Source organism: Hevea brasiliensis, chromosome 9 (assembly GCF_030052815.1).
Source record: "Hevea brasiliensis isolate MT/VB/25A 57/8 chromosome 9, ASM3005281v1, whole genome shotgun sequence".
In the NCBI taxonomy this organism is placed as follows: domain Eukaryota; kingdom Viridiplantae; phylum Streptophyta; class Magnoliopsida; order Malpighiales; family Euphorbiaceae; genus Hevea; species Hevea brasiliensis.
The window spans coordinates 27,490,171-27,556,003 of NC_079501.1; the positions used below are offsets into that span (position 1 = coordinate 27,490,171).

Here is a 65,833-nt window from a genome sequence, read left to right on the forward strand (position 1 = left end):
GACCATCTCAGAATTCAATTAACTATGTCCATTTCAATCAAACAAACTAGTCTTGTTGGAAGTTTGTTGGTTAGCTGTGCAGAGACAGAGACAATGCTGTTGCAGATTAGGTGGGGAAAAAAAAAAGAAAATCATTCTTTTCTATTCAATTTTGGAATTACCATTATTAATTGTTCCTGACATCTGTAACATTTTGCAATAAAATCATTCATTTATTGTATTTCATATGCTGACAAAAACTAGAAAAAAATAAGTAAATTGACTGAAGTTTTTGTAGTTTCTCCATCATGTGTGCGATGGAATCTTTAGGTTAGCTACGAAATTTGGATAGCATGAACTGTTGTTAGTTCGGAGGAACTGCAGTGGCTGCATTTCAACCAATGGTGAGAACTATGCTGAAGCTCCCGTAAAACAGGACCAAAAAGACCTCGCGGAATTGCTTCATTCCCATCTCCAAATCAGTGCTAGTGAAATTGTTAGCTTATCAAGAATATATATTAAAAGAAAGATTAAATGCGTATGGAGTTGATCTGCAGCGGCAACTTTAGTATAGCAAGTTCCCTTCTACAATAACGTAGCAAGCTCCTCTGCATGTGGAGTGTGTTCCATTTTAGAATTCAGACTTAAAATAGTTCAAGGAAAGTATATGCAGAGAATCGTCTTTCATTTCTAGCCAGACCAATATATAAATCCAGACCAATATATACATAGGAAAGGATATCTCTTGGAGAGATAGGTGCTTTCCACTGAATCCCTTCCAGTACCATTCTGACTACTATTAGTGTGTTCTTAGCAGAATCCTATGGAGAAAGTTTGGAGCAACATCAAGAGATTAGCATTAAAATGGTGGTATTCAACAATCTTTCTAATACATGAGTGCAGAAAAAATTTTCTCCGGTAAGGTTAAACTATGGCCTGCAAACCAAATATAAAAGGGGACAGGTATGGTAAAAGAATTCATACATATTTGTCTGATGTTTGCAAATATTTCATATGATACACACTGAAAGAATTATTCAATTAAGAGAAGAAAGAAATATGAACGTTGTTTATGCTTCTGCATATTTTCAGCATCAACGGTTTACAAAAGCAATACCACTCACGTCGAGGAATCTTCTATATACTTCTAATTGTCCAAACTCCACGGCCGCTGTTAAACAAGCTACTGCAAGAAATTTCTCTCTATCCAAAAATTGAATATGCAATGTAACTGTCAAATACCCTGAACATATATTTTGATAGACCATATACTATGTGCACTCTCTCCTGGTTTGAATCTTCTAAATCAATGAGTTCTGCCATGCTCACAAACTTCACTTCCATGAGTACTGTCAAATGACCTGAACATCTTTTTTTTCTTTCTTTTCCTTATTTTCTCTCTATCTCCATCACACACTCAACTCCCCCACTTCACTTTCTCTACAAATCACTCTCCTTTTTATAGGTAGAGGAAGCCTTCTTCAAGTTACAAATCTAACCAAGACAAATTCCTACAAATTTTGCCATAAAAATGGAGAGCCGTCCTTTTAATACTTCATATCAAAATATTTTCTTTTTTTGCGCACATAATTTTTCACCAAATATTCTACACGTAAACTCATCGACTCTAACAGGTTAGCAGTCACAAACTTGTAGTTTGATTGCACACTTTGTGTGATCCAGCACACGCACAAGAAAGAGAAGGGGAGGAGGTGGTAAGTCTTAAGAAACATCGACTTTATATAAACTGTAAATGATTAGTGCAGAGTGATGGTGCTTTTTTACAGTATATATAAACATCAACTTTATATAAACAATGAGGAGGTTCTTGATTATCAGTATGGCTTCATCAAGTAGCTTTATTTATTAATTTTCATCCACCCCCAAAGTAAGAGGCTTCAATTTTTCATTTTAGATCTTCATGTCTTTAAACTGGGGGAATCAAACATTTAAAATTTTAAACAATAAGAAAATTTGATGAAGAAGACCAGCAATGTCACGACCCGACTTTTGAGCCTGACCGGTATTAGTATTTGGGCCAGTATAAGACCCCGAAGCTCGTAATAAGCCTACATAACTACAACCAAACAACCAAATCCAAAATGGAGAGCCCAAATGCAAGAAAACAAACGAAAAGAGCTTGACCATAAAATGAACAATTCAACGGGGAGCAAATTCACTCATCTTGTATCACAAACAAAACAACAATTAGAGAGCTCAGGTTACCCTCACAAGCAACGTCAACACGCAATATCAAAATGGGGAGATCAGCTCACCCTAAATCTAATATCACACAAAACACCTTAAGTCAAATATATTAGTTTCACATTACAACAACATTGCTATAGTCACTGCAGAATTCTAGATTTGAAAAATAAAATTAACAATTAATAAATTAACCATTTTGAAGTTCTCTATGAGAAAGAAAATATGTTGACTCCAAAATAACATCCATTTGTCACCTGAAAAAAAAAAAGAACATGGGTGAGCGTTCGACTTAGAATTTAAATTTGATATAAATATAATTTCTATAGCTATCTATTACTAATGTATCCCTAAGTATGAAATACACACCAAACACAAACATCGAGTAAAACATCTAATACTTGCACAAGAAGATAACTTGAAGCTACAAAAGCACCAAGTAAAGCATTTTCATACATAAGGACCCGCCAGCGAGTTCAACTTAAGCCTGACTTTTGCTTAAATCCAAAGGGGCTAGTAAGATCAACTCGAACTGTACCTCACCCCAACTTTTCATATCCATAAGGATTTAGTTCCAGCGAGAATGGCTCAAACTGCCACTACCTATCCGATCCATATCTATCCTAAGCCACATATATATAACACACACCGCTCCAAATTATCCTCAAGGTGACAAATACAAGTAATTAACATTAATTAAATATGCAACAACATTAATGCCTCTAATTTATTTTAACTAATTATATGCATATATAAATATTTATAAAAAAATACAGATATATGAATAATATTGAAATTATAAAAATAATCAATATTTAATTCACAGTATGATCCAAAGTCTATTGATTCTACTCGGAAGAAGAAGATAGTTGATTTGGACCACCTAAGCAAACATACCAAAGAACTATCAAGAATAGACCGATAATAATTAATTAAAAAAATAAAAGACTTTTTAGGTTCGTACCAAAAATTTGATAGAATTTCGCCTATTTCCAGTATCCAATCTTCCTGCAGGAAAACAAAATGTATATCTCAACAACCCAAAGTCTTTAGGCTTGCAACACAACACAAGACAATACCCATTCGGGGCTTGTCAAAACAGATTAACTAGTGTTATTGCTCAACTTCAGCTTAGGCACCTAAAATTCACCATAATCCAAAAATATCCAATTCATTTTCAAAAATTCTATAAATATTTCCGAAGGTCCTTAATAATATTATCTTAATATTATAATTGAAATTAGTGTATTTTATATAATCACGAATATTTTATTAATTATCAAATTATAGCTCAACTTAAGGCAAAAAAAAATGAATTAGCATGGGGTTTACCTACGCTAATTCTGACACCTGAAACGCTTCCGAGTCGTTTGAAAATATTAAAAATGACTATAATATCGACATACTTTCGAGGTAGGTTCTAAGCCTGTGTGTCTGGACCAAAATTGCAGTCTCAGGAACCTACAAAATGAAAGTACCCGCACAAAATCTAAAGCATAAAGGCTTCGTGTAGGTAGGTCTCGGAACCCATGCATCCAGATCAAAATTGTAGTCTAGGAGCCTACGAAATAAAAGTACCTACACGAAACCTAAAACATAAAGGGTTAGAAAAAAAAATTTTATTTAATCCAAAAGATGACTTTAAAGGCTTGAAATCTCACCAGTAGGCTCATGAGTCTTGAAAATTTTTCGGTATTGAAAAATTCTTGAATTGTATTATTTTGAAACTCACAGAGTGTATAACGAGCTGTTATATTGATTTTTGAAAAAAATTTCGATTTGGGAGAAATTTGTCTAGAAGTGAAAGTGGGCTAAATCTTTCAAAGCTCAATTTATGCAAATCAGGAAACGATACTGCACAAACTTGGTATCTACGCAATGCATATGAGGAGAGGAGCATTTTGATATCAAGAACGCCAGAAAAGGTGATCAGATAAAGAAGTTATGGCCATAAAAAGAAAAAGAATAAGAAAGAAGAAAGAAAAAGAATAAGAAAGAGAGAGACAGAGGAGAGAGAAAGTGGTGATGGAGGCTACTGCTTCCATTTTTTTTTTTTTTTAGTTTTGAATCCTTAAACCTTTTATTTTCTTTTAACATGGTTCAAAATTCTTTTTGATATAGTCCAAAATACTATACTACAATTAAATTAAGTTTAATAATAATAATAATAATAATAATAATAATAATAATAATAATAATAATAATAATAATAATAATAAATTAAAATATATTTAATACATGAATCATAAAACTTTAATTAAAATCAATTTCATATAATTAAGATACTATTTATTTTAGAGTATAGCAATATATTTATCATTTATGCTATTAGTATAAAATAATATTATAATAAAATTTTAAGTTAAATACGTTCAAAATTAAAATTCAAAACCTAAATTTAGAGTTTCAAAATAATTTAATAAGAACATCTTTAAATAATTAAATAAATCTCAAAATAATACAATTAATAAATCTTTTACTTTCTTTAAATTTTTAGGTCACTACAAGCAAGTCTCAAAACTCCAAGAAGAGAATCTAAACTGTTCCTAAAACTGCTGGAATTTATTGAGGACCTAGGCATGTCTTAAAACTGTAGAACTATGATGAAGGAAACTGCACATGTACAAAAATTACAAAAAATTATGTTGAAACAAGTCCAAAAACTGCCAAAAAAATTTTATTGTTAAAAGGCCATGAGTTTTCATTGTGTTAATGTGAAAGAGAATTTTGTTTTAGGATGTTTTTGTGTACTGTTATTCTTTTCTCAAATTTTGAGGTTCGTTGATGTGGCCCAACCGCAAGTACACGGGTCGTACAAGTAGTATAGAAAAAATATCGTTCCCACGAGGAGTTGTGTTAATGATTGAATTTTTGATATAAAAATTTGACTAATTTGAACTATTTTTGAAATTAAAGTAATAAATTGATAGATATTGAAGTATGAAATCTATATGTGTAAAATCAATAATCTATTCAATAATGTAATGATTTAACTAAATTTGCATCAAATTAAAATAAGTAAATTGAAATATAGCAAGATTTGAAATGAAAAGTAATTAAATTCGTTTAGAAATTAACAATAATAAAAGAGGTGATTTCGGAGTTCGGGAGTTCATATTCAAGCTATTTTGAGATTTTTAAATTGGTTACCAAATCTTCTGGAATTTACGAGTTTTAAGGAGATTAATTCTTAAATCCTTTGAATACCCTTTCAAGTGGGGCAAAGAGTGCCTTAATCAATCTAATCCTACTTTCGTGGAGTTAAAATTAATCAAGACCCATTAAGTTCCTTAATTAATTTGTAAATTCTCTTAATTCTTAGTCTATTTCTAAATCTAAGTTAATTAAGTCCAATTTCTTGATTATCTATCACAAGATTTTCTCCTTTTGGTGCTTCAACCATGGATTAAAAATAATACTTAATGGGATCCTATACTGATGCATGCATTTTAGATCATCATTTAGGAGTAATTTTTGCACATAATTTACCCTTATTCATAGCTATTATTTTAGATATTAGTATATATTTAGTCAATTTTACAATTTTCACATTTCTTAGTTTAATTTTTGGAATTTATTTGTTTTGTAGGTTAAATCTGGAGAAATTTGATGTATTTTGATCAGAGTAGCCATTTGGAGGAGATTAAAATCGAATTGCAAAAATTTTGAAGTTGAAAAAAAAAAAATGGCCGAGAGCGACACAACTGCAAAGACAACCGAATTAGCTCATGTCGCAGGTTGTGTCGATCGTCAGATATTCACGCCGAGAGCGACACAACCCGCGACACAACTGACTCGGCTTATGTCGTTTTTACTGGAAAATTTTTGACGTGGCATTTCCGTTACTCCAGCCTTTTTACCTCACCTTTTCTGGATCCTTCCCCCTTTTACCCATTCTAGAACAGTCCCTTAGCCTATATAAAGACCCATTTTATCACTTTCTTTCCATATAGAGAGCAAGGGAGGCATTTTTAGGAAGATAGAAAGAGGGAAAGGGAGGAGCATCTTCTGCATCTTCTTCCAGCAGCAGCAAGGATCAAGTTTCTGCACTTTTCTGCAGAGATCCTGCTGCAAATCTGTGAGTTTTTCTACCCTTTAAGCTTACATTTCCATTATTTCTTCATTTCTTCATTTGGGTTTATTTTTAAACAATGATTTGTGAGTAGTTGATTGAGATTCTAGAGATGGGTTTGTAAATATTGATTTGTTTTGTGGTTTTGAACTGATTTAGCCATTTAAATGAATATTGTTATATTTTGATTTATTGCTTGTGTGCTTATTTCCTTGCTTGATGAATGGGCCCTTATTAAGTTAAGTTTTAATCCTTAATAGATGGACTGAAAAGTGAATATTGGGGATGGATAATCTTGCAATAAACTTTATTTTCTTGGTGTTAGAAATAAGCTAAGAAGATTAAGGGGAACTTTCCAAAAATCAATTAGAGCATTAATTGGGTTTTTGTTAGATTTGAAATACCGTGAAAACATGGTTTGATTTAATGAAAACCAATTTTGAGATGCTTGAAAAAGGTTTCAAAAATTTAAGAATTGATTTCCCTCAAAATTGCAATTCTCATGTGTTTGGCTAAATTAGGGAAAAATCACATGCAAACAATATTGAAAAAATCCAATCTCTAGAATCAATTTATTTTTCATTGAAATTAGATATAAATCCTCCAAACCTCATAAATAGCAATTTAAATTTAAATCCAATTTCTATAATCACTTTATTTTTATTTTTATTGAATTTAGATTTAATTCCTCTCAATTTCATAAATAGATATTTCAAATTAATTTTTGGGTAATCTAGTTTAATTAATTTTAGTTAATTGATTGATCTAGTTTTAATTCCTCAAATACCAATTTTAATTCCAAATTTCATTTTACATCTTTAATTTTTGTCTTAATTTTAATTTTTAGATTTTATTTTTAATATCTTTTAATTTTTGTCATTCTAATTTGCTTATACTTTTATTTTCAATTTAAGCACAATTCCCTGTGGGATCGATATCAATTTTTAAAACTATACTACTGTGACCCGTGCACTTGCGGACACACCGTATCAAGTTTTTGGCGCCGTTGCCGGGGAATTGTTTGTTTTTAAGTTGGATTTTAATTGTTTTAAGCTAATTAGAATTTTTATTTTCTTTTATTTTCACTATTGTTCCTTGTGTTTTTCAGGTACTTTTCTTGTTTATGAGACGATCGAAAAGCGCAAGCGACACTGAATTGTTGTTCAATCCTGAAATTGAAAAATTCTGTCGAGCCAACAAAAAGGAATACAAAAGAAGAAAAGAAGCAGAAAAAGAAGAACAACAAATATTTGAGCAAGAGGAGACAATAGAAAATATGGAGAATCAAAATAGAGCTATTGGTGGAAACAATGGAGGAAATGAGCAAAACGGGCAAAATGCAGTTGCTAATCAAAATGATCCTCAAAGAAGATCCATGTTAGACTATGCTTTTCCTAGATGTACTGATGTGAGAGATAACAGACCTATTATTGGAGCTAATCAATTTGAATTAAAAACTGGTCTTATTCAAATGGTTCAGAATTCACAATTTGGAGGTAGCCCACTTGAAAATCCTCATTCTCATTTGAAGAAATTTTTGATGATATGTGGTACACAAAGACAACCTGGAGTTTCTGATGAAGTTATTCGGCTCACCTTATTTCCATTCTCTCTTCGGGATTCAGCATTGGAGTGGTATGATTCACTTCCACAAGCTATTATAGCTACTTGGGAGCAGCTATCTCAAGCTTTTCTATCTCAATTTTTCCCACCTGGGAAAACCACTCATTTGAGGAATCTGATGGTAGCTTTTAAACCAAGAGATGATGAAACTTTGTATGAATCTTGGATGAGATTTAAGGAGCTTGAAAGGCAATGTCCTCATCATGAAATACCGAAATGGATGATTGTTCAAAATTTCTACACCAGAGTTACTCCAGCCATAAGAAACACAATTGATTCACAAGCGGAGGAGATTTCATGAGAATGACAAGTGAAGAATGCTATGATCTATTAGAGAAGATTGCTCATAATACCCATTTATGGGGAAATCCTAGAGCACTTGAGCCAAAGAAAGCTGGGATCTATGAACTTGACTCAGTTAACTACATGAATGCAAAATTTGATCAGTTGACTCAGCTTCTTAGTGATTTTTGCACAAAGGCAACAACCTCAACTCCTACAACTATGCAACAAGTTGCCTTCACAAATGGAACTCAAAGTTGTGGAGTTGATTATTCTTCTTATGGTGATGATTATTTGCAAGAGCAAGCTGCTTATGCAGGAGGTTATCAACAAAAACCTATGGGAAATTCTTATTCTAATATGAACAACTCAACATGGAGACCACAAGCAACTTTTGCTCAACAAGGCCAAAGCTCAAATTATGCTCATAACCAGCAGTTTATGCAGCAAAATAGGCCTCAATTTCAGCCTCAATTTCAGCCCACAAGGCAGCCACCACCTGGATATCAAGCAAGAGCACAACAATCCCTTCCATCCCATGAACCGAAGCCATCTTTGGAGAACATGATGGAGAAATTTTTTGCTGAACAAAGCAAGATGAATAGCAAATTGGAGGAAGAAATGCAACACATGAGACAAACCATGGATCAATTACAAGTCCACAACCGCATGTTGGAGACTCAATTGGCGCAACAAGCAAGCTCATCAGGAAGCAATTCCTATGGGAAACTACCTAGCCAACCACAAAACCCTCATGAACAATGTAAGTTTGTAACCTTGAGAAGTGGTAAAAAAGTTGGTCAAGAGAGTGAAAACAAGAAAGAAGAAAAAGAGAGCACAAAAGAAGAAAATTCAGTTGAGAGCAAGAAAAATGAAAAAGAAGAAGAAAGCAAAAGTGAGCAAGATGAAGGAGAGAAACCATACATCCCACCTGAACCTTACAAGCCCACCCTTCCCTACCCTCAAAGATTCATTAAGCACAAGCTAGACAAACAATTTGGCAAGTTCCTTGAAGTGCTAAAGAAATTGTATATCAATGTGCCATTCACTGAGGCACTATCCCAAATGCCAAGTTATGCCAAGTTTTTGAAGGAGATTCTTTCCAACAAGAGAAGGCTAGAAGATTATGACACCATCAACTTGGGAGAGCAATGCAGTGCTATAATCCAGAAGAAGTTACCTCCCAAACTCAAAGATCCGAGTGTGTTTTCCATTCCTTGTCATATTGGTGATAATTGTGTGGCAAATGCCTTATGTGACCTTGGAGCTAGTGTCAGCCTAATGCCTCTTTCAATATATGAGAAGTTGAATATGGGAGAGTTGAAGCCCACAAACATGTATCTTTCATTGGCTGACCGTTCAATTAAGTATCCGGAAGGCATTCTTGAAAATGTGCCTATCAAGGTTGGGAAATTCTACATTCCGGTGGACTTTGTCATTTTGGATATGGAAGAAGACACAAAAGTTCCTATCTTATTGGGAAGACCCTTCTTGGCAACAGCTGGTGCATTAATTGATGTGAAGGGTGAGCAATTGACACTTAGAGTGGGAGATGATCAAATGATATTCAACATCAATCCAGCCATGAAAAGAAAACATGAAGAAGTTGAGTCTTGTTTGCGGGTAGACATTATTGATGAGATTGTTCAAGAGCATTTCAGACAAAGTTATCCACAAGACCCACTTGAAAATTGCTTAGTCCATGGTGGGAGCATTGATGATGATAATCACAACATGGCTATTTTTGCGCAATACTTGGAAAGCTCTCCACCACATCCTGAAGCCACAATTTTTCAACTTGAAGGAGTACAAAATCTGGAGATCAAACCACCATCATTAAAGGTAGAGGATGCCCCAAAGGTAGATCTTAAACCTCTTCCTTCCAACCTCAGGTATGCTTTTCTTGGACCAAATGAAACATATCCTGTTATAATTAATGCATCATTGACTAATATTGAGATTGACAAATTGTTGAGAGTTTTGAGAGAATATAGAAGAGTTTTGGGTTATGCAATTGATGATATAAAGGGAATTAGCCCAACAATTTGTATGCATAGGATTTTCCTTGAGCCAAATAGTAAACCTTCCATTGAACATCAAAGAAGATTGAATCCTACAATGAAGGATGTTGTGAAAAAGGAAATCCTAAAATTACTAGCTGCTGGAATTATTTACCCCATTTCTGACAGTGAGTGGGTTAGCCCTGTGCATGTTGTACCAAAAAAAGGTGGGGTGACAGTTGTTAAAAATGAGAATAATGAATTGATACCCACTAGAACTGTTACAGGTTGGAGAATGTGCATAGACTATAGGAAGTTGAACAATGCCACAAGAAAAGACCATTTTCCCCTTCCTTTTATGGATCAAATGTTAGAAAGATTAGCCAAGCATTCATTCTTTTGTTACTTAGATGGATATTCTGGTTTCTTTCAAATTCCAATACATCCTGATGACCAAGAAAAAACTACCTTTACCTGTCCCTATGGCACCTTTGCCTATCGAAGGATGCCATTCGGATTGTGTAATGCACCTGGCACATTTCAAAGGTGCATGATGGCCATTTTTTCTGATTTTATTGAAGAAATTATGGAGGTCTTCATGGATGACTTTTCAGTTTATGGCACTAATTTTGATTCATGCTTGACTAATTTGTCTAAAATTTTGCAGAGATGTGCTGATAATGACCTAGTATTGAATTGGGAGAAATGCCACTTTATGGTCCAAGAAGGGATCGTTTTAGGGCATTTAATCTCAAATAGGGGAATTGAAGTGGATAGAGCCAAAATAGAAATTATTGAAAAAATGCCCCCTCCAACCACTGTAAAAGGAGTGCGAAGTTTCCTTGGACATGCCGGGTTTTACCGGCGATTTATTCAGGATTTTTCTAAACTTGCTAAACCCTTAACAAATCTTTTGAATCATGATGTTAAATTTGATTTTAATCAAGATTGTACGGTTGCTTTTTGCAGGTTAAAGACGGCATTAACAACAGCTCCTATCATGCAACCCCCGGATTGGACTTTGCCATTCGAAATTATGTGTGATGCAAGTGAGTTTGCTGTTGGAGCTGTCCTTGGCCAGCGGAAAGATAGGAAACCTTATGCCATTTACTATGCAAGCCGAACCCTTGATGAAGCCCAAGTCAATTACGCTACAACTGAAAAGGAGTTCCTTGCGGTAGTATTTGCACTTAATAAATTCCGTTCTTATTTGGTCAACTCAAAGGTAATTGTTTTCACTGATCATGCAGCAATAAAGTATTTAATGAGCAAGAAAGAAGCTAAATCTAGGTTGATTAGATGGATATTGTTACTTCAAGAATTTGATTTGGAAATAAGAGATAAAAAGGGTGTTGAGAATGTGGTGGCTGATCACCTTTCTAGGATGAAAACTGAAAATAAAGATGATGAAATTGTGCCAATTGATGAATTTTTCATGAATGAGCAGTTGTATGTGTTGAATTCTGCACTTCCATGGTTTGCTGATATTGTGAATTTCTTGTCTTGTGGTGTCTTGCCACCTGATTTATCTTGGCAGCAAAAGAAAAGATTCTTGCATGATGTTAAATTTTATTCTTGGGAAGAACCTCTTTTGTTTAGAAGATGTAATGATGGAATAATTAGGAGATGTATACCAGAGGAAGAAATGCATGATGTTATTTACCATTGTCATTCCTCTGAATATGGTGGTCATTTTAGTGTCTCAAAAACTGTTGAAAAAGTCTTGACATCAGGTTTCTATTGGCCTAAAATGTTTAAACATGTGAGAGACTTTGTAAGCAAGTGTGATAGGTGCCAAAGGGTAGGCAACATTTCCAAAAGAGATGAGATGCCCCAACAGTCCATATTAGAAGTTGAATTATTTGATGTGTGGGGAATTGATTACATGTGGAAATTTCAATAATCTTATGGAAATAAATAAATCTTGTTAAGGGTATACTATGTATCTAAATGGGTAGAAGCTATTGCTACACCTACCAATGATGCAAAAGTTGTGGTGAAATTTCTGAAAAAATTTGTTTTGACCAGGTTTGGTGCCCCACGTGCCATAATCAGTGATGGTGGTAGCCATTTTTGCAACCACCAATTTGAAAAATTGATGAGAAAATATGGGGTAAAGCATAGGATTGCCACACCATATCACCCTCAAACAAATGGCCAAGTAGAAATCACAAATAGAGAAATCAAGCAAATCTTGGAGAAAACTGTCAATAAGTCCAGAAAAGATTGGTCCCTTAAATTAGATGACACTCTTTGGGCATATAGAACAGCATTTAAAACCCCATAGGAACTACACCTTATAGGTTAGTTTTGGGAAATCATGCCATTTGCCGTAGAATTAGAACACAAAGCTTATTGGGCCATTAGAGCAATCAATTTTGATTTACAATTTCTTGGACACAGAAGACTTTTGCAACTTGATGAATTAGAAGAATTGAGACTTGATGCTTATGAAAATGCTAGGATCTATAAAGAAAGAACAAAAAAATGGCATGATAAGCATATCAAGAAAAAGGACTTTAAAGAAGGAGATTTGGTTCTCTTATTCAATTCAAGGTTGAAATTTTTTCCAGGAAAATTAAAATCAAGGTGGTCAGGTCTATTCAAAATTGTGAAAGTTTTACCTCATGGTGCTGTTGAAATTTTTGGTGAAAAATCTGGTAATTTCAAGGTAAATGGACAAAGGTTGAGGCATTATTTAGCTGGTGAGCCAATTGAGAAAATAGCAACTTGCTATCTTTCTCATTCTCCATGAAATTTTGAGTAAGTATGGTCAAGCTAAAGACCTAAACTTAGCATTTTTGTGCATAACTCCCAATTTTTCTTTCATTTGTTTTAAGTTTTTTTTATATACTCCGTATTCAGAATTTAACATTGTTCTAATTTCCTTGTGCAGATGGGATGCAATGCATTGCAAGCAAATGAGCAATAAAAATTTTATTTAGCTTTAAATTTTAGCTTTCTATGCACATATAGCCAAATTATCCCATTCCTTGCACATTTTTAACATTGAGGACAATGTTCATTCTGAGTATGGGGGAGAGGGTAAATTTTTTGCAAAAATTATTTTTCCTTGCAAAAATTATTTTTCCTTGCAAAAATTATTTTTCTTTTTCATTTGCATATAGCGACACACTCATTACTTCATACTTGTACATATTCACGTATATACACTGCATATAGCTTCATATACTTAGTTATGCATACTTAGTTGCATATAGGTTGACTAGACATTTACACTCATGCATTTCATTCACTCATTTAAAATTTTTGGATTTTTAAACCAGTCTTTGAACTCCATAAGCCACTTATTCAAGCAATCCAACTTGCCTTTAGATGGTTAGTGGAATGAAAGTTCCAGCTGGGTACAAAGTCTTAAGCATTATTCTTTCTCTTACTTAATAGCTGAAAATTAATACATTCATCTAGGTATGCAGATTCTGATTAGTTATTTTGAGTTTTGAGTGTCTGGATAAGCCTTTAAGAAAGAAAATGGTCATTGTCGTCTCACCATTCCTAGAACAAGCATCTTAGATCTTTCAAAGCGAAATTTTTAACTTGCATTTGATAAGAATATGATTTAGGCATTCCTTCATATTTTAAACCTCACATTTAGCCTTAACCTACCTTAATTTCATTTCAACCCTTGCAAAACCCCCTTGAACCTTAATTCCCTAATTTCTTTGGAACCCAAATCATTTACCTAGCCATTAAACCTAAACACTACCACCTATCTATGAGAATAATATTTTAGCAATTAAGTGCATAAAATAAATAAATAAAAAAAAAAAAAAAAAAAAAAAAAAAAAAAAAAAAACTTGGAGGATTGAAACATCTTGAAAAGTGCTAGAGTAATTGTGAAAAGTTGATAAAAAAAATAAATAAATAGTCACAAAAATATCCCAAAGGTAATTTTGGGTGTGACGTGAAATAGGGACACATACAAAATAAAAAAATATATTATAAAAGTAGTCCCTATATTGTGTTAGCACTTAAGATTCATTGCAAATTTCTTTCCCCTTGATAAAAAAAAAAAAATTACTATTATAAAAAAAAAAAAAAAGAGAAAAAAAAAAAAAAAAAAAGATGCACTTTGAGTTTCATGATTAATATTATTCTCATATTTTGTTTACCTTATTCCCTTTCTTTGTTAACCACAATCTTACCTTATTAGACCCCATTACAACCCTTAAAAAGACCTAATGATTCTTTGAAAAATGCTTGTTACATTAGTAGAGTTAGATCTTTTATGCTTGCATATGGGTTTGGCAATATAATCTTCCATACATTACTCACCACCTATTTGAGACACATTGGCTATCTATTTCATTTAGGTTTGTTTTGGCACAATTGACTCTTGTAGTTGGTTGGTATTTGTTGCTTGGGTTGATTGGTTAATTCTTAGCTATTCTGTAATAGTTGAGAGTGCTTGCTTCATTCTTTGTGCTTTTCTTTGGTGGGATTTTGTAATGTTGGTGGCTAGAGGTAAGTTGGTAGTTTGGATTAGTGAATTTTTGAGTTTTCAAAGACTGATTCTATTCCCTTCCAAATGAGTTTTAATGAAATTTTGCTTGAGGACAAGCAAGAGTTTGAGTATGGGGGAATTTGATGCATGCATTTTAGATCATCATTTAGGAGTAATTTTTGCACATAATTTACCCTTATTCATAGCTATTATTTTAGATATTAGTATATATTTAGTCAATTTTACAATTTTCACATTTCTTAGTTTAATTTTTGGAATTTATTTGTTTTGTAGGTTAAATGGAGAAATTTGATGTATTTTGATCGAGTAGCCATTTGGAGGAGATTAAAATCGAATTGCAAAAATTTTGAAGTTGAAAAAAAAAAAATGGCCGAGGCGACACAACTGCGGCACAACCGAATTAGCTCATGTCGCGAGTTGTGTCGATCGTCGATATTCACGCCGAGGCGACACAACCCGCGACACAACCGACTCGGCTTATGTCGTTTTCTTGGAAAATTTTTGACGTGGCATTTCCGTTACTCGACCTTTTACCTCACCTTTTCTGGATCCTTCCCCCTTTTACCCATTCTAGAACAGTCCCTTAGCCTATATAAAGACCCATTTTATCACTTTCTTTCCATATAGAGAGCAAGGGAGGCATTTTTAGGAAGATAGAAAGAGGGAAAGGGAGGAGCATCTTCTGCATCTTCTTCCAGCAGCAGCAAGGATCAAGTTTCTGCACTTTTCTGCAGAGATCCTGCTGCATATTTGCTGTTTTTTTTCTACCCCTTTAAGCTTACATTTCCATTATTTCTTCATTTCTTCATTTGGGTTTATTTTTAAACAATGATTTGTGAGTAGTTGATTGAGATTCTAGAGATGGATTTGTAAATATTGATTTGTTTTGTGGTTTTGAACTGATTTAGCCATTTAAATGAATATTGTTATATTTTGATTTATTGCTTGTGTGCTTATTTCCTTGCTTGATGAATGGGCCCTTATTAAGTTAAGTTTTAATCCTTAATAGATGGACTGAAAAGTGAATATTGGGGATGGATAATCTTGCAATAAACTTTATTTTCTTGGTGTTAGAAATAAGCTAAGAAGATTAAGGGGAACTTTCCAAAAATCAATTAGAGCATTAATTGGGTTTTTGTTAGATTTGAAATACCGTGAAAACATGGTTTGATTTAATGAAAACCAATTTTGAGATGCTTGAAAAAGGTTTCAAAAATTTAAGAATTGATTTCCCTCAAAATTGCAATTCTCATGTGTTTGGCTAAATTAGGGAAAAATCACATGCAAACAATATTGAAAAAATCCAATCTCTAGAATCAATTTATTTTTCATTGAAATTAGATATAAATCCTCCAAACCTCATAAATAGCAATTTAAATTTAAATCCAATTTCTATAATCACTTTATTTTTATTTTTATTGAATTTAGATTTAATTCCTCTCAATTTCATAAATAGATATTTCAAATTAATTTTTGGGTAATCTAGTTTAATTAATTTTAGTTAATTGATTGATCTAGTTTTAATTCCTCAAATACCAATTTTAATTCCAAATTTCATTTTACATCTTTAATTTTTGTCTTAATTTTAATTTTTAGATTTTATTTTTAATATCTTTTAATTTTTGTCATTCTAATTTGCTTATACTTTTATTTCCAATTTAAGCACAATTCCCTGTGGGATCGATATCAATTTTTAAAACTATACTACTGTGACCCGTGCACTTGCGGACACACCGTATCATATACCGAGCATGTCATTGAGCACACAAGAAATGAATAAAACTTCATTAAATCTACAAAATATGGATTACCCAATCAAAATTCACAAAATATCTCAAATATTACATCCTAACTCCAGAATCTAATGAAAACTACTCACTACCCATAATATTTACAAGAAAATTCTGAGTTATTATGGAAATAAATTTTAAATCTAAGCTAAGAACTAAGAAACCCAATACAAGAAAGGTAGAAAATATGCAAGAAAGGAAAGAAAACTCTAAATCAGGTCTAGAAATAGAGAGGTGACGTTTTGCTCTCTAATTTCTGACTCTTCCCCTGCTGCTGCTCCTTTTTTTGTCCCTCCTCTTTCTAAAATGAGATAAGGGCCTATTTATATCTTTTTCTGACAACCAGCCCTAAAATGGTGTGTTTGAGGTGTGTTTTTCATGTGAGAATCTTCTATCACCTCATTATGAAAACTCTATAAAACTTCATAAGTGGTCTGAATAAGTTATGCAGTCCCTTATGCAGTTTTCGGCAGGTTTTTGGGCCTTCTGTGTGAAGCTGCATAAGCAAGGATTAAGTCTGCATAAATCATGCAGTGACTTATGCAGATTTCGGTAGAAATAGAAAAATTGCTTATTCTCCCTGTGCAGAACTGCACAACTTATGCGGCAAATTATGTGCAATTTGGCCAATGTATACTTCAACTTTTAAACTTGTTTTTGACATATTTAGTTGTAGAAATCACTCTTCATTGGCAAATTTTTTTTTAGTCCCTCAAAAATACCATTTTTCCTACAAAAAAAAGTAAAATTATAAATTAATCCAAAAATTGACAATCATGAAAAACTATCTAAATAACTAATAAAATTAGCTAAAAGTGACTAACAATTAAATAAAATGACCATTAAATTAAATCTAAATGACTATACAAAATGCATGTATCAAATACCCACAAACTCAAGTTTTTGCTTGTCCTCAAGCAAACTTTAAAATATAATGCAATTTTTAGGGGTGCCTTATCCAAAGAGCTATGAAAATCACTTATTAAAGTAACTTAACATACCTTTAGCCATACCAACAATCCATATACCCATCCTTCAAGATGCAAGAATTTAATGCTTATCCAAGCTTTCACCGCTTAGCCATCAAGTCAATTATCATCCAAAATTCCCAAACCAACCAATTAAAAGAGAGAGTCATGCTCAAAAGAAATTCTAGAACAATCAATAGCCAAAGTGTCTCTATATAGAATGATGGAATTTAATAAGTGAATGGATAATTTTTCAATCCCATAGGCAAATTCCCTACTCCTATCCACTAATGTAGCAAGTATTATCAAGAGATCAAAGGTCTTTTAAGGAATGTAATGGGGTTATGGGGTTCAAAATGAGGTTAAGAAGAAAAAAGGGGAAAAACAATTCAAAGCATGAGAATATTTTCAATCTTGAAAGCATAAGGTACACTTATTATTATTATTATTATTATTATTATTATTATTATTATTATATAAGGAGGAGAGAAATACACAATGAGAATTTTCAAATGTTAGCATATTTTACAAATACATAAAATGGAGGGACACTTTGATACTTTAAACTTGTATATTGTATTTTCTCTTGATGATTGTTCCTAAAAATGCCACCCCCAAACTCATTTCTTTTAATTACTTTGGGTGGATTTCTTTCAATTTGAATGACAATAGTGAAAAGCATGTATATTAGCACTTTTACAAGATGACAAGCATTTTTTTCTCCCTTTCATTATTATATATTTTTCTCTCTTTTTTTATTTTTTTATTTTTTTTATTTTTTTTAATATGAGTATAAAGTGTACCTAATATTATAAATAATTATTATCATGAAAAGGATTGGAGTGTTTGGTTCATTGGCTAGGTTGTAATAAGGGTTTCAAGAAAAATTAGGAATATAAAGGCTCAAAGGTGTTGCAAGGGTTAATTTTAATTAGGAAAAAGGCCAAAGGTTTAAAATGAGAAGGTTTAAATCAAAGAATGCCTAATCATCTCTCTCTTCAAGTACAAGCTGGTATTTTGCCTTGAAAGGTTTAGAAAATTTGTTCTAGGATTGGCTAGACATCACTTGACTACTTTATATCCAATAACTCCCTCTAAACACTCCAATCTCTAAAGGACTAGTTGGGTGGCTTTTTGGCTAAGAAGATATAGGCAAGGGATAAACGCTTCAAAACTTTGCACCTCTTAGGAAACTTTCAATCCACAAACCCAACTTAAGGTAAGTCAAATCACTCTCATAGGCAACTTTTCAATACTCAAGGGATTTGGCAAAAGATTTTATTTCATGATGCATGATTCCTAAAAATGAGCAATGCATTAACTAAATGGAGGAAATCTATTTGTGTGCAATGTGTACAACTTCTAAGTGATGTATAATATGTATGTGAATGTGTTATGTATATGTATGTATGGATGTGTATGTAAAATATTTATAATATATATGTAAATGGAATGGGAAGAAATGTTCCTATACTCAAAATGTGAAAAATGTAGCAAAAATCAAGGTGCACACCCCCAAACTCAAGATTGGACATTGTCCTCAATGTTTAAGGTAGTGCAGCATGAAAACTCAAAGCAAAGAGGAATAACCAGGAATAGTTAAATTTAAAAGCAAAAAGAAAGAGTTACCTGATATAGAGCAGTGTTTTAACATCTAAAATGTGAATTCAAAAGATGATGGTGATATATAAGAAAGTTGCACAAGTTATGCAGAATAAATGCTTTGCAGAATAGGTGTATAAGGAGAGTGCATAAGCTGTGCAGTATGGCATGAGTTGCATAAGGGACTGCATAGGTTGTGCAGAACATTTGCATAAGGAGTTTCATAGCCTGTGCAGTATATTGAAAAGCTGCAGCATAATGATATATCAAGGAAAAACTTGCAAACACCAGCAGAAGTATGTAAATATATACAGTGTATTGACAAGTATGCACAAAGGGTCAGCAAAGGCAATTAAAAAAAAAAGAAACAACGAAGTACCAATGGAATAGCCATCGAACTGTATTTCAAGAAAATAGAATTCAAGACAGACTAAAATTGTTTCAGCACATCTAAAAAGAAAAGTTCCTAGAAGATGAACAAAAACAAGATAAAAACTAATCTAATTATATGGTTTTGCCCTTGTCCAAAGGTGCTGCTAGAGGACTAGATGGAGCTGGTTGTTGCTAAAGGGGTGGTTCTGGAGGAGGTGATGGTGGTGGAGGTGGCATTCCCAGAAAAGCCATGAGCTGCTTCATCATCTATTTTAACTCTTTCTGCTTGTCTCTGGTTTCCATAACAAGATCAAAGAGTTGATCATGACGATTCTTAAGGGTATCTAGACCAGATTCAAGCTTCCTATCTACAAAATATACATCATCACTAAGCCTCTCAAGATAAGTGAATAAGGCTTTAGTGTTGAAAGGAGGAGGTGCTGTGGATGAAGAGGGTCTAGCTGCAGATGGTGTTGGCTGTGCAGATTCTGTTGGGGTATCCTGCGCAGACTGAGTAGGTGGTGCAGGTTTAGCATAATGCTATTGGACTGGTGGTACAGATTGTGCCTCTGGTTGTGCAGATGGTCCTGTATTTGCTACTGGTTGTGCAGTGTCAGATGGTGGCAAACTGAATCCAGTTTTGGATAAGTGAGTAGCATCAAAATATAGAGTGTCTGAAAGTGCTGGTAGAGGATGCTCTTCCGAATCAAAACCAAAATGTTTAGCTATAACAATTATGAGCCCATCCATGACTACATCACCTACAGATTTGGTAGCAATGTGCAACACATGTTCACAGAAGAAGTAATCAGGAGATATTTTGACTTTGTGAAAAGCACACCATAGCATGAACAAGTCAGATTTTCCAACAGCACCAGAACTAGTCCCTCGGCCCAAGATAGTGCTAGTAATAAGCCTATGGATAAATCTAAGTGCTGGGTCTATTATTTGGGAGGTTTTGGATCTGCCAGCATAAAAACTCTGAGATTGGTTTGTAATACTTCTTCAAAACTGAACAACATTCCAAACACCTTTATTTGCTACTTCTATGCCTGTATATGGGACCCTAAACAATCCATCAATAGCAAACCCAAAAATACTGTGAAATTGGTCTAGTGATAGCTCTCTATTTTGCCCCAAGCACCTAAATTTCATAGTTGGCTTGTAATCTATCTCATGCAATTTCAGAGTAGCAGAAAATGAAGAAATAAATTTCAAAACTAGGGCCGGATAAACTAGTTCTTGTTTATGCACAAATTCCATCCAACCTAGACCATCAAGGTAGGCAACAACATTATCAAATAAACCAACTGATTAGAGAGCATCTGTAGAAATGTACCTAGTGGGTTGCACTTTTCTGTCTTTTAGCCTCTTAAAAGTTGCCTTATGGGTTGCATCAGGAAGGGGCCAAGGTAGTTTGGATACCTGTGATGCCGCTGCTGAAGGTTGCTTCTTGCTAGAGGAGGGTGATTTGGCTTGTGGGGTAGAGGTAGAAATGCCAACCCCCTGTCGTGTGGAAGCTGAAGTTTTGGGGTTTTTGGGTGTAGGTTCTGAAAGTGGAGTAGCAGGTGGGTTTTTTTGTTTTGTGAGAGGTGGTGCAGAGGCCATAGGTCGGGTTGATTTCGACTGGATTCTCCTTTTATAGGTGGATGTAGGAGGAGGTGGAGGGGTTTGTTGTGGAGGAGAATCAGGATTGGGGGCTTGCATTGCTAGGGGCATGACTTGGAGAGGAGAGCCTTGAGGGGAAGGGATTTCCATGGTGGTGGTCGACGATGGTGGGAATGGAGGAGGGAAGAAGAAAGTGAAAGAGATAAAGGGAAGTTAGGGCATTGGTCGGTGAAAAGGGGTGTGGAAAGAGGGATTGATACCGAGAAAAATGGGAATGAAGGTGGTTGTGAACAGTAATGACGGGAAGTGGGAGGTGGGAAAAGGGGTGTGCTAAAAATTTTGATTCACAGGTCGTGCGAGTTTCTACATGAGAGGAAAATTTTGTGCATAAGTTATGCACTCTCTTATGCAAGTTTCGGCAGAAATTGGGAGTCTGAAAAGTTGGTCGTGCAAAAGTGTATGACTTATGCACTCTCTTATGCAAGTTTCAGCAGAAATTGAAATCCCAGAAAATTTGGTTATGCAAAAGTGCATAAGTTATGCACTTGGTCATGCAGATTTCGGCAGAAATGAAAATGCAGGATTTGAAGTTATGCAAGAGTGCATAAGTTATGCACACACTTATGCAAGTTTCGGCAAAAATGAAAATCGGCAAAAATGTGGCGGTAAAGAATTGCATAAGTTATGCACACCCTTATGCAGATTTCGGTAAGAAATGAAATGGCAAAAATTTGGTTATGCAGGATTGCATAAGTTATACAATAGCTTATGCAAGTTTTGGCAGAAAAAGAAAAATGGCAAAAAATGAGACCTGAAAGCTGCATAAGTTATGCAGTTACTTATGCACATTTTAACAAGATTCAGATTACAATAAAAAACGTTTTGCAAGTTTGAAAAATACACTAGAATGAAAAAATGTAACCCTGCGAAGTATAAATCATGAGAAATTATCATAAAAAAACACATCAATATATGTAGAATCCATCACAATTGCACCAGACAAGCTTGTAGAAGTAAGTTCTGCATAAGAGACAATTGTGAATTATGTCATTTCAACCCAAACCCTGCAAATTAACATTCTAGCATATTAAAGCTCAATAAAAGTCTGCACAAAATTACACTTATCCATAAAAGAAAATAGACTCTTTAAGTTATGCCAAGAGAATGCAGCATGTGCACATTGAATCACACAACTTAAATAAGTTCAAAACTACTAAAATGACCCATTTACCATCATATTATCATGATAAGCACAAATACATAAAAGATACACACCCAACCTCAATAAAGAAGCAAATAGTATATGCTGCAGACCCTTTTTGCTGAAAATTTTTTTGCATAAGCCATGAAGGGGTCCTGCACAGGTTATGCAATGAAAATAAACTAATCTTGGGAGAGTTAATGGATAAAATATCAGATTAAGAGTTACTCCCCAGTAGCTCAACAACCTTCATCCATTGAAAGACATCTACAAAGGACAAGATTCAACAATGTCAAAAATTGAATTTGGGGAGATTTAAGATAAAAATAAAAATAATAAAAGTAAATCAACAAAAGCAAAATAAAAGAACTTGGGGTACCTCCCAAGAGCGCTAATTTGTAGTCCTTAGCTGGACTCTTCATGCATTTCACTAAAAAGAAGGTGTGAGATCAGAGAGCTTGTAACAGTTTGCTCCCTTTATTGGGTCTCTAGTTATATAATGTTTCAATCTATGCCCATTGACCTTAAAATTACCAAATTTTTCACTCCAAATTTCAATTGCTCTATAAGGGAAAACTTTAGAAACTCTATATGGACCAACCCACCTTGATTTAAGTTTTCCTGGGAACAATTTCAATCTTGAGTTGAATAACAAAACTGAATCACCTTCTTTAAATTCTTTTTTCCTAAGATGCTTATCATGCCAAACTTTAGTTCTTTCTTTATAAATACGGGCACTTTCATAGGTATTCATTCTCAATTTTTCAAGCTCATTAAGTTGCAATAGCCTCTTCTCACCAGCTTGCTTGAGATCAAAATTCAAGGTCTGAATGGCCCAATATGCTCTATGCTCTAGCTCCACAGGTAAATGACAAGACTTACCATACACCAACCTAAAGGGAGTAGTTCCTATACGGGTTTTGTAAGCAGTCCTATATACCCATAAAGCATCATCTAGTTTGGCAGACTAATCTTTTCGAGAATTGCTCACCATTTTTTCCAAGATATGTTTGAGTTCTCTGTTAGAAATTTCAACTTGTCCTGAAGTTTGAGGATGGTATGGGGTAGCTATCTTGTGCACTACACCATACTTCCTCATTAAGCTCTCAAATTGTTTATTACAAAAATGTGAACCCCCATCACTAATTACAGCCCTTCGAGCTCCAAATCCACTCAAGACAAATTTCTTCAAGAATTTCACTATCACCTTAGCATCATTAGTTGGAGTTGCAATAGCTTCTACCCACTTTAACACATAGTTGACTCCAACTAAAATGTATTTATTACCATATGAAGGAGGAAATGGGCCCATAAAATCTATTCCCCATACATCGAATAATTCCACCTCAAGAATATCATTTAGGGGCATTTCATCTCTTTTTAACAGATTTCCACTCCTTTGACATTTATCACATTATAACACAAATTTCCTCACATCCTTGAAAAGGTTTGGCCCAAAGAAACCAGCCTGCAGAATTTTATTAGTTGTTTTAGAGATTCCAAAGTGTCCTCCATAATCAGAAGCATGACAATGATGCATAACACTCTCTATCTCCTCATCAGGAATACATCTTCTTATTAAACCATCACAACATCTCCTAAAGAGTAAAGGATCATCGCACCTATAAAATTTTGCCTCATGCAAAAACTTTTTCTTTTGTTGCCATGTCATTCCTAGAAGTAAAACTCCACAAGATAATTCACCAAGTCTGCATAACAAGGTAGTTTAGCAATAAGAGAGAAAAGTTGTTCATCCAAGAAAAACTCATCAATAGGGACTTCATCCATTTCTTCATCATCCAATTTCAACCTACTAAGATTATCCGCAACTACATTTTCAGCTCCCTTCTTATCTCTAATTTCCAAATCAAACTCTTGTAGCATCAGAATCCACCTAATGAGCCTAGGTTTAGCCTCCTTTTTATGGAGTAAATACCTAATAGCAGCATGATTTGAAAATACAACCACTTCTGAGTCAATAATATAAGGTCTGAACTTTTCCAATGCAAAGACAATTGCTAAGAATTCCTTTTCGATTGTTGCATAATTTGTTTGAGCCTCATCCAGTGTTCTACTAGCATAATAAATAGCATAAGCCCTTTTGTCCTTTCTTTGACCAAGAACAGCTCCAATTGCATAGTTGCTAGCATCACACATAATTTCAAAAGGTAGGCTCTAATCAGGCAGTTGCATGATTGGTGCAGTGATAAGAGCTTGCTTCAACCTACAAAAGGCATCCAAACACTCTTGGTCAAATACAAATGGTATGTCATGATTTAACAAATTAGACAAAGGTTTGGCTATTTTAGAAAAATCCTTGATAAAGCGTTTGTAGAACTCGGCATGTCCTAAAAAACTTCGAATTCCTTTGACATTGGTAGGAGGAGCCATCTTCTCTATCATTTCAACCTTGGCTTTATCAACCTCTATTCCTCTGTTAGACACCAAATGTCCAAGCACTATCCCTTCCTGAACCATGAAATGACACTTTTCCTAGTTTAACACAAGGTCAGTATCTGCATATCGCTGTAAAACTTTAAAAAGGTTAGCCAAGCATATGTCAAATGAAGATCCATAAATAGAAAAGTCATCCATAAAAACCTCCATTATATCTTCAATGAAATCTGAGAAGATTGCCATCATGCACCTTTGAAAAGTGGCTGGTGCATTACACAACCCAAATGGCATCCTCCTATAAGCAAAGGTTCCATATGGACAAGTAAAAGTGGTTTTCTCTTGATCATTTGGATGGATAGGGATTTGAAAAAATCCTGAATACCCATCTAAATAGCAAAAATAAGAATGCCTAGCCAGTCTTTCTAACATTTGATCAATGAAGGGAAGTGAAAAATGATATTTTTTAGTGGCAATATTTAATTTTCTATAATCTATGCACATTCGCCAACTAGTCACTATTCTGGTGGGAATTAATTTGTTATTTTCATTTTTGACCACTGTCATTCCACCTTTTTTAGGGATAACATGTACTTGACTCACCCAAGTACTGTCTGAGATAGGATATATGATCCCTGCATCAAGCAACTTCAAAATTTCTTTTTTAACAACTTCTTTCATATTTGGGTTCAACCTCCTCTGATGTTCAATAGATGGCTTACAATTTTCTTCCAAAATAATTCTGTGCATGCAAAAGTGTGGACTTATTCCCTTAATGTCATCTATGGTATATCCTAAAACTTTCCTAAATTGCCTCAACACTCTTAACAGCTTATCAACCTCTAAAGTGCTCAGGTTTGCATTTACAATTACTGGATAAGTGTTATTGGGGCCAAGAAATTCATACCTGAGCTGAGAAGGAAGTTGCTTAAGTTCTACCTTAGGTGCATCTTCTTCCTTGAATGATGGTTGCTTAGATTTGACTTTTTCCTTTTGTGTGAGTTGAAAAACTGGAGCAGAAATGAATGGTGGACTACCCTCTAAATGTTGAGTTTATGCAGCCACATAAGGGTTGTCATAGTCTATGCTTCCTCCATGAACCAAGCAATTTTCAAGTGGATCTTCTGGATATCTCTTTCTGAAGTGTTCTTCAACCAGCTCATCAATGATATCAATTCTCAAACAAGTATCAGCTTCAGAATGATGCTTCTTCATAGTGTTATTAATATTGAAAACCAATTGATCTTCACCAACTCTAAGAGTCAATTTTTCTCCCTTAACATCAATCAATGCTCCTGCTGTAGCTAGAAAGGGCCTTCCCAAGATAATTGGGACATTAGAATCCTCTTCAATGTCCAAGATGACAAAGTCAATAGGTATATAGAACTTCCCAACCTTCAAAGGCACATTCTCCAAAATCCCTTCAGGATATTTAATTGATCTGTCAGCTAACTGAAGAGATATGTGGGTTGGTTTAAGATCTCCCATATTGAGCTTCTCATAAATGGAGAGGGGCATAAGGCTAACACTAGCCCCTAAATCACATAAGGCTTTTGTGAAACACGACTCCCCAATGTGGCATGGAATTGAAAAACTTTCGGGGTCTTTAAGCTTAGGAGGAAGTTTCTTCTGGAGTATGGCACTACATTCTTCTGTCAAAGCTACAGTTTCATGGTCTTCAAGTTTCCTCTTGTTTGAGAGAATTTCTTTTAAAAATTTTGCATAAGAGGGCATTTGTGAAAGAGCATCAATAAAAGGCACATTTATGTATAGCTTCTTCAAAACCTCTAAGAACTTTCCAAATTGCTTATCAAGTTTGGCTTTTTGAAATCTTTGTGGAAAGGAAAGTTGTGGTTTGTAAGGCTCTGGAGGTATATATTTCTCTTCCTTCTCTTCAATATTCTCTTTACCTTTTTCTGCACTTTCTTTCTTACTTTCTTGTTTTTCACTCTCATCAATTTCTTTCTCATTTTCTCTCTTCTCACTATTTTCACTCTTCTCATTGTTTACAACCTTCCCACTTCTTAAAGTAATAGCTTGACACTGCTCTCTTGGGTTTTCCGGTTGACTTGGAAGTTTTTCAAAAGACTTGGTACTTGAGGAAGATGCTTGTTGTGCAATCTGATTTTCCAACATTCTGTTATGTGTTTGCATCTGTTCTAGCCTTGCTTTCATCTCTTTCATCTCTTCATCATGCTTAGTTTGGTTAGCAAGAATCTATTGTAATAAAGCTTCTGTGGTGGAACCTTGTTCTTGCTATTTTGGTGAAGGTGCAGGATTCATGTTTCTCTGCTGAAAATTAGGCAATGGTTGCCTATTTTACTGATATGGAATTCCTTGTTGCTGTTGTGGTTGAAGATTCTGATTTGGGACTTGACTTTGCTGATTTCCCCATGAAAAGTTGGGATGATTCTTCCAAGTTGGATTATAAGTTTGAGAGTAAGGATTCCCCATTTGTTTGTTTTCATAATTACCAACATATGCAGCTTGCTCTCCATAGTCTATTCCACAGCTGGTAGTTCCTTCTGCATAAGCAACTTGTTGTGAACTTCCAGATGATGATGATGATGAACTAACCAATATACTTAAATCTTCCATCTTTTTAGCCAAAATATTTGTAAGTGTGTCAAACTTTGCATTAATCATGTTGAATAGATCAAGGTCATACATTCCAGCAGCTTGCCTCTTTTGAGTTGGAGCTGGTCCTCTTGGACTACTCCAAAGATGAGTATTCTTTGCAATTTTCTCCAATAGCTCATAAGTTTCATCTTCATGCTTCATAATAAATTCTCCTCCTGTTTGAGCATCAATAATCCCTCTAATTGCAGGAGTAACATTGGTGTAAAAATTCTGATTTATCATTCATTTTGGAATGGCATGATGTGGGCATTGTCTCTCTAATTCCTTCCATCTTATCCATGATTCATAGAGAGTTTCATCTTCTCTTGGTCTGAAAGCTGTCATTTGATTCCTCAATTCTTGAGTTTTTCCTGGTGGAAAATATTGTGCAAGAAATGCATCAATGAGTTGCTCCCAATTTGTAATAGAGTTGTGAGGTAAAGAATCAAGCCAATCCCATGCTCTATCCTTCAAAGAGAATGAAAATAGCTTCAATTTTGCTGCATCATCAGATACTTCAGGTTGTTTTTGCATATCACAAATCATAGCAAACTTCTTTAGATGTGTGTGTGGACTTTCGGAAGGGTGTCCACCAAATTGGGAATTTTGAATCATTTGAAGAACTCCAAAATCCATCTTATAGCTATTTGCATCAATTCTTAGTCTTGCTATACTCTCTCTCAAGTCATCAAAACGAGGAAATGCATGATCCATCATACTTCCCTTAGGCACATTAGCATTTATAACCTCTTCACCTTGAGCTCCATTTTCATTGTTTCGATCATTTCTAGCATTACCACCACCAATTCTTATTCTTTCATCAGCCATGTCTGCTTCGATTTCAGCTCTCAAGGTTTCTTTCCTTTGTCTGGTTTCTTTCTTGTTGGCTCTATAAAATTTCTCAATTTCAGGATTAAATAATAAGGATGTGTCGCTTGTGCTTCTAGCTCTTCTCATAAAAGATTAAGAGTACCTAAAAAAAAGAACAAACAAACACAAAAAAAGAAGAAGAAAAGATAACAAAGATAAAACTATAAATAACTAAAATAATCAAGAATTCAATCTTAAACAAACAACTCCCCGGCAATGGCGCCAAAAACTTGATGTGACCTAACTGCAAGTGCACGGTTTTGATCAAATTTTTATATAAAAAATTCAATCATTAACACAACTCCTCGTGGGAACGATATCTTTTCTATGCTAATTTGAACTATTTTTGAAATTAAAGCAATAAATTGATAGACATTGAAGTATGAAATCTATATGTGCAAAATCAATAATCTATTCAACAATATAATGATTTAACTAAATTTGCATCAAATTAAAATAAGCAAATTGAAATATGGCAAGATTTGAAATGGCAAGTAATTAAATTCGATTAGAAATTAACAATAATAAAAGAGGCGATTCCGGAGTTCAGGAGTTCATATTCAAGCTATTTTGGGATTTTTAAATTGGTTACCTAATCTTATGGAATTTACGAGTTTTAAGGATATTAATTCTTAAATCCTTTGAATACCCTTTCGAGTAGGACAAAGAATGCTTTAATCAATCTTATCTTATTTTCGTGGAGTTAAAATTAATCAAGACCCATTAAGTTCCTTAATTAATCTGTAAATCCTCTTAATCCTTAGTCTATTTCTAGATCTAAGTTAATTAAGTCCAATTTCTTGATTATCTATCACAAGGTTTTCTCCTTTCGGTGCTTCAACCATGGATTAAAAATAATACTTAATGGGATCCTACACCAAGCATGTCATTGAGCACACAAGAAATGAATAAAACTTTATTAAAATCACAAAATATTGATTACCCAATCAAAATCCACAAAATATCTCAAATATTACATCCCAACTCCAGAATCTAATGAAAACTACTCACTACCCATAATATTTATAAGAAAATTCTGAGTTATTATGGAAATAAATCTTAAATATAAGCTAAGAACTAAGAAACCCAATACAAGAAAGGTAGAAAATATGCAAGAAAGGAAAGAAAACTCTAAATCTGGTCTAGAAATGGAGAGGTGACGTTTTGCTCTCTAATTTCTGACTCTTTCCCTGCTACTGCTCCTTTTTTTGTCTCCTTCTCTTTCCAAAATGAGATAAGGGCCTATTTATATCTTTTTCTGACAAATAGTTCTAAAATGGTGTGTTTGAGATATGTTTTTCATGTGGGAATCTTCTGCCCCTCATTATGAAAACTCTATAAAACTGCATAAGTGGTCTGCATAAGTTATGCAGTCCTTTATGCAGTTTTCGGCAGGTTTTTAGGCCTTCTGTGTGAAGTTGCATAAGCAAGGATTAAGTCTGCATATGTCATGCAGTGACTTATGCAGATTTCGGCAGGAATAGAAAATTTGCTTCTTCTCCCTGTGCAGAACTGCACAACTTATGCGGCAAGTTATGCGCAATTAGGCCAATGCATACTTCAACTTTTAAACTTGTTTTTGACATCTTTGACTGTAAAATTCACTCTTCATTCGCAAAATTTCTTTTTTTTAATCCCTCAAAAACACCATTTTTCCTACAAAACAAAGTAAAATTACAAATTAATCCAAAAATTGACAATCATGAAAAACTATCTAAATAACTAATAAAATTAGCTAAAAGTGACTAACAATCAAATAAAATGACCATGAAATTAAACCTAAATGACTATACAAAATGCATGTATCATTCATCCTTGTAAAATCCAGCTCTCCTTTTCCTCAATTTTACAATAGTTCCTTGTGAGTTCTTAACCTTGGTTGACAAGAGATATATCATTGATTTCAATTTTCGCTTTGCTCAATATTCATAACTAGCAGACATGCTTAATAAAGCACTATCAAAATCAAGGTTTAAATTCCTCATAAACCAGTTAAGAATATCAAGCAAAGTATCAAGGAGTGTTGAAGTAGGATTATTTTCTTTCAAAGAAGCTGCTAGAAGTTTGGAGAATCCTCTCCATTCCTTACCAATTTCAGCTCTCTTAACTGAATGTTGGAGAATATTCAAGCACCTTAAGCAAGCTGTAATAGGTATGAAAACCAGCTGTATATCCAGCTCTATATGAGCAGTCTTACATCTATAAATAGCTCGCACGATAAGGTCATTTTGTAATGAAAAATCAAGCAAAGTGGTAAGATGAAATCAAGTTGAGATATATAAAAAAGAAGCTGATTTCCTACAATTTCATTTTACATTTCCATTCCCCACAAATATTCCTAACAGCATACACTTCTGTTGGCAGGAAAAGCGACCCTCCAACTACAAAGAAAAATATCAGGGCATAAACCCATTGAACCTGTAGACTTGAAAAAAGACTACTTACCAGATTTCCAAATGCGAATATCCACAACTGCTTTTTTCATTTTGCAGCGCAATGCAAATGCAGGACTGGATGTCCTACCTCGAGTCTCAGTGTCAGTCTCAGCCGCGGGCTTTGATGAACTCACATAGGCTGTACTCTCATTATTGAATTCTTTTCCATTAGTTGCATCACTTTTTGACCCAAACGAGGCGATTACGAGATCCATTTTCTTGTTAAGTTCTACAAGGCAGCGATATTGTTCAGCCTGTAAATCATGCTTCATAAGCCTTTTAATAGTATCATCCACTTCCTGGATCAGCTTCAGGAGCTTCCACTTCTCGAGCAGGTTCCACTTCTTGATGGTCGGGTACTTATCAACAAGCTCCTTAGCATTCTGGAACACCCGGACTAGCCTCTTGCAAAAATCAGTAGGAGGATTTTCACGCCGCAGGGCTTCACGCATGATCGGACCACATTCTCAACCGTTGCCTGGAGATTTTTTAAGGGTTCTCCTGGACCAAATTCCCTTTCTTATTGCAACTTTAATTGCTTCAGTCAAACCTGCAATAGCAAGTGCTAACGCAACATCCGCACCAGCTGCCATCATAAGCAGTAGCGCTATGAAATAGAATCTAGATTTATGTGATGACAGAAAATATTGGGATCTATATATTTGTCAGGACCATAAAAGAGGAATGTTCTTCAGCTTGCATTTATAGGAAGGGGAAATGGTTGGTGGCTGATTGTGCGGTTCGATTTCGACCGAAACCGAAAAAACCGAATTAAATTTTATAAATAACCAAACCATATCGAATCAAAATAAATCAATTCAATTCAGTCCATCGGTTCTGATTTCAGCAATCAACAACACACCCATTTCAACGATAACAGGTTTCAGCAATCAAAAACGCAAATCCATCTCACGATTCAATAATCAATAAAAATAACCAATAACCCAACCCAAAAATATGAACTCAATAATCAAAATCTCATATTTATCCCAAGCAAACAACAACAGTAGGCAAAGAACATAGACTATGTTGAACTGCAGAAGCAGAAGTAAAATTTCAAAACACATGAACCCAGTTGCAGAAGCAAAATTTCAAAAGCAAGAAGAGTGACTCGCATACCCATGAACCCAGATCGAAGAATGAAGAACGGTCTCCTAGCTCTGAAACGATTGAACCAAATCAAACCGCGCCGATTAAACTGAAACAATACAATTTGAGTTTTCAATTTAAACCTAGAGTTAGACAGACAGACCGACTCCCAATCTTCACTGACACGGAATGACCAGGGTCCACTACGAGGACATACATAAAGCTTATTTTATTGTTAACCTTACAATCATTGGTTGCCTTTGGAAACATTTTTCCACAATCATTGGCTGCCTTCGGAAACATTTTCCATGCGTTATATGTATATACTAGACTTGGGGTCGGGCATTGCTGCGGGCCAACAGAATTTTAAATGCCTAGTGTATAAGCCCAGTTTTATTTTTTTTCTTTTTGTCCAAGGGCAGTTTTTTTTTTCCTATTGTATATATTATGTTTACATTTTTAATTGAATTTGAAAGGGCGGGTGGGTCTTTTTGTTTGCGGAATTGGATTCATCAAGTTAATTAATTGATGTATAGGAGGCTCATTGGGACTTATTGGAGACATGAAGATCAAGGTAAAATTCTTGGAGACATGATCTATGATGGTGAGAAGTTGTATTTAATCATTGAAGCACGATAATTATGAACATTTATATTGTTTTATGGTATTGTCACCTAGTTCTCTTTGTATCCAAATTCCACATAAATGCTGCTTCTCAGTACATATAAAGCTATATCAGGTATAGTCAAAGAATTCACACACATTTGTCTGATATTTGCAAATATTTCATATGATACACACTGAAAGAATTATTCAAATAAGAGGAGAAAGAAATATGAACGTTGTTTATGCTTCTGCATATTTTCTGCATCAACGGTTTACAAAAGCAATACCACTCATGTCAAGGAATCTTGTGTTCGAACTTCAATTCTCTCACAGGATGACAGCCTGCTTGAAAATACTTCGGAAATAGACAAATTAATAATTACCCTGGGTAATACGTTGTCAACACTATTTGTGAGGTGAGGTGTTGACAGAAACTGCGTTTTTCATGATATGAGACATAAATCCTGCCACAACCTGCAGGGTAAGAGCAATTAGCGAAGACAACACACAGACGCCGATCATGTGCAAGAAAGCAACAATCACAAACCATGAAAGTGAAATCATAATTCGAATCTTCAATGCTATATCTACATGTAGATGCCTAAAGCATTTGATTAATGTTCAACCAGCACTTATAACTGAAATGAAAACAAAGATCCAAACTGTAGGAGGTTAGCAGTCACTAAACTTGTAGTTTGACTGCACACTTTGTGTGATCCAGCACATGCACAAGAAAGAGAAGGAGAGGAGGGGTTAAGGCTTAAGAAACATCAACTTTATATAAACTGTAAAAGATGGGTGCAAAGTCATGGTACTTGTTTACAATCTATATGAACTTCAACTTCATATAAACAATGAGGAGGTGCTTGATTATCAGTATGGCTTCATCAGGTACCTTTATTTTTTAATTTTCATCAATCTTCAAGGTGAGAAGCTTCCTTTTTTTTTTTTTTTGGTTAGACTTTCGTGTCTTTAAACTAGGGAATCAAACATTCAAAATTTTAAACTGCAAGGAAATTTGTTGAAGTAGACCGAAAAGTCTCAAAACTGTAAGAAGAAAATCCAAACACTTACTAAAACTGCTGGAGTTTTTTGAGGACCTAAGCACGTGCGTCTTAAAACTGCAGAACCATGATGAAGGCAACAATGTCCAAAAATTGCAAAAAAATATGTTGAAATAAGTCAAAAAACTCCCAAAAAATTGAGAGATCTGTGAGAATTTAAGAGAGCTGAAAATTGAGAAAGAAAAGTTAGGAAAAAAAAAATTTTGTTCTTCTATTTTTATAATCTCTATTTTAGCAATAAAATTAATTTTGTTTCAGGATATTTTTATGTGCTGTTTCTTTTCTCAATTTTTGAGGTTCATCCTTGTAAAATCCAGTTCTCTCTTTCCTCAATTTTACAATAGTTTTTTTCTGAATTCTTAGCCTTAGTTGACAAAGGATATATTATTCATTTCAATTCTGGCTTTGCTCATTATTCATAATTGTTTCATTGATATCAAGGGCTCAAAAGAAAATATATTGAATCCTTTGCAAACAGAACATAAGGTCTTTGGTTTCTCTCCGTTAAATTCACTAGCAATGCTGGTTGAAAGATTTATTGATCTACACTTGATGTTTTTCTCCAATGTCTGATGCATGTGGAATTGTGTAACCTTTTCATGGAATTGCACATGAAATTGCTTCGCTATGAATTTAGGTTTTAGCAACACTTTTTTAACATCATTTTGTATATGTGAAAGTAGTAAATAACATCAATGTAACATATTTAGACATCAAGATAATATATAAAATAATAAATAATATATAAAATATCATATATAATAGCGCTGTAACTTTCCCATTTATTCTTTGCTGATGACTTATTATTGTTTGTTGAAGCTTCTGTTGCTCAAATTAATGTAATTAAGCAGTGTTTGGATGTCTTTGATGCGTCTTTTGGTAAGAAAGTTAACCTTGTTAAGTCGAAGATCTTCTTTTCAACTAATGTGAACAATGGCTTGTGACAACATATTTGTGAAGTAGCAGGTATGAGCATGGTAGAAGAGATTGGGTTGTATCTGGGGAATCCTATGATTCATAGTCGGGTAGGAAAGCATAGTTTTGATGCTCTCCTTAGCAAAACGAATAGTCATTTGGTTTGTGATGACTTTGATAAAAGGTCTGAAATTTTATTTGGGCCGATCAAGGTGGTAAGAAGAAGGTTCATATGGTTAAAAGGAATCGGGTCACTCTCCTATGCAATGAAGGTGGTTTGGGAATTAGAACTTATAGGGAGATGAAAACTGCCTTTCTGGCAACGATGGGTTAGCATTTAGTGGGAATGAGGATGCTTTTTAGGCTAAGATTTTGAAGGGTAAATACTTTGGGAGCAAATCAGGTTTGGACGCTTTGATTGAGAAACAAGGCTCTTCTATTATGTGAAGGGGCATTGTTCATAGTGCTTCTCTTTTGTGTAATGGCTCTTATAAAACTGTTTGTAATGGAATGTTGTTACACTCATTTCATATAGGCATTTTAGGGTAGTTTTGCATTCATTTTGCCCTTATATTTTAGTATATTTTATGTTTTTTTAGCTTTATTTTAGCTTATTTGTTAAATTTAGATACTTTATATTTGATTTTTGTAATTTTGTTGTTTTTGATAGGATTTTGTAGCAAATCGAAGATCAATGAGTGCATTAGAAAGTGATTTGAAGAAATTTAGAGTTCTTTAAGCATAGAGGAAAGTTGAAGAAATCAAGCCTTGAAAGAGCAAGTTAGCCGAAATTTGCTTGAGACTTTGCTTAAGATCCTGCTTAGGGTAAAGCGGCAGTGCTTAAGGTGAAGCACAAGTCAAGTATGAGCAGAAAAATCTATTTTACTCTAAGTCTGCTGAGATTTGCTAAGGGTCTGCTTAACCTCAAGCGCATGACGGTCGACTGTTTGAAATTTGCTAAAAGTCGCTTAGGTTTAAGTCGAACCCTAAGCGGTCGGCGTAACGTGAATAATCTCACGACTTGGATAATTTTACACCTCATTTCCTATCCACTGCTTGGCTCTTATTCACTTTTAGGGCAACTTTTTGGGACCATATAAATTCATCATTTCCTAGTTTTTGCCACAAGAGACACAAGAGGAAAGAGAGGAAAAACAAAAAGAAAAGAAAATTTAATAGAGAGAGAGAGGAGACGCCATTTCTTTTGGGGAGGAGCTGCTGCAACCATTTTTTGAGCTCCAGAAACCAGAGTTTTGGGTTCTTCTACTTGGGTTTTTCTATTTTAGTCCTTTTATCATGTTTTTCTTTACTTTTCCATCAATCTTTTTTTGTAAATACCATCATGAGTGAGTAGACTCTTTAGATTTCAGAGTTGAGAAACATGTTTTAGATTAATTTGTGAATTTAGACTGGGTATTTCCTTATTTTACATAAATATGAGTTTTGAACTTTCCTTGTGTGCTTGATTTACGTGCCTAATGTTGGTACCCATTGGGTATTGTGTTAATCTTTGATTGAAGGACCGAAAAATGAAAGTCATTGATAGATAATCAAGGATTGGAACTTAAAATCATCTAGATTTAGAAATAAACTAGGATTTTAAGAGGAATTAATTATTGGTTACAAAACTTAATGGGTTTTAAAGTAATCAAATAACATACGAAAGTAGTTTTGGTTATTTTAGAACACACTTTGGTTTGCTTGAAAAAGATATCAAAGGAATTTAGAATCAATTTTCTTCAAACTCTATTTTTCCCTAAAAATTGGAATGCCCAATACAAATCCCAATTAATTTATGCATAAACCCCCAACTCTGGAATCACTTTTAACAAATGTTGACTAGTTTCTGGAATGATGTTTGGGTGGGGGACAAACCCCTAGTTCAGGTTGCTATTAGCCCCATTCCCAGTCATTTAAAACAACAGATGGTAGCATATTTTTGGAATGGCAGCAGCTGGGATGAGGATCAACTTCTTCCTCTTCTGCCTGATCAAGTATGTCTTTTGTTAGAGGCGTTTACTTTGATTCCTCATGTTGCTTGTCACACCCATCCCTAACCTATAGAGATTAATGTAACCTGAAAAACTAATATAGTTTCTTCAAAATTTATAGCTAAAAGAACTCATGAAACTTGTTAAAATATATCTAGTATATAAAACATGGCTCCATGCCCATTAAACATATTTAAATACACAAATATACATATATCTCCTTTGTAAGGATAAAAAAAATATATATTTATAGTCCAGAGTAGGGGTGGCCACGGTCCGGTTCTGAACCAGAACCAGTTCGATCAAAATCGGACCCGGCTTCGAATCAGACCGAAACCGCCCTTCTACGGTTTAGTTCAGGTTCATATTTTTTAGAAACCGTGAACCGGCGATTCCGAACCGTATTGAACCAACGGTTCCGAACCGAACCAAATCGGCGATTTAAATACAAAAAAATTCAATAAATATTTCACTCCACTCCTAATTCATATATATATATATATATAAAATTAATTCTCTACACAATTATTCTCTACACTCTCTTTAATTCTTAATACTCTTTCAATTTCTCTCAGATTTTCTAAATAATTATTTTCTACACTCCTTTTAATTCTCAGTACTCTCACAATGTCCCTACTTTATTATTTTATATGCTCACTGAAATTTTTAATACAATCTCAATTACTCTGTTATTATTTTATATCTTTAATAAAATTTTCAACACCCTCTATTTTAATTTTTTTTTCTTTTATACTTTTTGAATTATCAATTATCATATAATTTTTTTAAAAATGACAAGTAATACTCAACTCAACTCAATTCAACTCAACTAAGATTTTATTCCAAAAATTTATTAGAGTCGACTATATGGATTCTCTTTCTCAACTCTAAACGATTTTGGGTTAAATCATCGGAAATATGTAATGCTTCTAGGTCGTGTTGTACTATTCTCCTCCAAGTCAGTTTAGGTCTACCTCTTCTTTTCTTTCTATCCTCTAACCCAATGTGCTTCACATGACCAAACCACCTCAATCTCCCTTCTCTCAACTTATAACTGAAAATTTTGATTTTTCTAGATTCTAAGGGGATACATAGGTAAAATTAAGTTCATGCACATTTTTCTATTTTTTTTAAAATTAATTTCATCTTTAGTTTTTTAGTAAGTTAAAGTCTTTGCTTATTAAATTTTTCTTAAAAATTAGTTATTTTTATTCTTTTTTTTTTCTTATTTTATTTTGATTGAAAGATTTCTAAAAAAAATTAAAATGTTTTTACAAATATAACTTAATAAATCAATAAAATTTTTCTTTAATTTTTTCCTTTAAGTCGCTCTTAAATCGCCCCTAAACCGCTTTCAAACCGTCTTGAACCGTCATTTTTTGAATTGTTCTTTAAACCATTTTAAACAGAGACTAGAACCGAAACCGGCGGTTCATGAACCGTCTTCCAAACCGTCCCATGATGGTTTGGTTCAGGTTCATTGATTTCATTGAACCTGAACAGGCAGTTCAGGAACCGTAACCAGCGGTTCCTGAACCGTGACCACCCATAGTCCAGAGCTTCTAACTATCTATACATATATACAATAAACTAAAACAAAATAAATAACCAAAAAAAATATATTGCCCCGACTTCCACTAGACTCTATAGCTGGTGAAGTGAAAGAGAAAACAATACTGAAGAGAGGCTGTTACTACTGGAATTAGTAAAAAGTATCTAAAATATTAAAAATTAAGAGGTGAGTACAATTACTCAATAAGGAATAAATAAATAACAAAAAAGAACAGATAAGGTTTCGGTATTTAATAGTATCAATTCTGTTATGTTTAAATAGGTTAGCTAAATAAATATCATTTAATCTACATCATGTAGCTGAACTAAAATAAAATTTATGCAGTAAAAATATTATTGAAATAAATATATTGAAATTATGAAATCTGCAATATCCTCATACACTCGCAATATGCTTCCTGTAGATAATGCTAACATTCAAGTGCAATAATAAACTTTGGCAGCCTAAGAGCAATGTTGTCATCTTGGACTCTATAATGACACAAAAATAATCCAAGAGTAATAAAAATGCTAGTTATACACATGTGCATAGCTACCCCCAAAGGGCGATCACCTGATATACGCCCCAAAATTTATGTGTATATCAACCAAAGACAGTATAAATATAAACTGATCTAAAAATAAATCACTAGTCATCAAGGTACTATCTATTCGGTGCATATATTGAGCCTATTCGACCATTTATTCAATTGTAAATTGTAAATCTAATTTTATTCAATAATAAAACATAAAATTACCATTATATGTTCCCATTTTTATAATTAGTTATAATATAAATAATTTACATTTAATAAAATACTAGTGTTATATATTTATCCACTCACTTGTACTAAAGACAGACTAAAGCATAGACCACTGGAGCACCCCTAGTACCTACTACAGGAGCTGAATCCTCTCCTAAGGTTAAAGAAAATAAAAGTGCATCAGGGAAGGAAATTTAAATTCTAAAATAAGAGCTGTGAGACATAAAATGTATGATTTGTGTACGAAAATTTTAAAAGAAAATCGGCAGCACTTCAACATAAATCGAACATTTCCCAAAATTTCAATAGCTCAACGAACTCTCAACATGTCACAACACATCTCCAATAAATTTAAAACATCCATCTGAGGCCTACACAAAATAATATAATAAATTCCACATTTCTCCATTAATTTCTCCTTCTACATTCAACCTAATTTTCTTCTCTTTTAGCATTTTATGCTAAAATTCCTTCCCCTTATTACATCAAAATTCTTGCTAGTTTAAATACAATTAATATATGCCAATAGTCCCAAAAACTAACCACATCATAATTAATTTCTTCATTCTCAACATAGCATTTTAAGACAAAAAAAAACTTGAATCCAATTCTCCCTTACAGAAACACAAACTTTTAATTTCACCTCTTAAAGAGAGCACACCTAGTAGCTAGGAATTCACTTTTTTTTTTTAAACCCTAGAAATCTATTATTTCAAAATAAAACTCTATTCTCTAATCAAATATAAAACTTATCTCCTTTCTAATTATATGCCACAAGAATTACCATAGAACAATGAAACATCAAATTAAACTTTAGTAATTAAGAAGCAAGGAAGGAAAAGCATACCCACTTCTTGTAAGTGGGAAATGGGTTTTAGGTCAAGTATTGGTTGAAAGAGGTTGTTTAACTAAAGATTTTATGGGTTTATGGGTTTGATTTGAAATATGGGTGTGATTGAAAGGATGAAAGGAGAAATTTGGTATGGAGTTGCTTCTCCCCTGTTTCTGCTCAAGGAAAAAAAAGGGGAACCATCTCCCTTGGCTTCTTTTAAACTTTCTCCCTTGGCTTCTTTTACACTTACTTCTCCTTCTTCTTCTTATTCTTCTTCTTCTTCTTCTTCTTCTTCTTCTTATTATTATTATTATCTCTAGAGACTTCTTATAGGCCCCATTAAATTGATTCATGGACTCTTAACAAAATGCTTTATGGGCGAGGAAGGCTGGTTTAAATGGAAAATTTTCAGTGAAGACAGCTTACATAATGCAACGTAGTAATGCTTCCTCTCCTTCTTGTTCACTATTGCGTTAAATCTGGAGAATTAAGGTCTCTCAACGAATCCAGTCTTATCTTTAGTTGATGTTGCATGACAAGCTTATGACAAATAACAAGCGCAGGAGGAGGGGTTTCATTACTAACCCTGGTTGCATGTCTTGTGGTGCTCCAAAGGAATCTGTCCAGCATATTTTTTGAGATTGTCAACATGCTAGAGAAGTGTGGGAGTTGGTTTGGGATGCAGCTTTCTTGTAGAGGTTCTATGGTATGTCTCAATTTGATTGGTTTTCCAAGCATATTGCATTGTTTGTCTTGCAAGTCCTTAGTATTACACTTTATTGGTTATGGAGAGTTGGTTTTTAATGGAACTGCAATTCCTGTTGCTTTGAAAATGGCGGTTTTAAAGTCTTTGATTTCTATTAACCACTCTGCTTGGTGTTCTGTTGATTTTATACCGAAGTCTAATTTTGTTATTTCTGTCTCTTGGAAGCCGCCTGAGCTGGGGTGGGTTAAGTTGAATTTCGATGGCCTTCTAAAGGCAATTCTGGACGAGGAGGGGGTGGTGTCATACGCAATTATAAAGGAGTTGGATTGCTGACTGTGAGACATGGCATTTGTAATTCTATGCAGGCTGAATTTCATGCTCTGGTTAATGGTTTGAACATGGCTCGGAATATGGGGTACAGGAAGGTGCTTATGGATTTGGAATCGAAAGTTGTCTTGGAGTTGCTCTCCAATGAGAAGGGATCTAATTTGCGTTTTGTGAACTTGATTTCGTAGTGTTGGGACCTTCTTCATCGCCCATGGCAGGTGCAATTGTGCCATTATTTTTGGGAAGCTAATAGAGTGGCAGATCGTCTAGCCAATTTAGCCGTGCATGCTTCTATGGTTTTCATGTGATCTCTTCTCCTGCAAAGGACGTTTTGGATTTTCTTCTGGCCTAGGATCATTTCCTCATCCGGGTGAGTTCGTTATTTTTTGGGTTTCTGCCCTCTTTTGTATAAAAGAAAATAATAAATTAGTGTGAAGTGTTATTAAGAACTTTAGGTTACTTGGTTTATGCACGTCATTAGGTGCTTGCTAATAATTTCTATCAATAGTATGTTTTAAATTATTAATACCATGATTACATGCTGTTAAAACTTAAATTTATTGTATTGCTGGGAACCAATGCAGCGTTAAGTATGCCAAGTGCTACTGGTTTTTGAAGAAAGGAAAATATTTCATACTCATTTGATTATTAAGAATGGCTTTCATACATAGGTTTCATCAGAAAATCATAATAGATTGCATAAAAATCTACTTAATATTTAAATTTAAAGCATAAGAACTAGCTCCTATCTTTTTATCTTTTTGAATTTTTTACTTATTCTTTGCACCAATTCTCATGGCATTAATCAACACAACAAAACTCAAGTTAGTTGCTTTTTCTTTTTTTTTTTTCTCTTATTTTCGAATTTACTTTGAAATAGCCATAGGAGCTTGGACCTTCGGCGAGAAGAACAGAATGTGATAGAGGATAAATATGGAATATCATATTGTCAAACAAAATAATATAAAATTTCTATAGTTTTCATAGTTATGGTATATAACGTATTCTCGTTGCATCATTTCTTGATTACAATTACAAGTACATGCTATTGCTATGCGATAGTGTTAATTCCATATCATGAGATTACTGTGGGGTCTGTAACCCATCGTTCTCTCCACAAAAATTCTTGTTTACTTGATTGTGCTTGTTAGGAGCTTGCCTTGTCCAACGCCTTATATCGTAAACTTTCTTCAAGGGTTTCCTCTCCTTGACGAGTCTTTTCTTTGTTATGGCAATGGCAAGGTCATTGGGGAACAATGTGCGCCAAAAGAAGGCATGGAGAAGGGTCGACACAAACAGTAGAGACACCATTGTTGATGACATGAAAGAAAGCGAAAGTGCAAGCACCTTGCTTAGAACTGCAGGAACCTGCTCTGCGTACTTGATTGTTGCAACTGATACTGTTGTCATGGGGAATGTGTAAGACCACCATGCCACCGAGAACCTGTAAGGTTATTGGGTAGTTAAGCTTTATTTCCATCAAGAACAGTTTGAAACTAATCCAAGTAATCGGTTGCTCTCATTTATAAAATTTCAATTATTACTTAACTAAATTATTACTAACAGCTGAGATTTCTGTACACTTCAGAATAACCTAGCTTCTAACTTAACCAGGTAAGTGAAGAATCAAGTGAGGTATAGGTCTTACCTGAATCCTGTGAAGAAGTTGATACGCACAACCAGGGAAATATAGAGAAACAATGCAATGAAGTAGCAAGTCCTTGACAATCCATCAAACTCACCATAAATAGATTCCCAGGCAATACTTGCTGCTGATGGGGCTGCAATGAACATAGAATACACAGGATGCAGCTCTTTAGGCAATGCTTCGCTTGTGGGCAATCTCTGATACAATGTCACAAACACCACAAGATAATGTGCAAAGCCAATTGCCCACAAGAACTTAGCCGCTTCAATCCATCCTACTTTAGCAGCTAAAATTGCCCCAACAAAATTTCCAACCACAGAAAGATGGGAAGATGGATTAGCTACCTTGCAAAGACGTCTCTTTCCACCGGAAAGCCATTGGCCATAAATCTTGAGCTCGAGGAGGAAATATGGTCCCATGAAGGTGCACCAAAGGGCAGGGTGCAAATTTTCAGGAGCTAGCATAGGAGGTGCACTGATAGCCAGGAACATGCACACAACCCACGGGGCAAAGAAGAAGTTGACACGAACTGGGTGAAAATACTCTCTTCTGACAGCTTCAAAATAGAACATGCATTTGAGGATGTAGGTGAAGGAAATTGAGAATAGGACAGCAACAGCTAAGAGCCAGAGAGCAAGGTTGATGAATGGTGTAATGTGGAGAAATTTAGTAGCTGGGCTTGTTGCAAGGGCACGCCATAAGACAGCTTGGCTACTTAGGCCAAGACAAATACCAAAGCAACCGATTGGGAATCGAAGAAGAAAAGGCCATTTCTCATCTTTTGGAAGGAGAATGTCTTCATGATCCTGCACAGCAAAATATAGAGAATCATATTTTGACAGGGCAAATGACTTCCTATGCGCCTATCTCCAATTGTAGTTTCAGGTACATTTGAAGCTAATTGAAAGATATCAAAAAGGCTCATGGCTTGCAACATGCTATAGCAAGAAGACCATTTAAGATATAGTAGCATTTGATGTAAATTAAGGCTCAAATATATGACGATATCAATTGTTATTATACCTTGATCTGGTCAAGCTCTGGTCCTCTAAGAGCAGCAAAGTATCTCCCAGCAGGAACTCCTTCATTTACAGAGTCATCATGCCCATTAGAACCATCAAGTCTCTGAGACTCGATATCTTTCTCCTTTCTTCCGGGCATCAAAGAATTCTGCTTACTCAGAGTCGCTTTGGTCTTGAAGATGCTAAAATCTCCTTTCCTTGTTTCTCCAATGTTAATCCTATCAATTGAATCAAATCCTCCAAAACTACGTCCACTTCTTGGAAGAGCCCTCGTCTCATATTTAGCCTTACATTCTCTATTGAGAGCATTAAAGCCTGTCTCTAGCGAAACTTGCCTGCTAAAATTCCTATGGTGTCTCTTTGCCTCTCTAAGTTTAAACTGTCTATGTAGGCCCTTTCTGGCTTTGTCTGCCATTCTTGTTTTTCCTCCTCCTCCTCCTCCTCCTCCTTCTTCTTCCTCTTGCAATACTTCATGGATATCCAAAAAAAGTGTCTCAAGAGAACTAGAAGTTGGTCTTGCTCTGTACTCCATTTTGCTTAGATCAAACCGAAAGAAACCAAAGATTGTAATCCGTTGGTTAAATGATACAAAATAGAGTGCATGCTTCCTTTTGTGCCCACATGCGTAAGGGACATCACGAGAAGTTGAAAAAGAAGATAGCAGCTGTTTGGTAGATGAAATGGAAATCAATACTTTCTTGGGAAAAAGTTGTTAATCTTTGGAGGGATTTCTCGTGATGGAAAATCAAAAATTTGTGGCATAGAGAGTCTAATATCAATACATGTGAATTAAATCCTGCACCTACATATATATAAAAACAAGAAAAACAAGTTGAGAAAGGAAGCTTTCAACAATTCACGTGTTCTTAAAATGATTCAACAAAATTGTGGATCAGATTTGCTTGAACCAGCTGCAATGTTCACAGTTTCGTTTCAGTAATGCATCAGTTTGTTGCCTTTAGAGGAAAATAAAACCTATTGGTGGTTATGAAATGAAAGAGAACCAAACTTTATACATAAACCAAAATAGAAATCTTTTAACTAATTATTATAATTCCGGAAAAAAAATAACTAATTATAATTAAAAAAATTTAAAACACTGTATACAGTTCAACGACGTCGTTTTCCATTGAGTATTTGCAGTTTTGCACTCATCTTTCAACTGTGAGCAAAACAGGCCTTGGCATGGCAATTAATTGTATTGAACTGGTCGTACATAAAAACCATTTTAAAACCCTCAAAGCAAAATAATTTTAATTGTAATATAACGTTACCCTGTTGAGCATTTCTATTGCGCCATTGGGCAGTGCCGCCTCTTGCCGGACCCATATGCTATATTTGTTATATTAACTTTGGTTTTGAGCGATCACTCAACTCTATAAATAAGCAAAGCAAAAAGCAATAAATAGGCAATCAAGTTACACAGAGCATCTCATCAGGAAAATCAATATTCACAGAGAGAAACGAAATTTGCTTAGTTTGTGGGGAAAGAAATTGTAATGGCTTCTTCCAAGATATGCATCATCATTGCCATTGCAGCTGTGTTTGTTCCTTCAATTTTGGCTACAGAATTTGTGGTTGGTGATGAGACAGGATGGACTACCAACTTTGATTATCAAGCTTGGGCTCAGGGAAAGGAGTTCCATGTTGGAGACAAACTTGGTAGATTTAATTATAGTAATTGATTTCCATTTCATTAAATCAATCACTGGCAGTGGCACTGCTATTAATTAACTTGTTTTGTTTGTGCAGTTTTTAGGTATTCACCAGGAGCTCACAATGTGATCAGAGTTAATGGAACTGGATTCCAACAATGTAAGGCACCTGATGGCGCGGAGGCCTTGACCACTGGAGAAGATACTATCCCACTCACATATCCGGGCAAGAAATGGTACATTTGTGGTGTGAGCAACCATTGTGAGTCTAAGAACATGAAACTTACCATAACCGTGTTGTCGGAGTTGGGATCTCCAGCGACTTCACCTTCTCCCAACCAAACCCCAGTACCGGCATCAACAGGCAACATTGCTTTATTAGGATGTTGTGGGTGGATTATTGTTGCCATAGCTGGAATTCTTGGAATGGTCATGGTTTAATCTATGGTCGTACAAGAATAATTCTTTTATTTCTGGTTAAGTGTGTTTGAATTCTTTTGGCTTGTAATAGTGTTTGATTGCTTGGAATTTATTTTAATCAAAATGTTTCACCAAGTATGTTAATTTAAGAGGCAAGTTATTGCCTGCTTCGCTATCCCAATCCCACTCTGCATATATATCCGTAGCTTGGACATGGAACTCTGTGACTAATTAGGTTGATTTCGTTGCTAAGAGGAGCTATCAACTTCTCAACGAACAATAATTATGGCAATTTCATTGTTGCATGGCAAAACCGGTAAATTATATTATAGAATGCATTTGGTATATTAAAAAATAATGCTAAAAAAACAATTGAGTCATAAATTTAGAAAAGTAAAGTTTATTCCTCAGTGAGTAAAGTGCACATATATTGAATACACTTAATAATTTTTCAATATCTTTATAAAGATGGCATTCTTTGATATGACGAAATAATTTAATCTGAAATCTTTCAACACCAAATAATTAGTAACACATTTATATACACACTCAATTTAAAATTTATAAAACCTAGATGACTTGCAAAAGTAAAGTTAATCTAATGAACTATATGAGTCGATCTAAAGTTGATATAATTAAATTTACTGAACCGATTCAAAATTTGACTAAAGATTAAATAAATAAATTTAATTATTTAAAATAAAATTATTTTAATTAAAAAAATCTGCAATTTATAAATTGATAAAAATTAATTTAAAATACTTTTTTTTTAATATTAACTTAATTATTGATCTGAATCAACTCAGTCCAAGATATCAGGGGGCGGAGAGAGGGGGGACTAAGGGGAGCCTTGACTCCCCAACCCTTTTAAATTTTCCCTGTATGCATATATATATTTAGAGAAAAAATTAATTTATTTTAGGTAAAATTATTTTATTTTAGTTATTGGCCTCCAAAAAAATAATTATATTATTTTATTAAAATATAAGTAATGTAAATTATTGAAATTATTTATTTTTCATTATATATTCAAAAATTTTCTAAAGTGTTAGCACCCTTAAAAAAAATTATAGTTTAATTATACTCTATTATGATATTTTTAAAGGGTAAATTACACTGATAGTATCTAAACTTAGGGTTGTGTAACAATAAAATACCCCATCGTTAATTTGTAACAAAAAAACCTCATAATCTTTAATTTCATTAACATTAAACCCCCCAATAACTTGTAATAACCAGTTTGCAGGTAATCTTTGCTTATATGACATTTATTTTATTAAAAAATTATATTCTCTTTCTTAATTTGATGCTTATTAAAATAATTTTAAATAAATTAAAAATATTATTTTATAATTAATTTCTCTCTCTCTACATTCTTTCTCTCTTGTTTTCTCTCTACCTTCTCTCTCACCCTTATTCTCCTCACTCACCCCTCCTCCCCTATAGCAACTCACTTTCATAGAAACCATCTCAAAGATGAATCCACACAAACCTGTTTTCAAACAAAACAAGATCCTTAAGCGTGGCTCTTCAAGTGCCTCTTGGCACTCTCAGGATTCTATGCACAAATAAAGAAAATCCCTCAAAGTTCTTCTTCAATCTCTCCATGCTCAATAAAGAAAGACAGAACCCAAGAGCATAAAATGCAATTTGCATACTTTACACTGAACCTAAGAGTCTAGAACCACATTATTAAGTTCTTCCTCCAAGAGTACTGAAAGCCTGTAACATCCCTATATGCATAGTCCTATGCAAATCACTGTTCCAGTGACCGGTATAGGTCCGGATAATTAAGAGGATTAGAATCATATTTAAGTCATCTAGAAAAGCCCAAAACAAGAATTAATAGTGATTACCAAAAGATTAAATATAGATCAGAAAAATAGAACATAAAAGGTTAAATGAACCGGGGGTCACAGCGATGGGTGACCGTACCAGGAAGTGACTGCGAAATCAGTTATAACCCTATTTCGTACGAGGCATTGTGACACCGCAGTCCTAGGAAAAATTGCGGAGCTAGGGAAAATGTGAAAATCATAGAAAAAGATTGAGAACCAAATCAAATAATTAGATTAGAGTTCCGAAAGAAATACAGTATTATTGGTAAACCAGATCAGACCGGCGAGGGGCAAATTGGTCAATTCACCCCTAGAGGTGACTCACGACCTAACTGTTCAATAAAATGTGAGAAATTAAAATTGTGATATATATAATTAAATTGAAGAAGTTATAAAAAATAAAAGGAAAAGAAAAGAACTTAAAATAAACTTTATGACATCATTCAAGTGACACAAGCAAGATGTAATAAAACTCTAATTTTTATTATTGGAATTTTTTAGGACAATTTAGCCTTATAAGACAAAAGAAAAAAAAATAATAAGTAAAATTTTCCTTTCTTCTTCCATTTACCGTCTCCCACATCTCTCTCTTCTCTCACACCATTTTCTCTCAACCTCCATTAACACACCCATTCCAAAGCTTCACTAAACCCTAATTTATGACCAAAATTCCTCATATAAATGATAGAAAGCTTCAAATTGACTCTTAAGAAGAAGATTGAAGGAGGAAGGAGAAGGAAAAATTGAGGAATTAAGGAGCTAGAAAAGCTACACAAAGAGGTTAGTTAAAATCATTAAATTTCTCTTTATATTCATGCATGCACACTTGAACTAACTTAGGAATTCAGGAAAATGAAACAAAAACAACATGTTAGGGACCTAGAGTGAAATTCGGCCAACACATAAGTAGTTAGGATTTGATGATGTTTAATTAAATTAAACATGGATTCTTAGTGAGTTGAAGTTGTATAGGTGATCTATATGTGTGAATTGTATGAATTAAAGAATTTAGAAAATTAGGGTTTTTGACCCTTAGGGTTTTGGGGGAAAAAATTTGAAAATTTGGTAAATTTATGTGCTTTGACCTAAGTGAGGTTAAAATGGTTAATTGGTGTAATTTAGAATGTATTTGAATGGTGAGAAGTTAAGTCAAATTCGGATTGGTGAGGGGTCACTACTGGATAGCCTGACCTAGGTCCCTTTCAGGGACCAAAACTATAATTCTGCCATCTAATTGGTGTGAGGCCAATTGGATATGAAAGTAGACACATAATGCCACAATTTTTGTGTAGAAACCATGCCCAGAAAATGACATTAAGATAGTAAATAATTAGGTCAAACCCAGAATTGGCACACTGCCACTGTACAAAAATGACCAAATGAACTGTATTTGTTTATTTGGCCATAACTTGGTCTAGGCATGTCCAAATGACCTGATTTTTGAACCATTAGAAAGCTATGACATAGTACTACAACTTTCATGAAGAACACTAACCCAAATTCTGCCTATAACCAAGTCATTTTGCCACCCAAATTTGGTTGCCCAAAACTGCCAGAACCAAAAACCTGCCCAGAATTCTGGGTAGATACCAATTCGGCAAGCCTTAGAAAAATAGGCATAACTTGAGCTACAAAACTTCAAATGGAGTTATTAAAAAAGGGAATTAAATTTAAGACATTAAAGAACAACTTTAATGAAGGACATTTAGCCAAATTCTCACAGTAACCAGACCAATAGAATAGTACAAATAAGTAACCCAAAACTGAAATTTTGAGATTTAACCCTAATAGACTTTGAATTAAATTTGGCAATCAATGCCAACAAAAACATGACTCAAAATGTGGTATGTAAGTGCAATTAGAATTAATAAACCTATTTAGTAGGAAAAAGTCAATATTTTAACTTGAATAGTATAATGAATAGTGACCAAAAATGCAAAATTCAAAAGATATCAATATAAGCAAATTTAATGCTACAACTAAGTAGGTATGAAATAAATTAATGGATTTATTATGAGATATAGTACTGAAACACTATAAACTGTCAGTTGAAAAATCGAAATTTGGAGTAAACTAGTCAACAAAGAGGTTTGTACACAACTAGTTTTAAATTACTAATATTTTGCATATCTTATTAGAGTAAATGATTTTATGTTCTTTATTTATTATGTTATCCAGCATCGAATTTATTTCAATGATTATTGAAAATTTGTTATAGTATAAATGAGTTTAGCTTTAAAAAAATGGTTCAGTTATGATTTTATTTTAGATATGGATTAAATGAGTTCAGTTTAGGAAATTTGTAATTGAAATGGGATTTGCATGGAAAAATACAACTTTATGTTTAAAATTGTGATGGGCATAAAAACAATTATTGGATATTGGAATTGACTTTGAATGGAATTGTATTATGATTTATGCTCACAAAAAGGATAAAGAGATTTATGATATTATTTTATATCTCACTATAAATGATTGACTAGGTTATTACCCGTCTCTCTCATTTGTTGAGGAGACAATGGAGTTAGCTCTGTTTTGTTTTGAATACCATGATATGTGCATAGGCTTATATTCTCCTCTTATTAGAGATTAAATCTAAGTTTTTCATTGGCCCTTTCGAAAGTTTCATTATTGTGTTGTGTACTGTGCACGATTATTCGACCTCCCCGAACATAGGAAGTTAGAATCCCGATTTGACCTCCCTGACCATAGAGAGTTAGAATCGCCCTAAAGATGGCTCTTATGGATTAGTCTTGCATAGTTAGTGAGATAAAGAATGAGTTTTAAATAGTAAGAATTGTGATTTCAAATGGGATTTATGCATAATTGATTTTATTGGAATTAAGATTTGTTTCCATAAATTACTGGAATTACTTTAAATATTCAGTTATGATTTGATAAATTGAAATTCTTGAGCAGAGTCATTTTAACAAATGATTTATTTTATTGGCAACAAATATTTTGATTTTTGAAATTTTGATTGAATTTCAAGATTTTCAAATTCTTTGCTAAAATTTTAGTAAGGTATTGTATATTATGTTTTAAATTATGGTTGTGCACCACTGAGTTCACCACTTAGCGATAGCTTTGTATGCTGTCGTAGGTGAAAGTAAAGATAAAGTGGCTAAGTCAGATTTCCCGTAGTTACGCCTTGAAGACTCATTGGGATTAGCTTCAGGTATATTAGAGGTATACCATTGTACATTAGATTTTGATGTGTGCATGTAATTATATGTATGTAAATTATTTGAATAGTTGTACAAGAACTTTTGTAATATTATTTTGGGTATGTAATTAAAATGTAAATTATTGTAATATTCAAATTTATTTCTGAGTTTTGTAATCAATGTAAATAATTAAATTTTTGTATTTTGTGAATGAGAAATTATTCTTTTTTTGAAATGAGATGCTTTGAATTACGATTGATTTTGAGTTGAGCCTCTCGTATGAGATTGTGAGATGAAATAGATTTGTATTGGAGCTATGGTTGAGTAAAAATATTGGAAGTGTATTTCTTTTCAGGTTTTGAAGAACTGTTTTATCAAAATACAGCCGGTACTCTGCTGGAATTTTTGTAAAAATTGCGATAGTTTTAAATATCCAAAAATTTGATTTGTGAGTTAATGTCAATTAAAAGTTTTTAATATTTGTGAAAAAAATTTACCCACTAGCTTAAAAATGAATAGAAATTATTTTAAAATCTCTTGTAGTATATTTAATGGGTTACTGGTGGCGAAGTACGGTAATTCGTTAAGTGTATTACGGGATCATGTTATGCCTTACGGAGGAGTAGGGTGTGATATGTTTATTGGTATCAGAGCAATGGTTTTAAAGTAAATTTTAAACTATGAATTTGAAATATTTTGTCATTAAATATAACTGCTCAAATGTTTGATACATATAGTACATTTACATCATAAATAAAAACTAATGGAGAGAAATCTCCTTGTGTAGGTTGTCCTGGGAAAAGAAGATTTTGTGAATAGAAATGGAAGAAGGAGATAAAATAGTAGAACAACTAGTTACAGTTGAGGCACAAGGGGAGGCCTCAGCTCCTCAGAGTGTCAAAGGCTTGACTGTACCAGTTCTATCGATACAAATTACTGCTCAAATGGCCCAATAAATGGCCACTTTCTTTCAATAAATGGTTGATAGTCTATCAGCTCAAGCCCAAGTACAGACTCAACCCCCATAAGGGCAATATGAAATAGAGAAGAGTGAGAAACCTGGGGGTCAGAGCTCGAATAGTAATTTGGGGAAGAGAAAAGAATTTGAGGAACCTCGAGCTCATGGATATGACAGAGACGGATCTTCAGGGCAAAAGCAATCGAGAACCAGTCGGCGAAAAATCAGAAGTTCCTACCCTATCCGTGTCTGTGAGGTATGTGGCAAGTTACATGGGGGCATTTGTCGTAAAGCCACTGGAGCTTGCTACAATTATGGAAAGCTTGGACACTTTGCTAGAGATTGTACTAGAGAACCTCAATCTGCTCTCCGAAGTTCACAGACAGTTAGTAGAGGTCGAGATAGAAATAGAGTTGGTGCTCCTCGTAATCCAAAAACAATGAATCAACCTAAACAGAGTAGTGAACCAGTCAAGATGTACTTCAGGCACCAAGGGGAAAGAGTAGACACTTCGGATGTGGTGGCTAGTAAGTTCTTAATTTTTGGAAGAAACAATTAGTTAGTATTTGATCTCAGCACTACTTATTTGTATGTTAGTATTAGAATTATATGTTTTTTTATTATTCCTTTGCATGGGAATAAATTTTGATGCATTAGTGATTAGTCCTTTAAGATAAGGACTACGATAATAAGTGTAATTGAAATCAGTTTTGGAAGAGTTTGTCAGTGAAGAGTATTTGCTAGCATATAATAATTTATAAAGCTAATTAGTTAGCCTATTTAATGTAAAGCAAGAGGACCTAAAAGTAAGTTACAGTAATAGAATTACCCTAGATGAGGGAAAAGATGTTACTGTTAGTAATTGTCACACCCTATCCCTTGTAAGGCATGACATATTCCCGTAGCATACCTATGGAATTACCGAACTCTACCTACCTATAACCCATTAGTTATGCTACAAAGGATTTTAAAACAAATCATAGCTTTTTATCTTATCAATTATTTTGCGGAACACTGCATGAGAATAGTTAAAATTCCATATAAACATTCATTGAAAAATAATGATAGACTAAATATTGCAAAAGTTACATTTTCATAAGTCTCAAAGTAAAATACAAAATAGTTACAAGCTCAAAATGTGATAGCAAAGCAATGCTTTTAAATACAAACTGCTCAATATCCGTACATCCATACATATAGGTGCAAAATACATTAAAAGGAAATTACAGGGGTATAACTACAATATATACCCACAAATAATACCAAAATGCTGCTTCCAAGTCTCTCACTCGGCAGCCTTCTCCTTTCCCTTACCTGCGATAGCATAAAGAAGCTATCGCTAAGTATATCACTCAGTGGTGCACAACTAATAACTTTAAAACTTAAGGTAAAACACAATTTGTCAAAGCATAATAAATCACATTTTTCTTAAGCATGAAAACTTCACAATAGTTCTAAGTTCATAAAAGCCATTTATTGGAATAACATTTCAAATGAGAAATCATACTTCATAAATCATAATTCATAAAGCATTAGTGTTGCCAACATCAACACACAGTTCAGGCCATGACACAAAATTTCACGATCAGTGCCGTGTTGTACACCACGACAAAGCAATCTCAACCTCACTAACCGTTATTAATGAGGGAAGGGCTAGCTAGCTAATAAGTACTCATGTAGTCTTACCCTACTAACCATTACATTGAGCAGTTTGTATTTAAAAGCATTGCTTTGCTATCACATTTTGAGTTTGTAACTATTTTGTATTTTACTTTGAGACTTATGAAAATGTAACTTTTGTAATATTTAGTCTATCATTATTTTTCAATGAATGTTTACATGAAATTTTAACTATTCTCATGCAGTGTTCCGCAAAATAATTGATAAGATAAAAAGCTATGAGTTGTTTTAAAATCCTTTGTAGCATAACTAATGGGTTATTGGTAGGTGGAGTTCAGTAATTCCTTAGATATGCTACGGGAACATGTCATGCCTTACAAGGGATAGGGTGTGATAGTAATTGTCAATGGATATTGTAAATAGAATAAGTATAAGATATTAGTAGATTCGAGAAGAATAAGGCATAGGAAAGTTTGCTCTATTGGGCTGTATTATAGTAACTATGCAATGTTCTTGATGTTTGTACTGTAAGCTGCAGATTATAGTACTGACTTAGGATTATTGTGTAGAGCTACGTACTACCCGATAGTACACAAAGATAAGAATAGTTGCAAACGGCATTTGTTTTAGTAGAGTTCTACCAAGACAGAATTTTATTATTGTAAGGGAGCTTGAAAATCCTAACCCGGGATTTAAAACTCTAAAGTTAGAATATCAAAAGGTTATAGTTCAGTACATAAGGAAGTAATGATTACATATCAGTGAAAAATAAGCTATAGAATATCGATAGCTAAAAGAAAGGTGTAAATGAAAATTGGAATAATTGGCTTAAATGTAACAAAGAAATGTTACGAATATTAGTAAGAGCATTGACTAAAATGGTCAGAGGATCAAATCAAAATAATATTGAAGTATAGCGGATTTATTAAGGATGATAAGAGGTGCTAAATCATGACTCGATAGTCAAGTTAAGGAAGAAGATATGATTGAGGAATAAAATAATTAAAGTTAAGTTGTGGAATGAAAAAAAGAAACCAATAGAACAGTAAAAAAATGAGAAAAATACTAATTGAGGAATTGCCACCAGGACAAACAACCTACTTAAGACGCATAACGATATCCCGAACTATTTTAGCAAGAAAGAAATAAGTTAAATAAAAGCAACCAAGATAGTGCAAAATGGCACATAGGCCTGAGTCATAAATGGAGATGGTAAGATAATTGTTATGGATCTATGGCCAATAAAGAGACAAGCAGTTCATATATGACCAACAAGGTCATCTTAAAAAAAATAATAAAAAAAAAAGAAGACTACAAAGGAAAATAATGGCTAAAACAACAGCAAGAAAAGACTAAAATATTCTAAACTAAAATGAAGGTTGCATCAAATGATCAAGAGATTTGATAAGAAAAGAGTAAAATTAAGTTCTCACTCATAGAATCATACGAGGTCCTAGAAAAGTGGATCCATTAACACACAGATTTGCTTACCTCTAAAATTGAAATGAATTTGAATCTAACTTATGACAGAAGCTCATAAGAAACTTGACACATGAGGTGAGAAATCGATATGTAACATTATTGGCTAAAGTGCTACGGACCATCATTTAGATTATGAGGCTACATAAAAATGTGAAAGAGACATGAGAAAATGACACATACGGATGATTAAGGAATGACAATGGGCAAAATTTCGAGGTCGAAATTTCTTTTAAAGGGGGGAGAAGTGTAACACCCCTATATGCATAGTCCTATGCAAATCACTGTTCCGGTGACTGGTGTCGGTCTAGACAATTAAGAGAATTATAACCATGTTTAAGTCACCTAGAAAATCCGTGAATAAAAATTAATAGTGATTACCAAAAGGTTAAATATAGATCAGAAAAATAGAACATAAAAGGTTAAATGAGCCGGGGGTCACAGTGATGGATGACCATACCGGAAAGTAACCGCAAGATCAATTATAACCCTATTTTCGTATGGGGCATTGTGACACTGCAGTCTTAGGAAAAATTATGGAGCTAAAGAAAATGTGAAAATCATAGAAAAAGGTTGAAAACCAGATCAAATAATTAGATCAGAGTTTCGGAAGAAATACAATATTATTAGTAAACCGGATTAGACTTGCGAGGGACAAATTAGTCAATTCACCCCTAGAGGAGACTCATGACCTAACTGTCCAATAAAATGTGAGAAATTAAAATTGTGAGATATATAATTAAATTGAATAAGTTATGGAAAAATAAAAAGAAAAGAAAAGAAATTAAAATAAACTTTATGGCATCATTCCAGTGACAGAAGCAAGATGTAATAAAACTCTAATTTTTATTATTGGAATTTTTGGGGACAATTTAGCCTTATAAGACAAAAGAAAAAAAATAATAAATGAAATTTTCCTTTCTTCCCCCATTTGTCGTCTCCCACATCTCTCTCTTCTCTCTCACCATTTTCTCTCAATCTCCATTAACACACCCATTCCAAAGCTTCACTAAACCCTAATTTATGCCCAACATTCCTCATATAAATGATAGAAAGCTTCAAATTGACTCTTAAGAAGAAGATTGAAGGAAAAAGGAGAAGGAAAAATTGAGGAATTAAAGAGCTAGAAAAGCTACATAAAGAGGTTAGTTAAAATCATTAAATTTCTCTTTATATTCATGCATGTACACTTGAACTAACTTAGGAATTCAAGAAAATGAAATAAAAACAACATGTTAGGGACCTAGAGTGAAATTCGGCCAGCACATAAGTAGTTAGGATTTGGTGATGTTTAATTAAATTAAATATGGATTCTTGGTGAGTTGAAGTTGTATAGGTGATCTATATATGTGAATTGCATGAATTGAAGAATTTAGAAAATTAGGGTTCTTGACCCTTAGGGTTTTGGGGGAAAAAAATTTGAGAATTTGGTAAATTGATGTACTTTGAACTAAGTGAGGTTAAAATGGTTAATTGGTATAATTTAGAATGTGTTTGAATTGTGAGAAGTTAAGTCAAATTCGGATTGGTGAGAGGTCACTATTGGACAGTCTGACCTGGTCCCTTTCAGGGAATAAAACTATAATTCTGCCAACCTAATTGGTGTGAGGCCAATTGGATATGAAAGTAGACACATAATGCCACAATTTTTGTATAGAAACCATGCCCAGAAAATGATATTAAGATAGTGAATAATTAAGTTAAACTCGGAATTGGCACACTGCCACTGTACAAAAATGACTAAATAAATAGTATTTATTCATTTGACCATAACTTGGTCTAGACAGGTCCAAATGACATGATTTTTGAACCATTAAAAAGCTATGACATAGTACTATAACTTTCATGAAGAACACCAATTCAAATTTTGCCCATAACCAAGTCATTTTGCCACCCAAAATTGGTTACCCAAAACTGCTAGAACCAAAAATCTGCTCAGAATTCTGGGTAGATACCAATCCGGCCAGCCTTAGAAAACAGGCATAACTTGAGCTACAAAACTCTAAATGGAGTGATTCAAAAAGGAAATTAAAGTTGAGACATTAAGGAACAACTTTGGTAAAGGACATTTAGACAAATTCTCACAGTAACCAGACCAATAGAACAGTAAAAACAAGTAATCCAAAACTGGAATTTTGAGATTTAACACTAATAGACTTTAAATTGAATTTGGCAATCAATGCCAACAAAAACATGATTCAAAATGTGGTATGTGAGTGCAATTAGAATTGATAAACCTATTTAGTAGGAAAAAGTCAACATTTTGACTTGAATAGTATAATGAATATTGACCCAAAATACAAAATTCAAAGGATACCAATTTAAGCAAATTTAAGGCTACAACTAAGTAGGCATGAAATAAATTAATGAATTTACTATGAGATATGGTACTAAAACACTATATATTGTGTGTTTCTGTTAAAAAAGAGACTGGAAAGGGATCTTCAAGGAAAAACTGAAATTTGGAGTAAACTAGTCAACAAAGAGGTTTGTGCACAACTAGTTTTAAATTGCTAATGTTTTGCATATCTTATTAGAGTAAATGATTTTGTGTTCTTTATTTATTATGTTATCCAGCATCGAATTTATTTCAATTATTATTGAAAATTTGTTATGGTATAAATGAGTTTAGCTTTGAGAAAATGGTTCAGTTATGATTTTATTTTAGATATGGATTGAATAAGTTCAGTTTCAGAAATTTGTGATTGAAATGGGATTTGCATGAAAAAATACAACTTTATGTTTAAAATTGTGATGGGCATAAAAAAAAAAAATGGATATTGTAGGAGGGGGCCGTGAGGCGAAATATTATCCATTAGAATTATATAAAATGCACCAGGTAATACCCAGGAAAGATGGTGGAGTCACAATGGTCTCACTTAAGTACCACCTCCTTAGACAACATTTCCTATACATGCACTTCATGCAATCCTAATAGAATTAAATCACTAGTAAGTACCGTCTTCCCATAACACTATCACGGTACTAAGGATTTATGCCACGAAGACATAGATAGACAGGAGTCTCCACCCGAGTAGTAACTGGGACATATTCAGTGTTTCTTCCAAGGGTAATGGATGGCAACTTACTCATTGCAGAGTTTACACAACCATCATTACCATAGCCCAATGTCTAGGTTCGGGATAGTGGGTATGTAAGGGGAAGGTGTTAGGCACCCCTTATGCCTGGTTTAACCTCGTTAATTCAAGTGCCAGTCCTCTACTAATGTTTCTAAAAGTCTTGTTTATTATTCCTTTATCAAACTTCATCCTAAAAAATGAAATTATAATCCTACACACGTAAGTAATTCACAAAAGGGTTGTTGTTTACAAATAATTTTCAAGCACAAGTAATTCCTATCTATGGGGTTGCTAATTATTTAAATGATATTTACCAGATGACTAAAATTAATTTATTATTGATAATTTAATTTACAAACAAATTTAATTTCAAATAACCCTTCATTTCTAATCTATTTAACATAATTAATTAATTTTCACCAAGTTATCCTAAGGATAATTGAACTAAGTTAATTATGTACATGCGTAATTTATTTTAATATCATATAAGGCCCAAACAATCATAACCTAATAAAGATTTCTAACATGCAAGTTAATTTTATAATTATTAAGTATTAAATTAAATTTATTTTACATGTCAATGTTAGTTTAATTTACAAACAAGATTAATTTTTATTTACAAAGTATTTATTTAAATTAATTACATGCAAACATCAGTTAAATTAAAAACAAAGTTAATTTTAATTTACCAAATAAAAATCCTATTCTTACTACAATTTCATGCCAATGTTTATTCAAGGAGTTTAAGGCTACTTACCTGTTAGTAAATACAATTGCCATTGGGGCAAGCTACCCTTAAAAAAGGGTCTTCTCTTCTAATATGGCAATGATATCCCTGGCTTACTCCCGTTAGCTCTACATAAGCTCCACGCAAATACCCTCTTTAGTACTTACCTTAGGGCTACTTAACAATTTTATTTGTATTAAAAAAAATAAAGAAAATAAAGAAATACTAATAAAAATTCACATTGGATTCTAACTCTAGTCTCCTAAAGGGGTTAAAATTTCAAATCAACTACAATTAACTAATGGTCTAAGTCTTCTAATATGATCCAAACAGTTCATAACACCTTTGAATTTAAAAAAACACAGAAAAATAGATGAAATATCAATTAAAACCCAAGAATACACAACAACATACATAAATATACAATTCTCAGATTCTGATAGATTGACAGTAAGAAGAAATTTGATTATTAAAAAATAGTTAGACACACTTAAAAATCATGAAAAAATTACAAAAGACAGCAAAAACATTATACAACATCATAAAATTCATAGATTAAACAAAATCCTAGCCAAATGATCTACACAAATTGTAATTTTTTCCAGTGAGAGAATCACACTACTTTTTTGTAAAATTCATAACTCCCCAACCATAATAGATATGAATGCAAAACTAATTGAAAAAGATTCACAAGATTCCAAACTTAATTTTAGACACCATATTTACACAAAAATATTAAGAAACAAGGGAGATATAGGCTCCAAAATTCGGATATCTTGTAAATCGGATTTTACAGGATCCTTAACTTCAAACAGCCATAACTTATAAAATATTAAAGCTTTTTTAGTGATTCTTTAGCTTAAAATTAATAAAATTTCGTGTAGAATATGAATATAATTTTTTCAAATTTTTTACAGATTCAGAAGATAACAAAAAATAATAAAAACATGAGAGACAGAAAACTGAATATGTGCAGAGTTGTGTATCCCCTTAAATTAAACATAATTACATGATCCACATGAACATGCAAGATAAATTAAAAGACAAAGAAGCATAGAATTAAATATTACAGGACATAGATCTTAAAAAGAAAATAAAAGAACTAACCTTCAAGAAATATCGCAAAAAAGAAAGCAGAACTAAAATAATTTTGACTATTTCTCTTTTTATTATTTTTTTCTTTTTTTTTTTTTGTCTTCTCCTCCACCCTCTTTTTTTTTTTCAATAGGGTATTTATAGGTTTTGGGAGAGAGGTGTGATAGGATTTGGAGTCCAAGGGTGATAAAGTTCAGATAACTTAAACAACTAGAATTACAAAATTTGGGTGAGACTGAGATATGGATGAGGTATTTCAACCAATGAGAAGAGAGGGAAAGGAGGTGCCACCAATAGGGAGTGAAAAAGAGAGTGGGGCCAAAGGGAGAGAGAGAGAGTTTGTATGAGAGGGATAGAGAAAAAGATATTTTCTTATTTTAATTTCCAACAAATAAATCAAATGGATCATATTTAAAATTCCTCACTAGGCTTTCTTAGGCCCATGGGGCCCAATTAAACTTAATTAGGTACATTTAAAAATTATCCATATTAAATTTAAACAAAACAAAATTTTATTTAAATTTAATTAAATTCACTTCCCAAAAAAACATATTATTATTTTTTTTTTCAAGATCATGCCACAGAATTAATAATTCAGCTTCATGCCTCCAAATACATCTTACAGTTATATAATTTTTCATCATTGGGTTTTCCACAGCCTCAATGCACATACTCATCACAAAATAAGGGTTTAAAGCTTGCCCCCCACTTTGGCGAAAGTTGAAATCAAATGTGAAAGCATTGCTCAAGTTTCGTCAAAGTGAAACTCAAATTTCTAATAACTATGAAACATTGGCTATGAGGATCAAGTATATCTTACTCGATCGATATACTCTATGTTATGAGACTAACTACGGTTTCATAACAGATCTGTGTCATGTGAAAAGTGAGTGTATCTTGCTCTTTCGATACACTCTGTGTCATGAGACTAGCTACGGTCTCATACCAGTGATAACTATGTCATGAGAAAATTGAGTGCATCTTGCTCTGTCGATACATTCTGTGTCATGAGACTAGCTACGGTCTCATGATAATGGTAACTGTGTGATTTGGAATGTTGTGGATTCGCATTTAGGACCACAGTCCTAAATTACCTACGTATCCCCCTCCCTATCCTGAGGAAGAATGACACCCACTCATAGTTCGACACTTGAAACTGTGGTGATGCATGTTCTTCTACGCCTTACACACCTACAGGTGACATGTTGATGCGTGTTCTTCTACTTCTTATACAACTATGCCATGTGCCCTAAACAACTTCTAAGAACTTACCAAAAATATCTGTCTTAAAATGTTATGAGTTCATATTTAGGATCGCAGTCCTAAACTACCTATGTATCCCCCTCGCTATCCTGAGGAAGAATCAGACCCCCTCGTAGTTCGACAATTGAAACTGTGGTGATGCATGTTTTTCTACGCCTTACACACCTACAGGTAAACATGTTGATGCGTGTTCTTCTACGCCTTATACAACTATGTCATGCGCCCTAAACAACATCTAAGGACTTACCAAAAAAATCTGTCATGAAATGTTATGGGTTCGTATTTAGGACCGCAATTACGTATCCCCCTCACTATCCTGAGGAAGAATCAGACCCCCTCATAATTCGATACTTGAAACTGTGGTGATGCATATTCTTCTACGCCTTACACACCTACAGGTGACATGCAGATTCGTGTTCTTCTACGCCTTACACAACTATGCCATATGCCCTAAACAGCATCTAAGGACTTACCAAAAAAATCTGTCATGAAATGTTGTGGGTTCGTATTTAGGACCGTAGTCCTAAACTACCTACATATCCCCCTCGTTATCCTGAGAAAGAATCAAACCCTCTCGTAGTTCGACACTTGAAACTGTGGTGATGCATGTTTTTCTATGCTTTACACACCTACAGGTGACATGTTGATGCGTGTTCTTCTTCGTCTTACACAACTACGCCATATGCCCCTAACAACGTCTAAGGACTTACTAAAAAATATCTATTTCATAATTTGAAAAAATTAGGATGACTGGTTCTCAGAACTCTTTTTGTGATTTTTGTGTTTCTTGTATGCTACTTCTTATCATGGACATGCTGATTTTACTAGAGATTCCAAAAAAAACTTAGTCATCTAGGGGACCTCTTTTTGCAAAAACTTTCTTATAACCTCAAAATTTTTGAGAAGAACTGTTCACCAAAAAAGACTTCCTTAAGATCATAATACAATTTCCCTCTGATTTTTCTTTTTCTTCTCTCTCCCATGCTTAATTATTCTACAGTTCTTTCAAAATTTTTTTCTGCCTTGACTCCTTTCTCTTCCATAAACTCAATTCTTTGTGCCTTAACTTTTGCTTGAAATGCTCTTTTGAGTTTTCATTTCAGCGGGCTTGCTCTAACTTTTGCCTAAGCTACCCTTTGGAGTTTTCCACTTAGCGAGCTCTCTTTTTTTCTTTTCTTTTTCTTATTCTTTTTCTCTCTTTTTTTTTGAAATTAGACAATTACCAGGGCATTCATATCAAGCACCTATTCTGTCAGGCTCACAAGACAATAGGTTAAATCAAAACAATATAGCTTAATTACTTAATCTTTTGATGTATCCCTCAAGACACAAACATTCACAATCATAATTAAATAAAACATATTTCTAGTTAATGCAATAAAAGCTTCTTTATTTATTCAGGTACGCCATTACTACCTCTTACATTTAGTTTTGCTAAATTTTCTACCTTTCAAAGTTAGAAATAAGCTTTATAACCTGCTAAATGGCCTTTTTAGGTTTTCCATCTAGATCTTCTCTCATCTCTTCTTTTGCCTAAATCACCTTTCGCAGATTTTCAATCTAGCATTTTTTTTTCTTTTCTTTTTTTTTTTTCTTTTAACCCTTAATTTTGCTTAGGCCGCCTGTTGCAGGTTTTCAGCATAGCAGGCCTATCTCACACAAAGTACCATTTGAGCATGTCTAAATTGATTGGTTCTTGAAATTTATTCCCATCCAGGTCTGATATTCTTACTATTGCAATATCTTTTTGACTATGTATAGACCATCCTAGCTTAGGTTAAACTTTCCTCTTAAATCAAAAGGGATGGGCCGAGCTTATTTCAAAATCATGTCTCCCTCTTTGATCTTTCTTGGCTTCACCTTTTTATTAAAGGCCTTAGCTATCTTCCTCTGATAAGCCTGCATATGATACAAGACTCACATTCTTATTTCATCAATCAAAGCTAGTTCTTCATATCTCTTTTAAGCCTACTCATTTTTTAGGATCTTAGCTTCTAGCATTACTCTTAAGGATATGACCTCTTGCTTAATGGATAGCATTACTTTAGTCCCATACACTAAAGAGAATGGGGTTGCCCTTGTGGATGTCCTTATAATACTATGATAACCTTAAAGAACATAAAGGAGTAGGTCAATCCTTTTATGTTTCGAACATTTTTTTCCAACTAGAACCTTTCCATTTATATGGGAACCACACATTCCTGCATGTACTTCTTTCATTATTTGCTTAGCCTATTTTTCTATCATACATAAGAGTTTGCAAAATTCCCCCCCAGCTAAAGTAAGTTGAGTGGCTAATCTATGAATTATTACTCTATCTCATTTGTAGGCTTATTGTGAGTATTCTTTCACTTCCAGAGACCTCCTTATGTCTTCATACCATTTTCTTTCTCCCTCTAGGCCCACATGTGCTACTATTAATCCTTCATAGTATGAAATTTTACTCTTCATTAGGATAACTAGCTCAGTCAATTTTTGATCACTCTTTTCCTACGGGGACACCAGCGTGACTTAGGAATCGGCCACCTAATTTTAAGCTGGAGGCATATGCTTCTTGTTACTTTGTTAAAAAGGCTATAAATTTATCTCTTTCTTCTTGGGTTAAATCTTCAGCTAACTTAATTTCTTTAGGATTATTTGGTATACCCAAATTAATAGAGATCGATTTTGATGCATTAATAGAAACTGATTCTAAATGATTATGAATGCCATGCATATGCCCATTAGAATAAATATCAAACAAGTAAGCAGAAGGACTGGTCATGTTATTAATTTTTGCCTTAAAATTAGCATCAAGTATATCAGAAATAGAAACATCAGTATCACTACTGTGAGTATTATAAAAGACAAACTCAAACTTAGGAGTGTAACTTTAGGTTCTTGGCTTCCATGCAGTCTTTAGATCAATGGTGCTAATTTTCTGCTCTAATTCTTTCACATGTGGTAACCCCCTAATCATATGTCAAAGTAATTGCCCCCTTTTCCAAGAACTTAGGAGGCTTTGGCTCTTCTTCCTCTTCTGTTGGCTCATAGCCCAAACCATGACTCGTGATCTGCCCCTTCATCTCAAGAAAAGTCACCAGACCATCTATATTTTCTCCTAGGCCTATGCTAAGAAAAAACTTCATCTATTTCTTCATAATAGCCACTTTTAGATCCATCTAGTTTTCATAGATCCCAACAACTTGAAAATCAAACACTAGTGGAACTAAACCATCTATTTGTAATGCAACTATCTCCTCATCAGAATTAGTCCAGACATCCAAAAGATCCTCATCATAGCTAGAATTATCACAAATGTCAATAACCATTATAGACTGAGGTTCATTAGGCTTTTGGATGGGTTGGATAGGTTCATTGGGCTTTTAGATGGGTTGGATAAAGTCAATAATTCTGTTAGAGTTATTTGGGGTGATGGAGATCATGTAGAGACCTAGTATAGGTGGAAATTTTGATTAGGCATGGGGCTACTGTGGGGTTTTTTTGGTTGATTTTCTGGGTCAATTATCCTTTTGGCATCAATTAGGTCTTAGATATCATGCTTAAGTTGAAAGCATCAGTCAGTGTCATGACTGTGGACTTGGTAGAACTGGCAACATTAGTTGATATCATAGCTAGGTAGGAGTGGATTTAGTAGTAGTCTGGGTGCTAAGAGCTATCGGAGGTCTTGAGTTTTGAGACGTTCCAAAACTTCAGATAAGGGTTGGTTGAATTGGAAAATTCTCTTTGAGGTGAGAGACACAATTTGAACCTCAATAACTTTAATGCCACTTAATTGGCCTACCTCGGGGCCTCTTTCTAAAGTTGACCACAATTTTCTTTTCTAGCTCAAACATCTTGGCGTTTAATATTTCATTAACCATGGCCATAGTTTCTTCCATCTTAAGTAGTGCAGGTGAAATCCTTACTAGTCTCTTCCCTTTCCTAACCCAAGTGTCCTGATTGGAAGTCTCTTTGGTGTGTTTTGAGGCTATGTTTGCTAAAAAAAATAGGATTTAAGAGTTAACCTAAGTATGCTATGTACATGAATGCAATGCATGAATTGACCATTTTTTTCTTTTTTTGCCTTTACTTTTACAAAACCAAAATCGAACCATACCAATATAACCAAAATTGAACCAAAACAAAACCATATAAACTGAACAAAAATCAGACCAAAGACTGAATCAAAATCGGTAAAAAGAAAAAAATCTCAAGAACTGAATCTTTGCCCCCTTATACCTTCAACTCTCACGCGCAAGGTAAGAAAAAATTCTATCCTAGGCTAAGATACACTGGACAAACCAACAGAGGGTGGTCCAGGATGATCCTCCCGTCACAAACAAATGATTTAGATCCTTAAAGTTTAACCACAAGTAAGCATCATCTTGCTTAACATGAGTTTTGAAATGAACTTGGGCCTATACACACATTGGGCCTATGCATAGGCCTAGGTTCATCTCAACTACCATTAGAACTTATGGTTTGAACAGTAAGGTTATAAATCCAACACAACAAAATTCTACGGGGTACCTAGGGCTGAAATCTATGGCTCATGGGTTTCATCGGGTAGGAAAAGGGTCACCCATGCGAGAGCTTGTCCATTAAGCACAACGGCCGGAGCTGTGACTCTTTTATATACTCGAAGGTACAGGCATGGGGTGCTAGTATTCACCAATTCGTCATAGCTCGAGTGAAACTATGGTCTCTTGTCAAGTACTAGCAGGGCTAAAAAGGGTAAGAGTGATCTATGTGATAGTGTAGTGCAATGCAAAAAGATTAATAGAGGAATAATATTAGACTAATAGAAACATGTTGGAGTAACTATCCATTTAATCCCCAACGGAGTCACCAAACTGTAGGAGGGGGACGTGAGGTGAAATATCATCCATTAGAATTATATAAAATGCACTAGGTAATGCCTAGGAAAGATGGTGGAGTCACGATGGTCTCACTTAAGTACCACCTCCTTAGACAGCATTTCCTAGACATGCACTTCATACAATCCTAATAGAATCAAACCACTGGTAGTCACCGTCTTCCCATAACACTACTACGGTACTAAGGATTTATGCCACGAAGGCATAGATAGACAGAAGTTGCCACCCGGGTAATAACCGGGACATATTCAGTGTTTCTTCCGAGGGTCATGGATGGCAACTTACTCCTTGCAGAGTTTCTACAACCGTCATTACCATAGCCTAATGTATAGGTTCGGGATAGTGGGTATGTAAGGGGAAGGTGTTAGGCACCCCTTACGCTTGGTCTAACCTCGTTAATTCAAGTGCCAATCCTCTACTAATGTTTCTAAAAATCTTGTTTATTATTCATTTATTAAACTTCATCCTAAAAAATGCAATTCTAATCCTATATACGCAAGTAATTCACAAAAAGGTTGTTGTTTATAAATAATTTTCATGCACAAGTAATTCCTATCTATGGGGTTACTAATTATTTAAATGATATTTACCATATGACTAAAATTAATTTATTATTGATAATTTAATTTACAAATAAATTCAATTTCAAAT

General features: G+C 33.9%; 4 protein-coding genes, 1 long non-coding RNA gene and 2 other non-coding genes across 12 annotated transcripts in view; 4 read left to right on the plus strand and 3 right to left on the minus strand.

The window, feature by feature from the left end:
* The window catches only part of LOC110645442 (probable LRR receptor-like serine/threonine-protein kinase At1g12460), a 3,862-nt gene extending 3,581 nt beyond the window's left edge, over positions 1-281 (plus strand). For all 4 annotated transcript variants that reach the window (XM_021798620.2, XM_021798636.2, XM_058153606.1 and 1 more), the window contains exon 3: positions 1-281. This exon is cut by the window's left edge and continues 1,518 nt beyond it. The gene's annotated coding sequence lies outside the window, so the exon portion shown is untranslated.
* A 7,701-nt stretch (positions 282-7,982) lies between these two features.
* LOC131183608 (small nucleolar RNA R71) lies at positions 7,983-8,089 on the minus strand. Its single transcript, XR_009151650.1, has one exon. It is a non-coding gene; the product is annotated as a small nucleolar RNA R71 (small nucleolar RNA).
* A 14,083-nt stretch (positions 8,090-22,172) lies between these two features.
* On the minus strand, positions 22,173-31,878 carry LOC110645456 (uncharacterized). 3 transcript variants are annotated; one of them, XM_058153608.1, is made up of 3 exons: positions 31,626-31,878; positions 30,517-31,007; positions 22,173-22,455 (listed from the first exon to the last, which is right to left on the minus strand). In XM_058153608.1, the coding sequence occupies exons 2-3, from the start codon at positions 30,956-30,958 to the stop codon at positions 22,406-22,408; spliced, it is 492 nt and encodes a 163-aa protein (XP_058009591.1). In that variant the 5' UTR covers positions 30,959-31,007; positions 31,626-31,878; the 3' UTR covers positions 22,173-22,405. The 3 variants fall into 3 exon arrangements, with proteins under 3 accessions (XP_058009591.1, XP_058009590.1, XP_058009592.1); XM_058153607.1 differs by having other exon boundaries at positions 30,517-31,092; XM_058153609.1 differs by lacking the exon at positions 22,173-22,455 and adding an exon at positions 28,974-29,727 and having other exon boundaries at positions 30,517-31,878.
* On the plus strand, positions 27,455-27,561 carry LOC131183538 (small nucleolar RNA R71). The gene has a single exon (XR_009151587.1). It is a non-coding gene; the product is annotated as a small nucleolar RNA R71 (small nucleolar RNA).
* A 7,601-nt stretch (positions 31,879-39,479) lies between the features above and the next one.
* On the plus strand, positions 39,480-43,021 carry LOC131183235 (uncharacterized). The gene is made up of 3 exons (XR_009151361.1): positions 39,480-40,024; positions 40,250-40,721; positions 41,594-43,021. It is a non-coding gene; the product is annotated as an uncharacterized LOC131183235 (long non-coding RNA).
* LOC110645478 (guard cell S-type anion channel SLAC1) lies at positions 41,273-43,842 on the minus strand. The gene is made up of 3 exons (XM_021798670.2): positions 43,023-43,842; positions 42,000-42,805; positions 41,273-41,795 (listed from the first exon to the last, which is right to left on the minus strand). The coding sequence occupies exons 1-3, from the start codon at positions 43,551-43,553 to the stop codon at positions 41,435-41,437; spliced, it is 1,698 nt and encodes a 565-aa protein (XP_021654362.2). The 5' UTR covers positions 43,554-43,842; the 3' UTR covers positions 41,273-41,434.
* Positions 43,843-44,420: 578 nt separating this feature from the next.
* LOC110644884 (blue copper protein 1a) lies at positions 44,421-45,271 on the plus strand. The gene is made up of 2 exons (XM_021797842.2): positions 44,421-44,683; positions 44,774-45,271. Exons 1-2 carry the CDS (start codon positions 44,521-44,523, stop codon positions 45,115-45,117), a joined length of 507 nt encoding a protein of 168 aa, XP_021653534.1. The 5' UTR covers positions 44,421-44,520; the 3' UTR covers positions 45,118-45,271.
* Positions 45,272-65,833: the final 20,562 nt, after the last annotated feature.

Excerpts from the sequence above, each read along its gene's own strand:
- LOC110645456 (XM_058153608.1), bottom strand. The coding sequence starts at position 30,958 with ATGCGTGAAGCCCTGCGGCGTGAAAATCCTCCTACTGATTTTTGCAAG. Across the intron at positions 22,456-30,516 it reads TATTCGCATTTGGAAATCTG|ATGTCTTTCAATGGATGAAG; the intron begins GTAAGTAGTCTT and ends TGTCCTTTGTAG.
- LOC110645478 (XM_021798670.2), bottom strand. The coding sequence starts at position 43,553 with ATGGAGTACAGAGCAAGACCAACTTCTAGTTCTCTTGAGACACTTTTT. Across the intron at positions 42,806-43,022 it reads CAGAGCTTGACCAGATCAAG|GATCATGAAGACATTCTCCT; the intron begins GTATAATAACAA and ends TTTGCTGTGCAG. Across the intron at positions 41,796-41,999 it reads AACTTCTTCACAGGATTCAG|GTTCTCGGTGGCATGGTGGT; the intron begins GTAAGACCTATA and ends ATAACCTTACAG.
- LOC110644884 (XM_021797842.2), top strand. The coding sequence starts at position 44,521 with ATGGCTTCTTCCAAGATATGCATCATCATTGCCATTGCAGCTGTGTTT. Across the intron at positions 44,684-44,773 it reads CCATGTTGGAGACAAACTTG|TTTTTAGGTATTCACCAGGA; the intron begins GTAGATTTAATT and ends TTGTTTGTGCAG.